Genomic DNA, 71,551 nt, shown 5'->3' with positions numbered 1-71,551 from the left:
TTGCTAAAAAGCACACATTGATCATTTTCTCAACGTAAAAACAAGATCTTTTGATTTTTGAAAATTTTGCACATTGTAAGCTGTTGATTTTTGAAACCCCTAAAAAGGACTTGCTTGAGTGTTGCAAATATCCATTATCTAAAAACTATTTTCTACTAAACAAACTATATAGATCACATTTATAAGAATAAATTCACAAAAACAAATGCAAAAAAGTTAAAAAAATGGTGCTTTTTACTATATTGTATGTACAAATAACTGCAGCATATATATATATATATATATATATATATATATATATATATATATATATATATATATATATATATATATATATGAAAACCTGTATCATCGAACGGGTGAAGGGTGGAACAAGGTCAGATGTGTGGCTGAGTGCCGTCAAAAAAACATGATTTAGCGGTTCTTCACTGCCACTAAAAGCTGTAAACACTTATTTTTTTTTGCGCTGCTGATCGCGTGCGGATTAGCAGCAAAAAACGTCAGATTTAGCATCGGATTTTTTAAGTGTTTGATGATGCGGCATTCTATATATGTACATATATATATATATATATATATATATATATATATATAGAGAGAGAGAGAGAGAGAGAGAGAGAGAGAGAGACGAAAGAGGATCAACATTATCACACATGAAGATCAACAAAATGTTGAACCCAACAAAATAGAAAACAAAACTAAAATATAGAAAAACAAAAGCAAAAGGAAAAGAAACTACAGCCAGCTAGCAACAAACAACAAAGCCAAGCTCAACCAGGATCCTCTGGAAAAGAAGGAACCACCGATGAGTGAACGTTGTTCAGACGGAAGGAGAGGTCTCTAAGATGCATACGTAGAATCGCGTATACATCAACCAAGATTTTATGGAGAAGATTGTTAAGGATGACCGGAATTTGACGGAAAGTAGCATCATTGCGTGCCATCCAAACAAACCACCAAGTAGTAAGCAACCATGTCTTCCAGATCAGTCTCCACCGCTTGCAACGTCTAATTTCAATAGGGCCTAGGAGCAGATCAAGCGCAAAAGACTCCTCTTTAACAATTACGTTCGGAGATCTCCACGTGCTATTAAATAGGGCCACGAAGATTGGGCAGGACCAGAATAAATGAAAAGTAGTTTCTTCAGCAGCTTGACACATCACACACCAACTTGGGAACTGAAAGCCCAACTTCTTTAAATAACTGTGAGTCTGAACCCTATCATGCAAAATTAACCAAGCCAAGACCTGAGATCTTGGGGTAGGGCCCTTACCCCATAACGCACACTCAGGGAACCAATCTGCCCCTGGGGCGAGCAACGATCTATACACTTTATGGGTGTGGAACGCACCATTTGGTGCAATAGCCCAATGCAACCACTGATCATAATTACTTGTATCCCCAATTTGATCTCTGAAGGACGATAAGGCTCTCAGCCACATGCTTCGCAAGTGCGAGATCGCCAGCCCCCGGGTTCCATGACGAGAGTTAGATAAATCAGGAGCACCATATTTAGCATGAAGCAAACGAGCACAAGGAGAACCTGGTTGATGGGCCATCCAACATTGCTTGGCCACAAGAGCAATACTCCTCTGTCTTGGAGCAAAAACACCTAAGCCAGCCATACGCTTAGGTAACACCAACGTTCGCCAACCAACCAAATGGCGCTTACTCTTAAGCTGACACCCAGACCAAAGAAAATCCGTCATTAAACGACAAATCTGCTTCACCACGCCCACCGGCATCACGAACATTGACATGAAGAATTTAGGGATAGAAGAAAGAACATGTCTGATTAAAGTCAGACGGCCAGCAATGGAGAGATAAGACGCATGCCACGAAAAAAGCTTGTTTTTCACTTTTTGAATAGTTGGAGCCCAAGCAGCGGAAGATAGGCGCTTCACTTGTAACGGCAGGCCCAAATACGTCATCGGCAACTCAGAGATTGCACAATTGAAAATCCGTTGACCCGCTGCAAGCATAGTATACTGAACATTGAACATAGTAATAGAGCATTTGCTATCATTTAGGGAAAGCCCAGAAAGAGAAAGAAAAAACTGGAGAATAAGCTTGAATCTAAGCATTTGTTGCACGTTTGCTCGCCCAAAAATAATCATATCATCAACATAAATAAGAATATGGTCTGAAAAATCCGGAAGATCTAGAGGATCTATCAGGCGCTTCTCCGCAGCACGCTTGAGCAACACCACGAGACCCTCAGCAATGACATTGAACAACAAAGGCGATAGAGGGCAGCCTTGCCTTAGTCCACGCCCCAATTTGATCTGACCACCTCTAGTGCCGTTAATCTTAATCATGGCCTGAGCATTAGAGACCAATTCCCTCACCCACCCAGAAAAACGATGACCAATGCCAAAATTGGATAACATTTGAAATAAGAAGGGCCAATGCACAGAATCAAAGGCTTTATGAAAATCTAATTTAAGAGAAAAATAGGCCTGACCACTAAGATGTAAGGAGTGAATGACTTCAGAGGCCAAGATGAATGAATGTTGAATCCTCTTATTGTGGATAAAGGCAAACTGAGAGTTAGAAAAAATTTGGTGAGCCACGACCTTCAACCTATTAGCCAACACCTTGGCAATCATCCGATAAAGGGCACTCATAACAGAAATCGGACGAAACCTAGAGATATCAGTAGCAGCATCATCTTTCGGAATTAAAGAAATAATTGCCAAGTGGGTTTGAATAGGCAATCTGGAGTTGCGATAGAACTCATCAAACATGTTAATAACATCAGGCTTCACACAAGGCCAAAAAATTCTGAAGAAATCCACATGAAACCCATCATAACCTTGAGCTTTCCACCCTGACAAACCTTTGATTGCCCTAAAAATCTCATCTTCAGAGAACTTCATTTGCATAATTCTAGCTTGATCTTGCCGAATCGAACCAACAGAAACAGGACCAATGACACCATTCGCAGTAAGTGAAACAGAATATAAATCTTTGAAATACTGAGTGACAACTGAAATAACGTGTTGATTAAGGAACGAAACATTCCCAATAGTGATTGATGGGATGACATTCCTCCTATGACGATGAGAAGCATATGAGTGAAAAAATTTAGTATTACCGTCTCCGGCCGCAAGCCATTTCACCCTTGCCCGTTGCTTCCATCTAATTTCCTCTTTGACCCTCCAGTTCTTCAAAAGCGTTGATAACTCAATAGATCTGGCCTGCAAACTTTGCAAGTGTGAATCAGATAGAGACTCCGGGGAAGACATAGTTTGATACAATGCTGAAATCTCTTGCTCCCAAGCAGTCATTTGCTGAAATTTAACCACGTCTCGATTATGGAGCCAAGCTTTGATATCCTTAGCGAGACGAGACAACTTCTCATGACACCGAATAGCTGCCCACTGCTCATTAGAGGGCTTGTTCCAAGAGTCTGAAATAATAGTATGAAAATCTGGCTCCTGGAGCCACCATTGTTCAAACACAAAACTCCTGGCGGAATTAAAACCACCCCCCCAAGTAGTGATTAACTGACCATGGTCCGAGATAGAAGGAGCCAGCAAGACACATTTGACATCTGGAATGAGATCCAGCAAATTTGGAGTGACAAAAACCCTGTCAAGAACTCTGCAGCATGGGCGAATTCGCCTATTCGACCAAGAGTAACGCTCCCCACTAAAAGGGATTGGGTACAGGTGATGCCGATGAACAAAATCTTGAAAACCTCGCATAGATGGATTTGGAAGAACGGGGTTATTAGAATCCTGAATAGACAAAAGGCAAATAAAGTCTCTCATAAGAAAATGGTACTCCCCGTTTGAGACGACGATCCTATTTAAGTCATTCCAGAAAGCAGGCCTCATGACAGCGTGATTAGGGCCATATACAACAGTGACCACAACCCTCCTGCCACTGTCTTGCAAAGTGAAGGCAACAGACAAAGAAAACAGACCCATGTCCAGTTGAGAAATATTTAAAGATTGCTTCCCCAAAATAAGGATGCCACCGGCATGGTTGACCGCAGGCTTAAAAAAATAGTCAGCACCCCTCCATATACTAGAGGCAACAGAGCGAGAAACTTCATCCATCTTAGTTTCACAAATAGCAATCAGGTCAGGCTTCTCCTGACTAACCCAATTCGCCAGAAACCTACGCTTAGTGGGGCAATTCAAGCCCCTGATATTCCAGCAAAGAGACTTCATGACACACAATCTGGAAAAATCCGGGGGGTGTGTGACCTCGCTGAGAGAGAGAGGTGGGACTTAGGTGTCTAAATGTTAGCAAGAGTCAGCTTGTACTGAAGGAATAACCTTACCTACTTGAATGGCAACTTTTTTTGAAAGTTCTGCTACTAGCAAGCAATGCGTCACCATGTCCACCCAAATTGTTTTTACATTTAGCTACCACTTTCCATAGTCAACAAGGAAAAAAACCCCAAAACACTTTGAAACAAAATGGCAATCTCTTCCTAACTGTCCATGTTGCACACCTGGACTCGAACCCCTGTCATCTATCTACGACAAGCCCTTCGCCCTTCTGTTTCTAGAACCATCTAGTCCTTTTCATGTGCACCAAGTTGTTCGCTGTGATTTTCTGGTTTCCTGTGGATGACTGTTTGTCACTCTTGATTTTTTTTTTAATGATGTCTTTGCTGAGAACCGGGTCACTTAATGGGTATGTCGCTCCTTTTTGTATCATTTTTGTTTGGATAACCGAAAAGCCCACCTGGATTATTGGTGAAAACCCCCAAGTCTCCCTTGTTAAGAAGTAGGCCCAGCTTCAGCTTCGTGATGGAAACCCATGGGTTTGAAATTTTTAACGTCACATCAATTTGGTGCCATTATTCTCAAGGAAAGAAATGGGCGTTTGGTATGGCGGGTCTGGTTGCTATCAGCCTGGAGATCTATTCAGTACGTGAGAGATGGATGGCTAATAAAGTATAACGTGTTCATTTCTCTTGAGTTCTTCTCAAAACATCATGAGATTTACAATCCATGGGATACATCAATTTGCTTATTATTAAAACATATGCACACTATTCAATACAATTTTGTGGGCAACAAAACATGAACTATATCTCATCAATCATAAATCTTTCTCCATGTACAAAGGCGTCAATTGATCTCTAATGAGGGCTCCTCCATCTTGCACTAATTAAGTTGCTTCCATCCACGAAGAAGACGAAGCAGTTTGGCTGAACACAAGGAGAAAAAGAAAAAAAAAAGTTACTGAATGGGGAAATAGAATTCACAATGACATGTTTTGTTAAAAAACAAAAATTGTTCTCAATATGGTCTTATTGTTATGATGATAAACTATGCACGTCTATTAAATAGGTGAACTAGCAAATTTGTCTTTTTAATAGAAAACCAAGCTTGGCAGCTTATAAGGGCTTCATCTTCTTTTTTTGAAGGCAAGCTGGGGTAATTAGGCAGACCCCTACCAGTTATACAATGATACCATTGGGATTTGAACTTGCAACATCCCAACACAAGGTGACGTGCACTAGCTACTCCTACCAGACAAGCAGAGCCCCCCCCCCCCCCCCCCCCCCCGTTGGTAAAGGCTCCATCTTCTTGGTAAGGGGCAACCATGGTTTGTCACTTGACATGAGACGATCATGGTTCGAAACCCATGGGGGGCATCCCTTACCATGAAGTCTAAGCTGGGTGTACTCCCCAATAGGCAGGAGGGGACCTCCAGGGTTTTACCAACCCCAATGTGCAGTTTCTCTTGGCCCAGCTCAAACAAAAATAAAAATAAAAAGACAAAACCACATTTTCGGAATAACTGACAATTATACATACTTTAAGATATCTGCCCAGTAGTCATTGGTTTGATCATCAAAACTTAGCTCCCCCCAGGCTTCAAAATTAGTCATCGTCATCGTCGCTGTCGTGGTTGAAGAATTGGTAGAGATTTCAGATGGGTTCATCTGGTCCTGAATCTGGTTTGGTTTGGCACAAGTAGATGGGGATGAAACCGGTGTGTCTAGAGTTGGAAATAATGCACCTTCATTATCATCATAGACATGGCTCTGCTGGTAGCCAGTAGCAATCTCTGTATTTCTCATCAGGTCACACAAACTGGGGTTCATTTGAATTTGATCCAAGGGTAGATCAGGATAGGAGGGAAGATTCTCAAGTTGATAATTTGACATGATTGGTGGCTGTTCATTCATTCTATAGGGGAGGGCATAGGGCTTTGCATTGATCATGGCCTGAAGGAGGTTGTGCAGATAATTAATGCCGGCTAGTTGTGCAGCATCTGTTTGTAGGCTAAGAGTCTGATCAATTGAAGGGAAACCAGATAGCATGCTGAGGTCCAGTCTAGGCTTGTGGGTGACAGGATCAATCCCCAATTGGATCAGTTTCTTCTTCAGGTGAGTGTTCCAATGATTCTTGATCTCGTTGTCAGTGCGCCCGGGTAAGTGTGTCGCAATTGTAGACCACCTAGGTACAAAGAAAGGAAATGAGTTCCTCAGGTAACATAGTGCTAACTCATTTAGTCGTCTTGGCATATGTATATGACTCTCACCCAAGTATTATAAATGCATTGCTCATGCATGTGAAAAAAAAAACATGTAATTTAAGTGGTTGCCATAATATCATTCTTTCAAAAAATGATATTGAAGTGTCACTCATATAAGCACGTTTATCTTTGGAATCTTATCTCATTGATGATACCCTAATTGGAGTAGGGTTGGATCAGGAAGACAGAACTAATTACTTGTTCCCTAAGAGAGAATGAAGGTTCAATATGGTCTGCTCCTCATCAAATGAGAAATTGCCCCTCTTGATGTCTGGCCTAAGGTAGTTGGTCCATCTGAGCCTGCAACTCTTCCCGCACCGGTTGAGTCCGGTGAGCTTCGGCAGAGCTCTCCAGCTTCCGTGGCCATGCTTTTGGATATAGTCCATAAGCTTCTGGTCTTCCTCAGGCGTCCATGGTCCTTTCTTAAGGCCATTTTCATCACAGCTTGGAGATCTCCCCATTGTACCTACAAAGGAAGAGAAAAAGAAAACCTCAGTACCTTGAAATTAATCTTTCTTGGTTAGAGATAGGCGGTTCTCTCTCTTTGACATCAAAAAAAGAAGATGGTCTTGAAGAACACACCTTATAACCAGGGTATGTGTAAGGAAGATCTACCTCAGAGAACACAAAATGAGCTCTTATTTGGCATCAGATGGAGCGATATATAGAGGTTGTTGTACAACTGAAGGGGGTGGTGTGAGGGGTGATGTGTACTAAAAGGCTTTTATTTTATTATTTATTTAATCACTAGAAAGTTATTTACTGCCCCCCATATTTTAATGGAATACCAGAGCAATCCTAATCCCTTTTGCGATAGCAAGGTGGCTTCCGATATTGTAAAAGGATGTACCTACTCATCAAGATGAAATAAAAAAGAAGCAACACAATGATACATTTTTGAATTGGGACCTTTGGGGATACGTAGTTTGACTAATATTTTTTATTTTTTCTTGGTTATGACATCAATAATATTACGTGCTACACATGCATAATTAAGAAAGTTTGGTTTGAAAGGCTTCCCACCTCGTAGACTAGCGTGAAGGGTTCATTTTTAGATAAGAATAAAAAAATTAATGGTGTACTAAAAATCGAGATTAAAAAAATGATCTCTCTTTAGGATAGCTAGACCAGGTATAGACACATTATGTTAACCGAGCAATCTCAGCTCTGTCCCATCTAGGGCTACACTCAAGGTCTGAGTTTTGATCAGTATATAGTATGGAAGTGACAAGTTATATTGGTCATTAATAGGCCCTAATTACTTGGTAAATCAAGTGGTGGCTTGGTCAATTAGACTAAACCATGGCTGTCTCCTTTAGGTCTTTATCCTGATCCAATATGCCAGTATGCCACTAACAAAGTTAGACTCTTACCAAAGTCAGACATGGCTTACACTGGCAGTTTCTTGTTTACCTCCTTTAGTTGAGTCTCTTTTGAACTAATGAGAGAGAGAGAGAGAGAGAGAGAGAGAGAGAGAGAGAGAGATTATTTTTTCTATCTCCATTAATGTTAGTCAGTTCAAAGTGATTGACTTAGCAATGGAAACATCTCTCCATCAATGTCTACAAAAGTCCATAATGGGGTTGTTATTTTGCCCCTTAATTGTCAATGAGGCTGGTAGTACATGCCAGAACTTTTCACTAATGATAAGGTCTTACCAGCAACTTCATGACCCCCCAAGCCTGTGGACTCTGCTGGGAAGGACATCCTCTAAAGCATCCAAACACCCCCTTGCCTTGCACCCACTCCCTCCACATCATCTCCCTTCTGGCCAAAAAGGATCCTATCCTCTAACATATAATGTCAAAGTTGATCCTAACCGTTGAACTAATGCATTTGGATGGCTAAGATTAGTCCACATTCACTGAGAATGTGGACTAATCCAAGTCATTGGTTGGGCGGGTAGGATTGAATGTAGGATGATCCCGTTGAATTCCAGATGATGGGGTCCCTTTCCTCTTCTGCTTTTGCCATGCCAGGATGCGCGTCTCATCTCTCTCTCTCTCTCTCTCTCTCTCTCTCTCTCTCTCTCGCCAAGACACGCAAAATCTTGCCTTTCACCAACCCTAACTCCCTCTCCCTAAGAAAATTTCAAAACTCTCGTAACGGTCAAACTTAGCTCTCTTAACTGCATTTGCTCATATTTCTATTCAAATTTATTTTACATGTCTATTTTATTACTTGCATTTAGGAAAATAAAGAAGAAAAGTATGACTTGGTCTAGTTGGAGTCATTGAAGTTTCTGTGCAACTTTATCACAAAATCGATGGCTCGACTTATGGACTCATGCATAGAAATCCCAATTGATGATGGCTCATAACCTTGCTTGACTTAGCTTGGTAGGTTTTCTCACACTATATAAGCTCTCCCTTGACATGAGCGCACCTAGCCTCCATGGACGGTTCCTTGATACCTAGTGCTTGAAACATGTAAGCCAACTTAGGCCCATTCAGGTATTTTTTTTTTATAGGCAAGCTGGGGTTAGGCAGACCCCACCAGTTATCCAACCATACCATGGGGTTTGAACTTGCGATGTCCCAACACAAGATGACGTGCACTAACTGCTCCTACGAATTAATATGTGAAACTTGACTAAATTGGAATCGAGTCAAGTTGGTCGTCCGCTACAACTTGTTTTACGTAAACTCCGCAATAGCAAACTCACAGATTCAAACATGATCGATCTCATTTCATCGAAGTTTACACGAGAGCCAAGCCAATTGAACACCCAGCTACAAATGGCTTGAGTTGCTAGATATATCACAATCAACTATTGATCATAAGCAAGATAGTTTTTTGGGTTTTAATTAAGCATTTTGTAATCAATATTTTTGGCTATAAGAAGCATTACTTTTAACTAAGAAATGCTTTAGGGTTGAGTCATGTAAGATTGATATTTGAAAAAAAAAAAGAAGTCATGTATGATTGATATGCACTACATTACAAACAAAATGTCTCAATCCGTATGTTTGGATCGTGGTAACCAAACTAGGTGTTGAGAACCTGCTCGCTCTCAACGGTCCAACTATCTACCCCACGCTGGTACTGGCCTGAGCTAGGCAGCTTAGTTAGTTCTGACGTATACTATCCCCCACAATCATATATACCAAACACATACACCCTGTCCTATGTGGTAAATAACATAAATAAGAGTATAAAAAAAAAACTTGCAATTTGGCAAGATGTGAGCTTTGATATTTTGTAGATATGAATATCTTTGAAGAATCAATCTGTGGCTTATTTAACAAAGTTTTAATTAGGTGAGCACTAAAAGATTAGGACACCAATAAACATGTTTAATTTTTTTTAAATATGTCAATATCTCTTGCATGAATTTAGTTAAGGTATCAAATGAGAATGTAACATCAGCAGATAAAAACTAGCATGGTCCTAATCCTCACGAATTTCTCAACGTACTTTCAGATGGTTGGTTTAACAATACCTACAGATTAAGTGGTCCAATTTGCAATACTAATATATGATTAAGAGAATTTGGTTTATTTTTGTGAGAAAATAGTTGTTTGCGGGCTAGTGGCGGCAGTGCATTTGTAATTTTAGGGTGGGTTTGGATTTAGGAACACTATGGAGCATTTGAATGCAACCAGAGATCCACGAACACACTGCTCGATGTCAGATTTGACATGGAACCATGATAGATCCAACCTTCAATCAAACAGGAGATCTCAGATCCTTGGATTCAAGATCCCTAAAGCAACATAAATCCATAGAGGAGAAATACAGAGTGATCTCAGGCCAGAGATCCCCAGATCTGAGATTTGAGGATCTCTAGTCCAAGTCCCTCTCCAGACTAAAATGAGGATCTTGGATCCTTGGAATATCTGAGATCAAGATGTGAGTCCCACACCTTGATGGCTTGATCCTTGTGTCCATGATCTTTTCAGAGATCCACAACATTCAAACACCCCTTGTCTTTCTAGTCTGGTGGAGGGGGAGGGTCTGACCGGAAAAACCAAAGATCTAAGATCCTAGGATCTCAAATCCAAATCTGATGTAAATCGAATGCACCCTTAGATCATGTTTGTTGCGGAGCCCCCAGGGGTGTAGGGATGGCAGTGGACCGGGGGAAAGCGGGGCCCCACCCCGCCTCGCCCCGTTTGGACTGGGGATGAAGGGTATGAAATGGGGATGGAGGCGGGGATGAAGGGTATGAAATGGGGATGGAGGCGGGGACGAAGGTTAAAATCCATCCCCGTTTGGGGATGAAGGCGGCGATGGACTTACACTTTTCCCCGCCCCGCCCCGATCCCCGCCTAGCCCCGCCCGGCCCCATCCCCAGTCCTTCTAAAGGATGGCAATAGACTACGGGGAAACGGGCCCCGCCCCGCCTCATCCCCATTTGAACCGGGGATGGAGGACACATGAAACGGGGATGAAGGCGGGGGTGGAGGTTAAAATCCATCCCCGAGGATGGAGGTTCTAATCTTGAGATGGGGCGGGGGTGGAGACCCTGTCCCCCGCCCCCGCCCCAGTCCATTGTCATCCCTACAGGGGTGCGACCGGCACATCCCACATGCCATTCATGTTTTACAAAGGCCATGAAATATACTTGAAATATACCAAGATTTGAGGAGGTGCCGTCATTCCTTTCAAAGAGAGGAAATAATTGCTAATTCTTTCCCCAAGAAGGATTCCATTTCCTTTAGGAAATCTCTGGCCAGGTGCTGCTACCAAACAAGAGGATGCCTCCTAATTTCTTCCATGTCCATTTCCGTGTATTCTCTCACATTCGTTTTCATCCAATTCTTTCGAGCATTTTCTAGCAACAAAAAGTTTAGTGGAATTGAATTCCAGTTTCACTGAATTCCCTTAAATCTAGTCATGATTGTACTGATTCATTATTGGTTTTTTTGGTAATTCAGTCTCCTTGATTTTAAAGCCCTTATTTATTGTAACATTTGGATGGGTTATAATGGATGACTGAATTGAAGTCTTCAACAAGAATCTTCAACTTTTGAACAAAAGTTAGGCCCCCTGAACTATTCATATTCCAAACTGAAGACCTTCCCTTGCCTTGGAATTACAGCAGCGGCCTTCATTGCATACTGGCATCTTGTTTGGGGACAATTTTAAAGGTGACCAAGTTCATGAAGTCCAAAATTTATATGCGACTGACATGCTGCCCAAACGTGCATGCCTTGAGCGCAATTCATCAATATTTTTTTTTTTATAACCTGAAGAAACTGCACCCAGTACGAAGACCTGATCGTGGGGATTGGCGTAGTGGGTTGGGACCTTAGCAAGGTTCGTTTGGGCAGTCAAGGTTTGTTTCCCATGGGTGTCGCCAGGGGCGTAGCTAGGATTCATGTGAGGGGGGGGGGCAAACAGGGGTGTAGCAAAAAAAAAATTATTTGTGCAATAGTCGGGGGTTCGGGGGCAGCGCCCCCGATTTTTTTTTTTTTTTTGAGATAAAATAAAAAATGGCTACAATTATTAATAAAAATCTATTTCATATGGACAAATCAAACTATTTGCTGCAGTCAGGGCTGGGCTAGGACTGGACTGGGCTACAAAAATGGATAAAAATCTATTTCATATGGAATCAGGGCGGGGCTAGGACTGGGCTTTTAAAAAAAAAAATTAACTGTTTCGGGAGGCAGGACTGGGCTACAGCCCAGTCCTGCCCCCCCCTAGCTACGCCCTTGGGTGTCGCCCCTCTGGGCAAGCGTAGGCCCCGGGGGCAGGGGTCCTAGCATCAGAGTTTTACGCTGCAATTCATCAATAATTAAGTTGAACAAGTTCAAGAAGCCGACCACACGCTGACAAGGGATTTACACACCTGGCTAGTTGGGTCGACTTAAGGCTTTCAAGTTGAAGGAGGCCAAGAGTTCAATACCCAGGGTCTGCGTCCTTTGCTGCCAGGCATGAGCTAAATCAGAAACTATCTCCGGTCGATTGGCTGGGGGGAGTAATCTAGGAGTTTTACAGTACAGATACCGACTCTGGTCCACAGTCAGTCCAAATCATAATGGTGATTTCTCCATGTTACATCAAGGAAAAACTCAAACCATTCAGTCTCATTTGCTTCAAGTCCCTACAATTCACACATGAAGGATCAACCTGAGTCTCAAGCCACATGGGCTTGACAAATGATATTGCTCTTATTAATGGAGTTGGCTAGGGCTGATAAACGAATCAAATGAACCGAATAGAGCATGTTCAAGCTTGACTCGTTATTATGGAAAGTCAAGTTCGAATTGGCTTGTTTATATAAAAAAATGTTTTCAAAGCTGAAAATAAATAGGATTTGGACACTAAACCTACTGAGCCAAATTCAAATTGACTCATTTACAACATAAATATATTGTTTCAAGGCTTTTAAAAGTATTTGACCTCTGAATTATTGTTTATAAGCCAAACACTAATAAGTATATGTAAAATATATTTTATTATTGATTAATGAGCCTTTACAAGTCGAGCTGCGGTGGACATTAATTTGTTGTTCATGTTCAGCTTACCAAGTCTATTTCACGAGTTCGAACCTTCTCAGACCTACACGGCAATAAGGGCTCATTCCCACCAAGAGGTAATTAATTGTGTAATATCAAACATGACCACACAATGGTTTGTGTAAAATTTACATATGACAAGGAATTATTTATCCCAAGAATTTTATTTTGACACTTTTGCCACATTCACATCAGCATATTGAGCAGGTCAACTAAAAATTTACAGAGAGGATTTCAAATCCCTCTTGCCTTCTGTCGTCTAAGCTTACATCACTTGATATATTTACAAGTTTCCCTTTTAACTAACACCCCCCGAGTAAAAAGACCAACCCTTACGAAACCTAAAAAAGGTTGGCACAAATTTCTAAATTAGTTAGGGTTTGCTTCCTCAGTTAAGGTTCCTTGTTGTCATGGCCTTGACCAAAAGACCAAAGACGAGCATCTGCTGGCTAGTTTTTTATTCATTTCTTCTTTACCAAGTTCTTTAGTTTTCTATTTGCCAAGACTAAAATCTTACTAGTTTTTTAGTATTCCTCTTTCCCAAGGCTAAGTTTACCTTTTTTCAGTTTTTCTCTGAGAATACTGAAATGTAACAAATTATTTAGTTTTTCTCTGCCAGTCTGAAATATGCCTTAGTTTTCCATTTCCAAAGCAGAGGTTTAGCTAGGTTTTTATTTTTATTCTTTGACCAAAACTAAACTCTCTCTGCCAGTCTGAAATATGCCTTAGTTTCCCATTTCCAAGGCAGAGATTTAGCTAGGTTTTTATTTTTTCTCTTAATTTGACCAAAACCAAACTCTCTCTCTCTCTCTCTCTCTCTCTCTCTCTCTCTCTCTCTCTCTCTGCCAACACCAACTTCTAACTAGGTTTTTAGTTTTTCTTTCTGCTCCTACAGCAACAAAAATGTTCCAACTTGTATACAAAATCAAGTACTTTAATAAGGTGTGTGCGTGTGCTTGACATCCTGTAGCCTTGGCAAGATTTGCATGAAAAAAAAGGACTCTTGTTGGTAATCTTTCCTATACAAAAACTATTTCAACTTGTAGAATAAGAATCCCTTAATGGAGGGCATGACGTCCTATGGTTTTGGCAGGACTTTGCATTGAAGGCCCACTGCTAACGCTCCTTTCGTGCATGTCACTCGTGCTACAGCTACTTCACCTACTCACAGTTCCTTTCTTTTGTTTTTCAATTATCACCATGAATCCGTGGCCAAGAAAATTGAAAGACTACATTGGTCTTTCACTATATTTATCAACAAAAATGTTCCTCAGTTAGGTTTATATTCAGCCTTGATGGCCGTTGACATTAGTTTTCTGTGCTTACATGGATCACCTGGTTTCTGTTTCCACCAACCATCTCTCTCTCTCTCTCTCTCTCTCTCTATATATATATATATATATATATATATATATATATATATATGTGTGTGTGTGTGTGTGTGTGTGTGTGTGTGCGCGCACTCTGTTGCAGAGCCAGAAATCCACATTAGGGTGGGCACAGGTGTGTGATTTTGTGTGTGTGTGTGTGTGGCAATGGACTGGCTGGCACACACGCACACACACAGAGAGAGAGAGAGAGTTTAGGGGGGGACACAGCATTTGGGTTAGGGTGCAAATGGACCAGCCAGATCGATCTTGATCTGGATATTGAATAGAAACAGAAAATTTAAGCTGAATCTGGATCTGAATCATATCCCATGAGGTGGGGTTGAATTCGACGTTCTATAAAAGGGCAATTTACAAGAATCTTTTTACATGTAAAAAATGCAATGAAGTTGGATTTTGATCTGAACCCAGATTAGATCCGACTTTATAATGCTGATCTAATTCTGAAAATAATCTGAGTAAGTGAATCCATAATATTCCGCAAGCGCACATTTATATATTATGTTTTTAAAAAGGCAAACTTTGGATGATATTTTTTCATTCAAAGAAATAAAAAGGATCCAAATCTCCAAATAACATGTCAGATCCAAAATCTTTCTATGCATGCATGTCTGATCCGTTTGCACTCCTCCTGGTTATAAGTACACCTGTCAATGGGTCGGACAAAACTAAAGACCGGAATCATATTTTTCAGGTTGTAATGGAATCAACCCAAATATTATTCGAGACAGGTTTTTGTCGAGAAGAAAATAAATTACTGTGAGGTCATATGGCTTTCTTTGGTTTTCAAAGTGGTGAAGAAACCCTGAACTAGTGATTACTTTTTCCCTTGGACGCCCTCGTGGAGATCCGGATAGCCTACCATTTCAAGGAGTTCTAAGTGTGTTGATGTTTTATTACTTTGGGCCGGTAAAAACAAAGAACATGCCAAGTGAAACCCTGACCTGCAAGATAAGTACAACTTAAATGAAGTAAAAAGTACTGAAGCCTTCATCAAGAATTAATGCCAATATGTCTAACCCATGTTGACACCAACCCCTTTTTAACACATTTCAAAAGTTGAGTGCTTTTACAATGAACTCATGGCTATCATGTATGGAAATCTACTGCCTTTACGCACTCCTGCCTTATCATGCTGGGAAAGATACCAATGTCATTCTCTTATACGTTTTACGCAAGCCAAAGTAATGCATGCTGAGGTTTAGCCTTTGATATTAGACCTTAGGGATCTTTAGGGGTTAATTAGATTAAAGGTTGATACTCAAACACATGTAAGAGTAAGATTGTGAGTGGTATTTTTTTTTTCTTTGCTCATATTCTTTCCACTTTAGTCCTTATCTAACGTACCGTATCTAAACATCTTTCTCTTGTCCATATGGAAAGGATAAAGAGATTAGGACGGTGAAATTTTACCTGTAACAACTGTTACTAAAATGCATGTGAATTGGAAGATTCTCTTTTTTATGTTGAATTTCTTCTCAAAGTCGTGAGTTGTGGATCATGTGATGTGCAAGCGAACATTTTTCTTTAATGAAAGAAATTAATGAGTTTCTCACTCGACCCTATTAAGTTGGTGCATAGATCACCACACAGATCAGCTCCAAGAGGATGTTAAAACGTCAGCATACATGCTAAATAGAACTGAAAAACATGAGAAGCCGCTTGTGGTTCGGCTCATGCTCAACTCGCAAGGAGTTTGCTCGTGTAAAATATTATTATATATATGTGGGTAATACATCTGTGATAAATAAAACATGCTAAATGGGTTTTTCGGCTCTTTGGGTTTTTTTTTGTGTGTGGTTCCGACCCCATAAAAGTGTTGGGCATGGTCAATTTACTAGGAATCCACACCTCAATCAAGTGTTTTTGATGAAAAAAATGATAACTGAAGCTTCAAAATTTTATAAAGATTTTGGACCATTGATTTTTCGAACCTTATAAAAATACACCCATGTGTCGAAATCGAAAGTTTCAAGAGCTGATCCCTATAAAATCAAGTGCAGATCACATATGTATGGTCAGAATTTGAAAATAAAACGAAAAAACCCAAAGACCACTATTTACCATGTTTTATTTAGCACGGATGTAGTACCCTATATATTTATATATATATGTGTGTGTGTGTGTGTGTGTGTGTGTGTGTGTGAAATGTGAACATACTAAATATGAAATCTACTAAACATAGATTTATGATGATTTTTTCAAAGTTTTGACCTCATAGATGCGTGTTCAGCATGATTGGTTTACTAGAAATCAGCACTTGGATCATGCATTTTAGATGAAAAAAATTGTATTTGGAGCTTCAAAATTTATGAAAATTGTAGGTTGTTGATTTTTGAAACTATATAAAAACCTATCCATGCATCGGAATCGAATGCACCAAGAAGTGATTCCTATTAGTAGCATATATATATATATATATATATATATATATATATATATATATATATATATATATATATTACACTTAGGGCTGTTGGGGCTCAGCTTCAACTTGTTCGAGAAGATAAACGAGTTGAGCTTGAGCAAGGGTTCCGGCTCTCAAATCATAAATGAGCCGATCCTGAACATGCATTAGAGCTCGTATAAGCCCGATTAAGTTCAATTCACTGAGTTATATAAATATATAGTTTCATATAAGTATATAATCTGTTAACAAAATCAATAAAGAAAGTGTTCTACCCTGATGGGTAAGATGTTGGTCACTTGTAGCCGAGGTGATGAGTTTGAATCCGACCGCTCCTTTGTTCATTTCAGAAGTCATTTAAAATTAAAGATGTTCGGCTCGATCTTGGGCTGGCTCAGCTCATATGCAGACCTATTTACACTTAGATTTTTTGTATTTTATATATTACAAATATAATAGTTCATTTTTTATTTTTGATAGGGAAGCTGGGGCTACCATTTACATAGAATAAGCTGAATACAACATCAATTAACCAAAGGAAACCAGTCTGGAGGTTTGTAACCAAAGGAAACCAGTCGAACTCATATAGATAAAATATGTATATATTTTATATTTCATATATATATATATATGAAATTTAAAATATATACATATTTTATCTATATGAACTTGACTTGTTTAAGCTGAACAAGCCGCTCAGCTCACCAGTTATACTAACCGACCATGAATGAGTTCATGATGAGACGAACCGAACCCTGTCACGAGCTGCTCGATCAGTGTGTCTACCAGCCCTACCTAAAATAAATGTTACATTGGTGTGGGCTTCCAAAATAAATCCGAAGGAGCCTGAAGCATAGTGACAATTCAACTTTAAAAATGGCAAAATCTCGTTTTTTTAAAAAAACTTGTGAGAAAATTTGAAATATTTTCATAAATCTTGTGTTTTTCTTGGCAAAATCTCGGCAATAAAAAATAAATTAAAAAATATAAAAATTATTTTTTTATAAGAAAATATTAATAAAATTCATTTAAAAATAAAAATACACGTTTTTTTCATGATATATTTGTTTTTAAATCACAGTATTTATGTTTTTCCATAAATCTCATGATATTTTGAAAATCTCGCAAGAAATTGTCGTTTTAAAGTTAATTTCACGCAATTTCTCACGAGATTTTCATAAATCTCGTGACATTTGTCACTATGGTCTGAAGGTTAATTACTTAATCAGGAGGACTAGCAAGTCCAAATCACATGTAAATAACCGATCAGAAAACTTAGTATTTTTCTTAAAATAGTCAGCTTTATAGATAGGGACCGGCTCAGGTCCTCTAAAGGACCTAGTGAGTAGGGATGGCAGTGGACCGGGGGAAAGCGGGGCCCCGCCCCGCCTCGCCCCGTTTGGACCGGGTATGAAGGGTATGAAACGGGGATGGAGGCGGGGACGAAGGTTAAAATCCATCCCCGTCCGGGGGTGGAGGCGGGGATGGACGTGCACTTTTCCCCACCCCGCCTCATCCCCGCCCTGACCACTTTTCCTCGCAATATCCCCGCCCCGCCTCATCCCCGTTTGAACCGGGGATGGAGGACATGAAACGGGGAAGAAGGCGGGGGTGGAGGATAAAATCCATCCCCGCCAGGGAGGCGGGGCGGGGGTGTAGACCTTGTCCCCCGCCCCGCCACGCCCCGCCCCACTGCCATCCCTACTACTGAGGATTAATGAGTATATGTAATCCGATGATCAACCAGATGTCAGTCAATAAAATTTAAGTTACCAAAAGTGAACCAGACCCCCTCGGAGATCGTCCTCGAGTATGGCATCTTCCGGAGGTCATCATCTGAGATTTGAATAAAGAGCTCCATGCATGCATACTATAGGACGAGATCCTAAAGAAAATCCTTTTCTCATTACAAATTAATAAAGGGATATAAATTTACTTGTTGTTTGTACATGCAATTTAGTTGAAAACACTCTAACCTTAATTATAGATGTTAGTTTTTTTAGTAGAAAACAAGTTTTGGATTATGATTTTGAAACATGTAAGTTGGTTTTCCAGCGGTTTCAAAATCAACGGCCCACAATATACCAAAATTTCAAGACTCAAAAGTTACATTTTTTTTTTACATCAAAAAAGTTGATCCAAGTGTGTGATCCCGAGCAAAAAAACATGTTGAGCATATCAATGAGGTCATACCAAGTGGAAGTACACAACTTGCACTTATGAATTCTCATCTTCAAAAAAGAAAAGAAAAGAAAAAAACTTTAACCTATGATTTTCCAACTAGATTGTAGTAAAAAAAAAGAAAAGAAAAAAACTTTAACCTATGATTTTACAACTAGATTGTAGTAGACAATAGCAAATATGTATCCTTAACAAAGTTAACTTGCATTTAAGGGCTAAGGTTCAATCTCATTTTTAGATGATTTTTCACTTTACTAATCTCATGTAAAAGATTAGTAATAATAGGGTTCTCCCAAAGCACCAATTAACTCCCACCTAATAGAAGCTTCAATTTTTCAGAATTTGAGTATTTTTTTCGTTGATCAGACCCTATAGATATGATCTAGAATCACTATTTAGTGAAAAACAAGTGGCATACATGTAGGTTTTTTAAGATATTCAAAAATCAATGGCTCACAATGTACCAAAATTTCATGACTTAAAAAAAAACTATTTTGATGTCCAAAAAATATGATCCAAAAACTTGATTTCTATCAAATAAACTGTGTTAAGTACATCTATAAGGTCTGATTGAGAAAACGCAACCTACAACTATGATTTCTAGTAGGTGAGAATAGGTGCTCCCGGAGCACCATTGCATCTCATAAAATAAATTGATTTCTAGATGACAATGCAAATCATTCTGTCGAATGAGCCAGACAGTTTCAGTCACACTATCAAAACCGATTAGGGTCTCCGGTAATTCATATCCTAGGGGTTATTTCCCCAGCTTCACTATCAAGGAGAAAGAAAAGATTTACCCAATTCACTATCATCCTTTTGTACCCTTTTATAGTGCTGTCAACTGGTCCGGTATCCAACCCATCAGGGTGTAGGCAAATTAACACGCTCAAATAACTAGTGGGGAAAATGAAATCTCATAATTAGGGCTGGTAAAAGAGCCAAGCTAACCGAACAGAGCATGTTCGTTCTCGTTTACCAATGGATTGAGCTTGTTGCTCTGCTCGTGTTCATATTTAGCCGAGCCGAGCTTGAGCTCGGTTCATCGCTAAATGATACAAGCCAAACACGAGCTGGCTCGTGTAAAAACATTCCATGTTATTTATACATGAAATATATATATATATATATATATATATATATATATTATTCTAAAAATATTTTTTATAAATAGTTCATATTTTTCGTTCACCTTTGTGTTTTTGTATATATTTTATGTATTATTTTTATATATTACACTTAAAATATATATTATACATAAAAAATTGTCTATACTAGCTCTCTCGAGCAGAGCCAAGCCGAACACCCAGTGTTTTGGCTCTACTCGTTTAAGCTAAACGAGCTGCTTTGTGGCTCGGCTCGGCCGCTATACGAACGGATCACCAATGAGTTCGTGATGAGCTGAGAACCGAGTCACGAGTGGCTCAGTTAGTTTAATTACCAGCAGCCCTACTCATAATCGGATCCTTATAATTTTAAGATCTAGTTCATGTTCACTAATTCACATAAAATACTCAGGTGGAGCTGGGTCGGGCAGGATATTCAACAAAATTCATAACCCAAACCTCTGCTCGTGTAACTCAGGTCGGGTCGACTGATAGTATTTGGGTTTTATGCCCATAGTAAAGTATTAGCGTTCAGGTCGGGTCAGTTACCTGATATAAACCCGACCCATTGGCAGACCTACCTTTAATTGCTTCCTATCGAGTTATTCAGCATTTCTAACAAATAAACTTACAAGCTTTTTTATTCATCAAAAAACAAAAACTCACAAGCTTCTTATTAAGGAATTTCTATTTAGATCCTCACTTTTTGCCCAATACTCCAAAAGAAGGCTACATTATCTGGCATGATTCTCAGCTTGATATTCTTTCATAAGTCCTCCCCCTACCGTAGGATTGTTTAGTAGCTTTTATTTGTATTTTGTTTAGATAATCCAAGGGAGTCACGAGAGCAGATCAGGTGATCTGTCATCTTCACCGTCCATTGCTTCATTGTGAACGGTGAGGATGCCAACTCACTTTTCTAAAAGTGATTTTGCAAATCACTTGATCTGCTCTCCCCATTCACAAACTGAACATTGGCTAACCTCCGGTTGGTAAAGCCCTTGAGGTCCCCTTATCCACCGGTGAGTACACTCAGCTATGACTTTGCAGCGTTGGGTCGGGGGGTTTCGAACTTGTGATGTCACGTCAACTTGGTGACATTCACAAGCCTCCTACTACCAGATGAGTGCAGCCCTTATCACAGAAAACACTATAAGGAGTCCACCAGCTCTTGATTGGATCAAGCATATTTCTAGCTTCCGAATTCAACAAACCCACACCTATGTTTTGTCCAAGGCTCTTTGTTTTCAATCCCACACCCAAATGGCCTATTAGGTTATTATATGCACAAATTTTGCTCCTTTCTAAAAGAGAAGAGGAACCACCGTTGCTGATTGGTAGGATGCTTCACAAAGATTTTTCATGTTCTGATTCCAGTTCAAAAAGTAGAAATCTTGGGTTTTCGGGATTATCAAAATCCTTATTAATTTGATTATCTTATTATACCTTGTTATCTCATCACTCACATCAAAGTTACAGTTTAAACTTTCTTTATCTTTCTATAGTTTCCTAGTTTCCAATTAATTTAGTATAGGAATGATTTGTAGGGTGTTTCATATGTAGAAATCCATATTATGTCATTCAAAAAGTCCACACCACACTATATCTATAGATACTATGAATCAATCAGCAGATTCGATGTTTCACAAACATCATAAAAAATAAAAAAAATGTAGTAATTTGAAACATTGGGGCCAATCAAATGATCCATTTTTTCATTTAAAAAATATATATAATACTTATATTATGTATATGTATTATGATTGTGTTGAGTGGATGAATTTTCACCTCTCATGGAATGGGTCAAGAGTAAGAACTCAACAGGACCTGAGAGTCCACTTGATCTTCAAATCCTCAGTCCAACAGAACCTCCACGTTGCTGATTGGTCTCCTAGGAGTTGAAGCTGGATTGGTAGGATGCTAGAAGGCTAGGGATCAAGAGCTTCAGAGTCTTAGATTGCATATCAACAAGAGATGATCCAGAAGATGAGAAGATAGATCCCCAGACTGGGAATTCTGCAGGTATTTAGGAAGACCTCCCTAGAGGTTAGGAAACCTAGAGTTCTGTTAATTCTAAGGTTCATTATGATTAATTCTAGGTTGTTTAGGGGAGTAATTAAGATAGGATAGGGTTCCACACTGGCTTATTAGGATAGGCTTTTGTTTCCAATTTCTGTGACTTTGAGGAGCCATCATCTGAATTTGAATGCCGGATGAACGTGCAGTCTCAGATCTAGACACCAGTCAAACACGCAGTCCGGATCTGGAACTTCGAACTACACTTCCTAACAAAGTGCAATCTGAAACAAGAGGGCGGCCACATGCACAGTCCGAACTTGTGATTTCAGACTACACTTTCTGGTAAAGTGCAGTCTGAATCTGAACGCCGGCCAAATGCAAGGGATGACCAGATTTTGGGAGAACATTTGATAAGATTTGACCGGGTAAGACAAGTTTTTCAGGGTTTTAAGAGGATAAATTTGACTCGGGATCAGAATCATAATGGTCTTTTGGCATAGACTCTTATTGGGATGAGACCTCGAGGTGGCGATAGAGATTGGGTTTGTGGTAAATTGGGATTTCTAAACCTTTTGAGATAAGAATTATGTTAACTAGGGTTCCTACCTAAATGATTTGAGATAAGAGATCCTTGGGATGGAAGATTCTTGCATATGACTTTAACCTGATGAGATCGAGATAAGAATCTATTTTAAATTTTGGATAACGCCTATCTCAGCTCAAACTAGAGGCACAACACGTGAATCGAGGCCTGTGCCCTCCTGCGGATGTCACCCTCCAAGATGGATTTATTCAGTTTTTGAAGTGGACCGGGTCTAACAGGATTTGTCTAATGCTATGTTTAGGATGAGGAGGCATTTGGAAGGTAGAAATGACTTTGAAAGACAATAAAGAAAAATGATTAAGAGAAAACTGGGGACTTTTAGTCCTTGTTTGGGAGAGCCCAATGATTGGACTTGGGTTGCCAGTTTTTCGCATTAGCCAACTTGTCTAGGAAAGAATGAGAAAACTCAAGAATAAATTTGAAAAGATTAAATCCTAAAAAAGAACTTGCTGAAAGCTTACACAAGAATCCCTTTTTTTTTCTTCCTAGAGGAATCCAAAACAAAGAAAACTAACGAACTGGTGGGAGTAGATTCCATGCCTATTTTCTCATATTCTACAATTACCTCATGCCAAACAAAAAAGACTTTCATAAAAAACCCACTCTAATTTACCCTGATTCTGCATGTCCACGACGACTTACATAAACAGTTACTCATCTCAGGTAAAATTGTACAATTCCTGAGGATAATAAATAACTCTTTTAGTCAAAAGTTGATCCTGATATTTCTTCTCGTGATGAACATTGTCCCACGTTCCATCTCAATCCTGCTAGTGCTTTACAGCCTTTTTCCCCGAGAAACCTTTCCGGGAATTCGCTTTCCTAGCTGCAACCGTGGGCCTCTTGTTCTTCCGAACCTTCGGTTCCCCTCCAACTGCAACATTCAACAATGTTTGATCATGCCGGCCTGCTTTGGACCATGAAGAGCCACTTTTACGCCCGGAATGATCAGCTTTTGTTGCACGCAAGCCCTGATAAGAAAGAGCAGCAGCCTTTGCCTTGGGCTTTTGTGTTTCAACGAGTGTCTTCTCACCGGTGGTTTTACTTTTCTTGTATGATGAATCGGATACGGGTGGTGTTGGATCTTCTCGCTTCTTTGTTGGCAAATCAGGACGAGCATAACAAAGCCTCAGCTCCCGGTCCCTCAGCTTGCACTCATTCTTCTTCTTTATAACCATATTTGCAGCATCCTGCAAGAATGAACAAAATCGGATTAGACAAATTGCAATACATTATATCCCTTAAATACTACCAGCCTCTTCAGTTACTAGGCATGAAAGGTTCGTGATCAGAGAGATATCACAATTTATTAGAAGAATATTGGATTCATGTAAAAAACAGTTGTTAGGCCAAGCAGTTACCTATTATTAGTTTAAATCATCTCAGTATTGACAGAAATTAAAATGTCTTTCGGATACAACCAATCTGATCTATCATGAAAAGCAAAGCACTTGCACAGAGACTCACGCATTTCTCGAAGATACATTAATGAAGGACTTTTTGTGAGAAACACTAGGGTAGCATTCATGTTTCTGACAACTTCACCAAGGTATTGTTTTGCAAGGCAAGTTATCCTTGATTCAAAGTCCAAATCAGGGCACAGATTGAGGATGATTCAACATGTCAAGACATAGATTTAAGTGAAACATCATTTATCCTGTTACACAAATCATGCAAATATAGGCATGCCATTTCAGGTTAAAGGACGTATAAGACTGTCGAAGAAAATGAATACACATACCACCAATTTTTAAAGGACGTATAAGACTGAAAGCACCAACAGTAAAGAATGTAAAAGTTTGGTCCTAACTTCAAGTTACTACGACTTACATTTAGCTTTTGCAGAATACAGTGACGCATAACAAGTACCAAAGTGTAAAACACCCAGTGTATTTTCAAAACATGGGGTTACTTAGAAAACCAATATCAACTCTCATGAAGTCCCAATGTATTAAATTTATCATATAATTGAAATAACACCAAAACATAGTTCTCCATGATAAGGGAAAAAAACTAGGCTGAGCAGAAAAATAACCTTAGAAAAACAAGAAATGAAAGGCCACCTGAAATTGCATTTTTTTCTTTTTTTGGCTAGGCCAAGAGAAAAATACCCCCATCACCAACTGCACATTGGCAGGCCTCCAGTTGGCAAAACCCTTGAGGACCCCCTGCCTACCAAAGAGAACACCCAGCTTCAACCTTGCCGCAAGGGACGCCCCCTGTGGCTTTCAAACTTGTGAGTCCCTTCAGCTTGGTGACATTCACAAGTCACCCTTAAAAGATGAGCGAAGCCCTTGCAGGCAAATTGTTACATAATATTAAAACCAAGGATCACACAAGTTGCTTACCGATAATGACATGTCAGGACAAGCTTAACTAATCAATAATGTATACTCAAATAAACAATGTCATGCCAAAGATTGTCAAGGATGATGAAGTATTACCCTTGACATAAACAAGACATAAGCAATACCCTTCCCTAAACTTGTATGGGGATCTCTAATAACCCGTATAGCTTCAACACTAGACTCCGTTTGGCTCAGATGACAAAATAATTGATACAGCTCTTCATCCTGCAGTCAACAGTGAAATTTCAATAAGGCTAGGTGATAAGAGGGTTAAGACCGCTTTTAAAGGATAAGAAGTGAGATCAACAACAATTCAAAAACAATCTGACTTGATCAAACAATACAAAGAAAAAACAATCACCTTCACATCAAAAGGAAGATTACCAACAAAAATGGTTCTTTTATAGTCATAGAGAGAAGGATTTTCGCCTTTCACTTTCTTGCGAGGAGGACAAGCTCTGTCTACACGGATGTGATTCTCTCTGATCTACACGCATGAGGATTATCCATGTAAACAACAGTGTTTTATATCTTACCAAAAACTGAATTGACAAAAGATGTAATGGACGCCATGTATGATGTAACTTATGCAGAGTAAAATGATTAAGATTAGAGAGAATGCCTTTGCCATATTATGTGATAGAGCAGAAGTAGCTGACTGATCATCTTTGAAAACAATGTAAGCATGGACGCTGCAAAAAAGAGAGGAGAAACAAGCTGTCATATTAAGCATGTTATATGATAAAGAAGCCAAAACTAAAAGACCAAAAGGAGAGTTTTTGATCAAATTTCAAGTATAAATGTGTGATTATGCTGGAATAGATTTGTATTTCCAGCGGGACAGATCAGATGCTAAATAACCACATTGCAAAAAGGCATTTTATATTTAATCAACTTCTTCCAACGCCCTAAGCATGCATCTTCCAAGTGCAATATCCTCCATGTTAGAAAGAAAATGATAGTGTATCGCCATGTAATCAGCACAATATTTTGTGGTTTTCAACGTTGTTACAACCATGGCCTGTTGGTTGTGGGCTTCAAGCATTTCAATAAACATTATAGATTTTATATCGCACATCATGTTCTGTCACTTTCAGTCAGTAGGTCATATTATCCACTTGGTCCAAACTACAAACTATCCTTCCTCTCATGTAGCTTACATACCCTACTTAAAATTCGCCATAGACGCTTGAACACAGCTTCCGCCTTCACCCCTGGCTACTAATGTACCACCACTCTTTACTTATCATCCTATATTTTCTTTTGTTTCACTTGTTTAAAGTTAAAACAAATCTTCCCATGGTATAATTGGTAAATGTTAACTTTAAAAGTCTTGTGACTTTACCAGTTACTTGTTAGTAGTAGAAAATTTATCTCAATGACCCAATAGTTATGTGACATGACGGCATGGATACACAGCAAAAAGTGAAGGATTCTATGTATAGAAGAGTAACACATTTAGCGCACATCAGTGAGGAGCGTTGTGAGGCTGGTAATAGGCACCTGATTCTCACGGAGGGAATTTTATGTATCTCTAATTTCTCTGTAATTCCACATATATATAAAGTGTCTCTGTGTCAGTCCCAGTACAAACAGCTTTTCGAAAGGTCTGACCCGTGGGGAAACAGTCTGTTGTTGTTTATAAGGTCAAATGATGCATCTTAATGGAGAAATCATGGACCCAATTCCGTGCTCAACTTCATCGTACTAGACAAAAGATTCATGAATCAAAGTACCAGAGTATCTATACATATAGAATATCCACTTCCACTTAGATGAATCCCATGATTCATAATTGCATTGTCTCACAGGCATTACCGCTATAAATTCACACTATTTAAGATGCAAATTTCACTAGAATCTAAATTGACGAACTAAATAACAACGAAAGAATATAGAGAATTAGCAGGGAATACCTCGCGATGGCATCATTGATCTTACCCTTAAAAATCGCACTTTTTCTTGGCAACTTACTCTGCTCCATAAAATAAAAGTAACAAAAATACATTAACATCCACTCGTCAAAAATTTTCGATAATTTCCAACTTTTTATGAAAAGCAATCAACTTCACAAACTTCAAAACAAACGGAAAAATCGATCCCAGAATGAGCAACAACTCACGTCCATAATCGGCACCGAGCGGATTCTAACAGATTCCACCTCCCCGAACCTAGAAAACTCCTTCATGAGAGCCTTCTTCTTCACCTTCAACGGCAAATTCCCGACAAACACCGTCCGCAGCAACTTATTCTCGTCGTCGAAATCGTCCCTCTTGGCAATCGTTTCCCTCAACCTCTCCTTTAATTTCCTCTTCCGCCCCACCCTAACAGTCTCCTCCTCGCTTCCACTCTCCCCGACCACCTCCGGTCCGTACTTCAACGCCTCGTACTCCTCCTCGACGTCCCTCCGCTTCCGCTTCTTCCCCTTCGCGGCCTCCAACTCCTTCCTCCGTCTCTTCCTCAATTTCTCGCCTTCACCGATCGCCAGCTCCTCCATTCCCACCTCGACGACCGCGGAGTCCTTGTTCGCGACCGAATCGGGTTTTCCTTCATCCTCAGCCCTCTTCCTCTTCTTCTTCTTCGTCTTCTCGGCACTGCCTCCAACTCGGAGGACGTCCGCGGCCTCGTCGACGAGCTTCGCCCTTTTGGGTATCCTATCTTCCCGGGATGACGTAAGCCCTAGGGCTAAGGTTTCTGCAGGAATGGGTTTCTGGTCCTCTGGTTTGCGTTTGTAGGGGTTGTTGGTGAAGAGGGAGGAAGCGCCATCGCCAGAGAGGTTGCCGAAGAGAGCCCGAAAGACCTCCGACGAACCCTTCCCGTCGCTCGATTGCTTACTCATTCGTGGATTTCGGAACCAGAGAGAGAGAGAGAGAGAGAGAGAGAGAGAGAGATGTTAAGGTTCACAACGTCTTTGCTAGGGCTTCGGCTTCTGTAAGATCGTCGCCAACGGGTCGAATCTGGACTGGATCGTGGAAGATCCGGATATGAGGTAACAGATCTGAAACCGGATGCGCTTCCAGATTAAATCCACTTCCATGCAGCAGGTTTGAACCCGGATCCAAATTATTATTTTTATTGAAAAAATCTAGAAAAAGGGTATTTTAATGTAAAAGAAACAAAATGAGTTGGACTTGATCCAAACGGAAATGCAGATTCAATAAAAGGTAAGGATCCGAATCCAAAAAAGTGGACTCACCCAAAATTGAATACAATTTACAAGATACATTTGAATCTTACTCTAAGACCCCAACCTCGAGTAATGTGTCGAATTGGAACCAGAGGTCTTACCCAATTCGATCCATTTGCAACCAATAGGGATGCACACGAGCCGAGCTCGAGTCAAGCTTGGCATATTCAAGCTCTGCTCGCTCAAGTAAAATAGTGATCCGGCTTGACCCGAGCTTGAACCACTGGTGTTCGAGTTTAGCCCAAACCTGAACCACGGGCTCAACTTGGATTGTTAAGTTCAGTCTGGGCATCAAAACTTTTGATGTCGAGATTGAGCTTAATGAATCGCCCAGACTCATCTGGCACACACACGAAGAGTCTTTCTCTCTCTCCCCTCAATAAAAAATGATGAAAAGAAAGAAAAAGAGAAAGAGAAAGAGAAAGAGAGTCTTCCCCTCAAGGCCTCAATTGGAGAGAGAGAGAGAACCTTCTCCGCCACGCTCCTCTTTCTTCGAGCCCTCAACCACGAAGAACAAGAAAGAGGACCTCATATGTCGTGCGAGAAAGGGGAAGAGAGAGAGCAAGAAAAGGAGGAGAGAGAGGGGGGGCTCCTGAAAGGGCGAGTTGGGTCTGAAATACTCATTTACCAAGCCTTATTGAGCTCGATAGGTCGATCATACTCAGCTTGTTTGCTTGATTTGAGCCTAAGACCTTGTACAACCTTGGCTCATTTACGGCATGAGCCTAGCCCGAGTTGACTTGGCTCGTTGTGCATCCTTAGTCACCAGAATAATTCTCTCGTGCAAATGAAGAATGATTCTCACTCAGCGGGATCCTGTGTCAAGCTGAAGGCTCAAGATCAAATCTAGTTGGCGCATGAGAGCTGTTGTTTGCTTTATTAGGGTTGAGGCACCTAAGGCTGGGTGGTTGTCTCTTTAACCCAGAGTTTTATCTTTGCAGGGAGGTGAGCCCATTAAGTGACCCAGTTCTTAGTGAGGGTTTTGCTTCGTCATCGAAAAAATAATTCTTGCTCAGCTAGATCAATTTTCTCACGTAGGAGTAAACATGAGAAAATGACCTTTTTTCGTAAAATGAGAGTCAATTTCTCATTTGCTGCCAAAATCAGAATTAGATCTGCCCCCAATGTGATTCCCAATTATATGATTCCATCAAATATGGTGGGTTGAAGGAGTACGGTTTGACTCATCCCCCATCTTCATATCCCTCTTAAATCTTATGATGCACGTTGTTTTGTTCAAATACAATCCTATAAATGGATTTAGCCTGATAGATTTAATAAGAATAGATTCTTGGATCTTTTTTCTTTTTTTTGACAAAAAATGATTGTTTTAATCACAAAATTGTGTTCTGTGGACGATTGATTTTTGAATCACCAAAAAAACCTTGCACAAAGGTGGGATTTCGGCCATTAAATGTCAATCTTCATTAAATGATATAGATCACATCTATATAATCAGATTTAATAAAAAACAAATTAAGTCAATGAAATCCCAAGGAGGGTTATGAAGATGGGGATGAGTGGAATCCATTTGGGGGCAAAGCAAACGTGCCCAAGATCGCCTGTTATTGGATTTAAGCGAAACTGTCACCTAAGGATGTGGATTTGAGTGTCATAGTTTTTACATGGCAGCTGGTCCTTGTCTAACCTAGTAAGATTCATCGTGCATTAAGATGGAGACCTTGTCTGCCCTTTCTCACCCCGTTTGGACTGGGGATGGAGGACATGAAACAGGGATGGAGGTTAAAATCAAAACCCGTGCGAAGATGGAGACGGGGATGGACTTACGCTGAAAAACGGAGCCCTGCCCTTGCTCCGTTTGAACCGAGAATGGAGGTTAAAATCAAAACTAGTGTGCGGATGAAGGCAGGGTTGGAGGGCAGAATTTTGAGACGGGGCGAGAGTGGTGACTTTGTCCCTTGCCTCGGCCCCGGTCCACTTCCATCTCTAGTCCTTGGTGCAAAAAGCTTCAATATGCAATCCGCTCGAGTTCAGAGATAAGCGGCTAGGATTTGCTTCAAATGTACAAATTACTGAATTATACAAGACTTGAACTTAAGAATTCCACTCACAAATACACATGGGACATGCTTTTTCTAAGATGAAGATTGTGTCACTTAGGAATGTGTCTATTGGCACAATGGACTTCAAGCCCAACTCTCCTCCCACCAACGGGACCCCGGCGGTTTGGTAGGAGCAGTTGTGCAAGTCACCTTGTGATGCTACTACAAAGGACAAGGGCCTTAATACACACACACACTCTTGATCCGCAACTCTCATAGAGGTTACATCAGTTCAATGTAGATATATATAAATGGCATAATCATGCCTAAAGTCAGGTTTGTTCATAGTGACAAAAGTTAAAAAACGGCAAAATCTCGGGAGTCAAAAACTCAAGAGATTTTGAAAATTTTCATGAATCTCACATTTTTTTTGGCAAAATCTTTGTAATAAAAAATAAATTAAAAAATATAAAAAATAATTTTTTATAAGAAAATATAAATAAAATACATTTAAAAATAAAAATCACGCGATAAATATCTGCTAAAATGGTAAATATCGGGATATTTGTCATGGTTTGAAAATTTTGCAAGAAATTGCCGTTTTAAACTTTCAGCCAATTTCTCGCGATATTATCATGAGATTTTTATAAATCTTGCGATAATTGTTTTCGGGTTTGTTTCACATAGAAAATGTTGTCACAAGTACCAGTCCAATTAGCTTAAATAGCTAATTGTATACACTTTTTACAAGTAGTTGGATTCAGATATTAGTCAAATCCAACTAGTCGAATTTAAGTTTGGATGTAAAACTCTATAGTCTATACTACGGAAACCAAATCCGGGACTTTACCGATGATTTACCTCAATTGCCCATTGGTCCAACAGGCCATTTGGGTGGGGCTGGTTGATCCTAAAACCTAGCTTTAAAATCAAGAACTAATTGTCTTAACTCTCGATCTCTGTCATTCTCTTACATATATCGTGCAAGTTGTACTCACTCAATCAAACAGTGTGTTCAACATGTCGTTTGTTTAGAATCGCACTTTGGATTATCTTTTTTTTTTTGCAAGGTTATGAACTTTTGAGTCATGAAATTTTGGTTTGGTACATGTTGCAAAAACATAATCCAAAACTCATTTTCTATTAAAGAAACTATTTAGATTACAAGGTTATATCTACAAAAAAAAAGTGGAAAAAAATAAAAAAAAGTGTTTTCTATTACATTGCATGTACAAAAGAATATCTATATATAGAGGGTAATACATGTGTGCTAAATGAAACATGCTAAATGGGTTTTTTTTAGCCTTTTTCGTTTTATTTTTAAATTTTGACCGTATAATCTATATACTTGATTTTATAGGGATCATCTCTTGAAGTGTTCGATTCCGACAAATGGGTGGGTTTTGTTTATGTTGGAAAAATCAATGATCCGAAATCTTTGTAAAAATTGCTGGTCTCTTTGGACCTAGGTTGCTTAGATTCGCCACTTGTCGTAGCATCTCGGAAATCATGATCACATTGGTGGTATATAGTAAGGATGAATTCTTATGGCCTTTCCTCTTGAGCAGATTCTTTTCTGATTCCACCTTGTTCCCTTGTGCATGTGGGCAAAAGCGTGATAGCAACTTCTGCCAAACTGGGGTAAAACAAATGAATAGCCCCATAAAAATAAGTTGTCTTTTTGAACAAAGAATTTGATGCCTTGAACTTGATCCAATTCACAACCGCGGTATGGTACAGATACAGAGCTCCATGGTATATATATATATATATATATATATATATGTGTGTGTGTGTTTGTGTGTGTGTGTGTGTTTTGGGGAAGAGAGACCGTGTAACCAAAGGTGCAACCAATGATGATCGTATTAAGTTTTTTTTATCGATTGGGCTCTACATATAATTTTTATCATTTATTTAGTACCATATTTTAGATTATGATTTTTTTATATTTAAATGTATTTTCTAAAGTGCTAAAAATCAATGCTAACAATACTTTGTATTGTAAATTTGTGAGCCGTCCATTTTTCATGTTTCAAACATGTCTAGATGTTGTAAAATCTTCATGTGAAGCACAATTCTTATTAAATATATTCTAAAAAATAAATATATATATGGTCAGATCGATTAAACACTCAACATCCAAGAAAGCTAATTGTTTGATCATCAGTGAACTTTAGTTGCAAGGTCCCTCATATATATATGTATATACACACGAGGGGTAATACACCCATGATAAATGAATGTTTCAGCTTTTCTGATTTTTTTTTTTTCACGGTCCGACCCCATAAATGCGTTGGGCATGGTCGATTTACTAGGCACTCACACTTTTGTGTTTTTGATGATAAAAATGATATTTGAAGCTTCAAAAATTTACAAAAAGATTTTGGAGCATTGATTTTTACCCTATAAAATCAAGTACATACATTACAGTCAGAATTTAAAAATAAAACAAAAAAACCCAAAAAACCCATTTAGGATCCCTGAAATATGTAAACCTGGAAAAGCTGTAAACCCATTGGACTGCTGACGGCCATCCGATCAACTCAGATCAGACAGCCTTCAGTATTTTTAGGTATCCGACGTTAGAGGTCCTTTCTTTCACTCGAGACTCTATCTCTCTCTCTCTCAACCCTCCCAAACCCTCAGCCGGTCCTCTCTCCGTCCACCACCGTCGCTGGTGCCGGCCCTCTCTCTCTCTCTGGCCACCACCGTCATCGACCCTCTCTCTCTCCGACCACCTCTGTCGCCGGCATCCTCTCTCTCTCAGTCGAGCCCTCGCCATTTTATTCACAAACTAACTTGTGTCTCTCCATATAATTAATGTGCTTATGAACTCCTGGCAGAGAAGCTCAACCTTCTTGCCATCTAAAATTGTTATCCCGTGAAGTGTACACTTGCACACCAGAGTAACTAAAGAAAAGAAACCCAAAAGAAAGCCTTGGACGACACAACAATGCTCGTATCTTGAAGATAATTTGATGAAACCTTATATATCAATATTCAGTCACGTAAAATCCCCAGGATATCATCATCTCTGAACCTAGAAAAAGCAAAAAATATTTAATTATCGATTCAAATAATTCACATTACAGATCGTATTTTTAACAAGACAAGATGATAAGGAATTAAAGTTCGTCTGCAACAAAGAAACAATTTCATATTTGACGCAGCTGAAACGAAGACCAGACTCCTCCCAAAAAAACAAAGATTTAGGATCTAGAACAAAAACTCATGCTCGAAGATCGCCAGATCTAACAAGTAGAGAGACAGGAGCAAATGGAGAAAGGCCCATCCTGATGGATCCCATCTATTAAATTTACCAACATTGACTTCTATATTCAGTGAATGATCCAAAGACCCAGGAATCCCACAAATACATCATCAATCTTGTGGAAAGAGTGAAAACAATGACCACACGAACCAAACAAGTAAACAGTGTCTAAATATTTCTTTGAATATCTATGTATGATGTTTGTGCAGAAAAAATAATTATTTCTGAGTTTGTCCTGAGGATGGCCACTTCTTGCAGAGTGAGAGAAGATTGAGACCAATCATAGTACGCCCCTTCCTATCACCATGGAGTATGGGACTGCAATGGGTATAGCCCTTTTTTTCTTTTGTTAAGGACATGCACTTCAATAGCTAGAATCTCATTTCAACACCAGCAGGCAAATTATAATAATTGTTTTTGTAATCATGATGGTGCTAAGTATAAGATCAAGAATAATGAATCAAGCTTGTTCTAATTCCTATTTAAAATGGATTAACAAAATAAACTGTATAAATTAGTTGAACTTTAAAGAAAATTCATACATTCACGGACATCATTTCTTGTAGGCACAGCTATTTGCAGCAAAATAACTTTATCATGCCATTTGGGATTTTCATTTCTTTTTGTTAGAGGGAAGCTCATGTGGCTTTGTTTACCATATAAAATGATGAAAAAGGCAGCTCCATAGATTTTGCCATGAATTGTGACATTAGTTTGTTTAACGTTGCATCATTGGGAATCCTCACAATTTTTTAGAGAGAGAAAGGGTGTTTGAAGGCATCCAAAAGACTGTCCTGATTAACCTTTGGGCAAAAAAACAACCATTATGATTCCACTAAATTTTCGAAGCAATGAACATTATACAAAGCGACCAACAACTAAAAAACCGATCACTTGTCTGTATATATCAAAATTTATGGGAAATAGTTTCAACAAATTCACACTAAACATCAAATTTAATGTTTTAAAAAAAACAGAGGCTATTCACCGTTTCCACTTCAAGGCATTGTCAGCAGATACGTGTAAATCCCACACCTTCTCTTCCCACCCAATCTTTGCATTCTCCTGGAAAGGTTTTTCAAAATATGAGAGAGAGAGAGAAGACGGTATGGAATCAAATACTCATGGCCCAATCGCCCATTTGCTCCTTTGCCCAAGTGGGGAGGGTTGGGGTTTCCCATAGAGAGAGAACCTGAAGCCGTGCTGCTGCCGCCGCACTCCGCCGTGGTGCTCCGATGAGAGAGGTCCGGCGACGGTGGTGGCCGAAGAGAGAGGGCCAACGATGGGGGCAAGGGCTCAGTTGAGAGAGAGAGAGAGAGGAGGCTGACGATGGAGGTGGCCTGAAAGAGATAAAGTCGACGACGGTGATGGTCGTGGCCGAAGAGGACCGGCATCGACGACAGTGGTGGACGGAGAGAGCGGACCGACTGAGCGTTTGGGAGTGCTGCGAGGGAGAGAGGAGAGAGAGATTGAAAGAAAGGACCCCTAACTTCTGGTACCCTGAAAATATTGATCCGACTGTCGGCCGTCAGCAGTCCAATGGGTTTACAGATTTTCCCGGTTTACATACATAGCCGTGTCTATATATATAGAGCAACATTACTGTAGTTGAAACCCCCAAAACAAAAAAACAACATACTCAAAACAAATAGCCTAAAGCACGAAAGCAAAACATAAAAATAAAAAAACATAGATTAGCCAGGGTCTTGAAGAAGAGAAGGCCGCTGAAGGAGGTGGATAACATTAAAATAGAGGGGCAGAATTGCATAAACATAAGCCAAGATGCAATGAACAAGTTTATTGAAAGTAACCAAAATTTGATGAAAGATTGCATTGTTACTAGTTATCCACACAGCCCACCAGAAAATAAGAAGTCAAGTTCTCCAGATCATTGCAACTACGAACCCGCGATGGACCCCACAGAAGGTCTAACATGAAAGATTCATGTCTCACGATTACTTTAAGCTGATTCTACATACTTTTAAACAGATCCACAAAGATTGGGCAGGCCCAAAACAGATGGTAGGTGAATTCTTCTGCCGCTTGGCAAAGGATGCATCTACTCGGATACTGAAAACCCACATTCTTAAGAAAGCTATTTGTTTAAACCCTATCGTGTAAAATTAACCAGGTTAAGAATCAAGAGCGGATAGTTGGCCCATTCACCGATAAAAGATGCTCAAGAAGCCAATTAGCCTCAGGAGGAAGAAGAGACCGATACAGAGTTTTGGTGCACAAAACGCTGCTAGGCGCAATTGCCCAGTGCAAAAATTGTGTGTCAGGACCAAGATCACCATCTTGCATGAGGACGAAAGACATGACCTTAGACCACATGCGACGCAGGTGTGAGATATGAAGCCTGCAGAGACGACGAATATAATGGATCGACTCAAGAGAACTGTACTTAGCATGAAGCAGAGGAGCACACAGATTGCCTAGACGCCATCCAACATTGCTTCACGACGAGATCAATACTCCTTAGTCTGGGAGCGAAGATCCTTAGACCAACCATACGCCTTGGTAACACCAACGAGTTTCATTCAACCAGGTGGCACATAGTCCGAAGGTGACAACCAGACCAAAGAAAATCTGCCATCAAATTGAAGAACTTCTTCTCCACACCCTTGGGCATTAGAAACATGGACATAAAAAAATTTGAGATAGAGGACAAGACGTGCCTAATAAGGGTAAGTCGACCGGCGATGGAAAGGTAAGAAGCCTACCAAGAAAAAATTTTGGTCTGGACTTTTTGGATAGTGGCAGTCCAAGCAGCTGAGGGAATGCGCTTTATTTATAAAGGGAGACCCAGATAGAAAATAGGTAAATCCGAAGTTGCACAGCTAAAAATCTGTTATCTGACAGGCAACAAGGAAGATGGAGCGTTGAACATGGACAGGCAACATTTATTGTCATTTATGGATAAAGCCGAAAGAGAGAAAAAAAACTGAAGGATGAGCTTGAATATCAGGATCAGTTGCACGAAAGTACAGCAAAAAATGATCATGTCGTCATCATAGATGAGAATATGATGAAGGAATTCTTGGATGCTGATGTGATCGATTATGTCTTTATCCGCTGCCCTCTTGAACAACACCACGAGACCCTCGGCGATGGTGTTAAATAACAAAGGGGAGAGAAGGCAGCCTTGCCGAATACCGTGCCCAAGATTGAATTGCCTACCTCTTGCTCAATTAAGCTTAATCAAAGATTGAGCATTTGATACCAGCTCGTGCACACATCGAGAGAAACGGTGATCGATACCGAAGTTGGTAAGCATGTGAAATAAGAAAGGCCAATGGATCGAGTCGAAGACTTTATGGAAGTTGAGCTTGAGAGAGAAGAAATGTTGGCCGCTGATATGCAAAGAGTGAAGAACTTCCGATGCCAAGATGAATGAGTGTTGAATCTGCTTGTATGAGATAAAAGTGAACTGGGAGTCCGAGAAGATTTGAGTAGCGATGGCTCTGAGCCTATTGGCCAAAACCTTAGCAATAATGCAGTAGAGCGCACTCATAACCGAAATCAGTCAAAACCTTGAGATATCAGAGGCTGCTACGTCTTTCGAGAAGAGAGAGACAATCGCTAAGTGTGTGTGAACCGACAACCGACAGTTGCGATGAAACTCAACGAATATATTGATAACGTCATGCTGAATGCAAGGCCAAAAGATATGGAAGAAATCCACGGAAAAGCCGTCGTAGCCAGGAGCTTTCCATCTTGAAAGACCGTTGATAGCCGAAATGATTTCAGCTTCAGCGAACTTAGATTGCACAGCTCTGGCTTGAGATTGATTAATAGCTCGTACGAGAAGAGGGTCAATAGTATCGTCGTCGGAGGTCTGGGCAGCATAAAGGGTCTTGAAATAGTGATAAACCGCTGGAAGGACATTGTCGACAGAGTAGCTCACTCCCCCAATGAAGATAGAAGGAATAATGTTCCTCTTGTGGCGGTGTGAAGCATAAGAGTGGAAGAAGCTAGTGTTGCCATCACCAGCCGCAAGCTAATACACCCTCACCCGTTGTTTCCATCAAATTTCATCCTTAATCTGTCATGTTTGCAAAAGCAAAGAAAGCTCAGTAGATTTGACCTTTAAGCTTTAAATAGTCGAATCTGAAAGAGAGTTCGGGAAAGACATAAAATGATGAATGGTCAACAACTCTTGCTCCCAGGCTTTCATTTGCTGGAATTTACTGATATTATGATTCTGCGACCAAGTTTTGATGTTGCGGTTGAGGCAAAAAAGCTTCTCATGGCACCGGACGGCAGCCCCGACTGCAGTAGAAGGCTTGCTCCATGAACGGTAGACCACAGATTCGAAGTTCAGCTCCTTCAGCCACCACTTTTCAAAGACGAAAGTCCTTGCAGAGGTAAAACCTTCCCCCCAACGAGTGACAACCTAGGTATGGTTCGAGACAGAAAAAGGAAGCAGGAAGCAGGTGATGTCGGGGAGGATCTTCAGCAGATCGACGGATACGAGCACTCGATTGAGTTGCTTGTAGCATGGGCGAAACCTTCTATTCGACCACGAGAAAGGCTCGCCTGTAGGAGAAACAAGGTAAAGTTGTTGTTGTTGGACAAAATCCTGAAAACCCTGCATACAGGCAGTCAGAGAAACAAGAGGATTTGAGTCATGAATATACAACAAGTAGTTAAAGTCCCCTATAAGAAGGTGCAACTCTCCAAAAGAACCGTTAATCCTACTCAAATCGGACCATAACACTGGTCGAAGGGAAGAACGGTTGGGGCCATAGACAATAGTGACCACCGTTGTATGGGTTCCCACTTTTAAGAAAAATGCAATCGAAAGAGAGAACAGGTTATCGTCGACTTGGGAGATACCCAGAGAAAGCTTTTCGAGAATAAGAATACTACCAGCGTAGTGGACCGCGGGCTTAAAGAAGAAGTTCCCCCTCTCCAAATTTCAGAAACGACAAAGCGAGAGACGTCTTTAATTTTTGTTTCGCATAGGGCAATGAGATATGGCTTTTTCTGACGAATCCAGTTTGCCAAGAATAAACACTTGTCGGTAGAATTCAGCCCTCTGATATTCCAGTATAGAGCCTTCATAGCTGGAAAGTCAGCAAAACTCTGAGGGGTGTGAGCTATGGCTGAATGTCGAGGAGAACCACCAACATGGGAGGCTGAGGGTTGCGGGTTGCAACGACGCCCCCGGTGGGCATAACATGCCCCACCACCTGATTGAGGGAACGAGCTGAGAGTCGGCATATGAAGAACGACCCCATATTGGGTTGCCGCAGATGAAGGGAGAATGTCGGAGACCACAACAACAGATGCGAGCATGACGCCTGAGATATGAAGCAGCTATTGCGAAGAAAGAGAAACATCAAGAAGCCAGGTAGCTTCCTCAACTTCAATACTCAGCGTAGAAAGGAGATGACTTTGCCCTACTGTAGGATCAGCGCCCGTAGGAGATGAGTCTCCAGAGGTAAAGGTAACCGGCACCCTAGATGAACCTTAGTCGACTGCCAGATGCAAAGGGTGATAAAACACAAAGTCTGCGAGAGGTAGGAGGAAAAGAGCCTACAAGCGGATCACCATGCAGTTGATAGCTCGATAGGATAGGGCATTGAAACCCATAATGTGAACCATCAGGCCATCGAAATGCCTGCATGAGAAAAGGATGAAGTGTGAGTTCCCAAAAAAATAATGTTTATGAGAGCCACACATGTCTCCAGAAGCCGCCGCAAAATCATGCAAAACGGGAGCACGGGTGGAGGCACCGACTGATAATGGCACAACAACCTTGACAATAGAGATATTAGAAATGTGAGCATATGGAAACGGAAGGGTGGCAGACTGCTGGGCATGAGTGTCATCATCATAGGTCGGATTCCCAAAAGCCTCGATAGCGCCCAACAAAGAGGCTCTTGATGGCTGAAATGATCGAGAAACTACCTACGCGAGAACAGGAAGGAGGGCAGATTCCAAAATAACGGGTTCTCGAGAGGAGCACCAACATCACCATCTGTCGTCAAAGCCCCTCTGGAAGGAGCGCCTGGAGATAAAGGCTCAACGAACCCTTGCAAACCAAGAGTATGGGGAAACGAAAGGATGAAGGACAACTTGCCAGAAGAGCAATCATCAGAGGTAGAATTTCCACTGTCTTCGAGAGCACCTACCAAAGACGATGATTACGACAGAGAGGAGCGAGAAACGATTGGAGCACCAGGCAAGCATGAGTGGCCACCAAAAATAGATGACGAAGATGGTGCCACCGAAGATGGTGCCACCGAAGACTCCACGAAGGCTTTTCCGGTGAACAACATGGGCAATGTAGGTGACTGGCAGATTGGAAGCCAGATAGATCCAATTTTGAAAGCTTGAAAAGATGATTTGGGGTCATGCAGTTTGTCAACATGTACCCAAAGAGAGAATGAGGTGTGGCATCGGAGTATCTGTGATCTCCTATTATCCTGACAAAAAATTGACTTTTGTCGCAAATAGCGATTCGGGAGGGGGGGGGGGGGTTGTGGCACGCTTACTCTTCCAAATTGGATACCGTCGAGAGAGAAAAGAGGTGGCACAACGATGACATGCAACGCGCTTCCGAAAGTTAAGGGAGAAGCAATCTGCGCACCACTAGTCCCCAGGCTTCGCGCAGTGCAGCTGAGTGCGAGAACGAAATTCGGAGAAAGAAAGTTGCCAAGAGGGCTTAACATCCTGCCAATCTCGGTCCTTGCCCCAACTAGGAGAAACCCAAAAGAAAAATGGTGCGCGAAGTAACGCCCCCATCGAGCAACACTGAAGAGGCTCCCTCCTAACAGCGCAGATGAAATGCCAGATATCCTGAGGAAGTAGCAAACCTGAAGCCACATAGGAAGAAAAAATGACTGAAAGCTTGAACAATAGCCGGAACGGAAGGGCAACATGAAAACCCCATCGTCGGAGGGCAAAAACAACGCCCTAGTCATTTAAAGCATCCAGAATGGAGAGAAGGGCTCGCTAGTTGACATACAAAGGCTAGTTGGAACCGATACCTCAAAAGAAACATGGCGAGGAAGACATGTAGATAAGTTGACTGATGTTGCGACTCCTCTCAGCAACAACAACGAAGCCGAAAGCAAAGATGAAGACTGAGAGATACTGGACTGGACTCCAAGAGAGAACCTCAATAGGCATCTCCTGCGAGAATGGAGACAGAAAGAAACCCCACAAGGCGATTATAGGAGCAACGATGGTCGACGATTCCACGCGGTAGCCCTTTTTCTACAACAATCTCCCCCAAAATCATTGCCACAGGTGCTGCAATCCACGACCACACACCAGAGATAAAGAGAAAGAGAAAGAGAGAGAGAGGTACCTTAGCACCGTCGGCCTTTGCTGTCGCCCGAACATCGTCGGTCAAATGCCGAAGGTCTGTCACCGGCTCGCTCAATCTATTCCTTTTATACACACAGATGCAGCTGGTGCTACTGCCTGAGTGATTTCGTCGGTTGGAGAGGTGAAGCAAAGGTACCACTATCGCGCAAGGGATATCACTTGTTGAAGAGGTGGAGCAGAGGTGCTGGACCTTATATTTGCTGTCGAGGAGAGAGAGAGAGGAAGAGGGGAAGATGAGAAGACCAGGAAAGGGGCTGCTGCCTGGCCCTTTTCCGGCCAGCAATACAGAGGGAGACGAAAAGGTCTAGCCAGAAATAGAGAGATAATGAGAAAAGGGTAGACGGCAAATGGTGTGTCACTGCCTAATGTTCGGCCAGATAGGGAGAGAGGAGGAGGTGGGTGCCCCTATTCCGGTCATAATGAGAGAGATTGAGAGGTAGAAATAGAGAGTGGTTGTCGGCTGGCCCCTTTTCGACCGGACGGAAAGAGAGGGCCGGGCAGTAAATGGGGCTGTTGTGGGGGCCTTTTTCGGGAAGCAAAATGGGGAAAGGAAGTGTACCTGTGCCGGAGGTGATGAGACGCCGATCACTGGTAGGAGGAGAAATTAGGGCACGCAGGGGAGAGGGTATCAGGAGAGGAGGCAGAGGAGGGAAAGGGAGAGAGAGGCAAAAAGAAAAGGGGTGTAGGCTGGAGCAAAAGGGGGTTTTCGGCTATGGGGAGTGAGAAAAGAAAGAGAAGAGAGGGTCGGCTGGGTATCGGCAATGGTCGTCCGACCACTGCCGAAGGGTGGCACCGTGGGTCATCACCAGTGGCCTCGGGCGGTGGTGGGAAAAGGAGTTGCAAGAGAGAGAGAGAGAGAGAGAGAGAGAGCGGACGAACGTAGGACCTACCAGGGGAGTCACCGGAGATGAACCCACGGCAGAACCCTAACCCGCTGTAGGAGGAGCGAGCGAGAAGAATGACCTTTAAGAGAGAGAGAGAGAGAGAGAGAGAGAGAGAGAGAGAGATTTAACATTGCCCAGAGCTCGAGCAGATATCATTGGTTTTATGATCGACAAAAACTGCAATTTACAAGGGTCTGTGAGTTCTGGTACAAGAAGCGAAGCGGCAACAGCAGTAGATACTGTACAACTATACAACAGAACGAGACCGCACATTCGATCTCCTCTATAACCAAAATCCGCAACAAAAGTATATACAGTTGCTCCCCTTATTCTCATCAGATTATCAACTACTCTCCTCTTATGATACAAAAAAGAGCCTAGTTATCAGCACTACTAGTGAAGTGGAGACTGCCAATAACGATTGGTGGCGTGGTAGTAGTACTAATGGTAGTACTTGAAGTAGCAGCAGCAGCTCATCGTCTTCGTTAATGGGCCGGAATCAACGGAGATGCCTCCATCGCATTCTCCTCTAGCTTTTCCTCTTCCCCTTCTTCAGCATCCCACAGGAAGTGAGCGTATGAACCAAGTACATAGCTGCATTATCGTTGCAAAAAAGAATTAGACCATGCAACATCTCTCTCTCTCCGTGTGTTGTGGAGAAAAATAAAGGATTGAAAATAAATTAGCATTACCAGCCATCTGGGGCCGCTTTGATAGCTTGGTCAAAGTAGCTCTCAGCTCTTTTCTCGTCTCTGTGGATGTCCCAAATCAATTTAGCGTATAGAAACAGCACCTCTCCATTACCCGGACTCTCTAAGATGGCTCTTCCATAGTATTCCTCTGCCTTAGCTGCGTCCTTTTCTACCTGTAGACACATACCAAGAAGCAAATAGAAGAAAGCCTTACAAAGGCAAGGGGGAAACCAATAAAAATCAAGCTTTCCTATTTCACTCCGCCTCCACAAATTCGCAACAATCCACACTCAAATTACTTGTTCAATTGATCTCATTATTTCAGACAACTTGTTGCAGTGGGGATTTTCAAATACAGGAACCAAAATATACAGCAATTAATAACCAAATAGCAATTTTCATTTTTCATAATACATGGGGCCATGTAGACCAAATAGCACCTCGCATGCGTGTGAATGTGCATGATATTTCGCCCCACTTAAGAAACAAAAGGAGAAACGCACAAGAGTCCAAGAACAGAAGAATGAAGAAGAGAACGAAAAATTAAAGCTTGAGAACAAGCACAAAGGCACGTCAAGGTCACCATAGAAAGAGAAACGAGAGATCTTAAAAATATTAAAAATAATATTCAAGCTATACAACAGAGACCAAAAAACAGAGCACGTCGCGTTTTCAAAGGGCCGTGAGAGGAAGATCGCAAGCAATCATCATCAATAATCGTAAACAAAAAGAGCGCTGGACAGAAAACCCCCAATTGAATACAAAAAAGATAGAATTTTACATACCTCATACAAATATTTCCCATAATTCATCAGCAAAAGAGGATTGTCAGGGTTCGCCTTCAACATCTCCTCATAGTACACTCCGATCCTACTCTGATCGGCTCCGCCGCCACTGGACGACCCGCTCCATTCGTCTCTTCCACTACCCCCACCGCCGGTCTTCCTTCCCTTCCCACCACCGCCACCGCCAAAACCTAATTCTTCCGTCGACAACTCCTTGTCCGTCACCACCCCGTAGAGGCTCCAGATCTTCTTCTCGATCATCAGAGTTTCCTCATCTTCTACCTCCTCTTCCAAAATCATCACACTCTTCTCACGAACCTCCCGCCCGGACCTCTTCGACTCCGCAACCGCTGGAAAACCAGAAGAAGTTAACCTTTTGAGGTAGGATCCGGCACCGGAATCCCTCCTCTCCAGCCGGACGAGGTCAGTTTCCGATCCCGCCCGCCGGAATACGGGAGAGTGCCCGGAGTCCCTCACCTCGAAATGCAGGGTAGTCCTGGGCGAAGAAACGGCGCTGATGATCGCCCGAAAAGAGACTCCGTTGCCGGAACACTGATCAGAAAAGTTTCTCGGAGATCCGGATCCGATCGTTGGGATCACGATGTGTCCGGAACTTGTCCTCCACAGGATTGCTTCCATGGTGGCCACTCTGTTCTCTGTTTCCCCTTCTCTTTTCCGGAAGAAATTGGGAACGAAATTTTGCAGAAGAAGGAAAACTGGAAAAGAGCGCGTAAAAGGTCGGTCTCCCTCTCCAGCTATTTATACTCCTCCTTCGACGGGAGCTCTTAACGCCGTTAGTGACGCTGACCGTCGCGTTTAGACGGAACCTGTTAGAAGAAAGGCACGTGTCCGAACGTACGTGGTTCGAAGTGGCACACCGTCCACGTGGCAAATAAGAACGTGACTCTGATGACATGGCCCCGTCTCGCCTCGGTTGCGGGCCCCGCGGTGGCTCCCAGGAGTACGGACGACGTCTCCCCCGTTGGCGAGGTTCATCGTATGTCTGAGCTTCCCGAGAATGCCCTCGGTTGTCTTCTGAGTTTTAACAATATGCCACTCATGTAAGCGGGTCCGGCTCGGGTCGGATCCTGTCACATCTAAGATAATCAGTTTTGGACTCGAATGCGTAGAGTCTATACCGAACTGCAAATCCGGTTTGAGTGGATTCAGATTTTGACTTGGAAGTGAAAATCTTTTGGCAGAATCTGAGTTGCATTCGGTTAATCAAACTCGATGTCGAATCTTCAGACAAAAAAGATGGGGGCCTAAATGGGTTGGATTCTATACGGATCTAGGTACTTTAAAATCTGATTATAATAAAATCAAATTATGGACATAAAATCCCCTGAAATAGTAGAGGTGCTCATCATATTCGTATAGTTTTTAGCAAAAAGAAAAAACAATATCCACGTAATTAGATGCTACGCCCGGGATACCTAAGAAAGCAAAGGATTTGGTTCAATGGGATATAAGATCTAGACCCGTAGCATGAGGCGCAAAGTGGCAGAAAATGTAATAAAAAAGGGATCTGAGGGTGGTTTTGGTGCAACGTGTGAGCGTCGCTTGAGGGCGAAACTGCCAGCCTTTTTTAACAAAATCCTCCGCGGTTTGATAAAACTAGGGGTGTCAACGGGTAGGGTTTACCCGGACTCGACCCTAACCAAACCCTATAAGGTGTGATAAATAAGACCTAATTAAGACCCGGGTCCGGACTCGAAGGTCCGATTAATACATGGACCCGGGTATAGTTTGTAAAATTTTATACCAGACTCGGGCTTGATCCAAGTTTCGATTAAGACCCATAATTTTTCATTGTAAAAATAATAAAAAATATTATTGTACCAAGTATGATTTGGGTCTGGTTCATGTAGTTCTTATTGGATCCCGGTATGATTTCTCTTATGATGGGTCTGATTAGACTTGAATTCGGACCTGATATCGTACCTGAAAATCAGAGTTAGGTCTAGTTCAACCTGGATCTGAACCAAACCCGATCCGTTGACACCCTTAGATAAAACAACGTGTACTTACGCCCATTAACTAATTTCCTTCGGTCAGCACTTCACGTGAATTCGCAACCAATAGCCTGCCCATTGACCCTGAAAGTTACTTGTTCAGACCCGGACTTGGACCCAAACCCAGGACAGACAACCAGGGTCTTTGACGCCAAAAGAACATCAATCAATATCTTACGGGCTACACGGCTAAAAAGGACATGAGACACGTTATTTTTGTGCAATTTTTTTTTTATTAAAAATAGTATACAAGGGACACGACCTTGGGACATGTGGAAGTGTCCACATGTCACATAGCTTATGAGAAGTTGAAAAATTGTATATTTTTCACAAATTTATTGGTAAGATATTTGTTCCAAATATATAACAAATATAAAAAACCTATTTCTCCAAATGTAAAAACAGATAAATTGTTAAAAAAAATAAAAGCATCAACACATTTTCAAAGTAACAGGATACTTTTGCAAAAACCATTCGATATTTGTCACACTTGCAGCCTATGGGTAACAGTAGTCCTAAGCTGAATGTAGTATGACTGAGCCCGGATTTAGCTTTGAGATGCTAGGACTAGGGATGGCAGTGAACCGGGGCGGGGGACAAGGTCTCCACCCCTGCCCCATTTCAAAATCTGAACCTTCATCCCCGCCTCCATCCCCACAGGGGGATGGATTTTAACCTCCACCCCCACCTACATCCGTGTTTCATGTCCTCCATCCCCAGTCCAAACGGAGGTGAGGCGGGGCAGGACCCCGTTTTCCCTCGGTCTATAGTCATTCCTTAAAGGATTGGGGATGGGGCTGGACGGAGAAAGGCGGGGATTGAGACAGGGCAGGGCGGGGGAAAGTGTAAGTCCATCCCTATCTCCATCCGTGCACGGGGATAGATTTTAACCTTCATCCCCACCTTCATTCCCGCTTCATGCCCTTCATCCCCGGTCCAAATGGGGCGAGGCGGGGCAGGGCCCCGGTATCCCCCGGTCCACCGCCATCCCTAGCTAGGACAGGTCCTAGTTTTGGGTATGGAAAATTCATATCATCAATTTGTTGGAATTAAATCGGATCAGATCTGAGTTGAATGTAACCTATATTGATATGGCCACGTCAAGAGACATATATTGAATGGATCAAATCTTGTGGCATGATCTAAACAAACACAGTCATTTCAGACAACCATTCAGCTGTGAACAACCATAGTCATTTCAGCCAGCCATTCAGCTACCTAACATCGACAGCGAATGACTGATGTTGACAGCTACTGACTGCCTGAGGCCAGCTGTCATTAACGACTGTTGAGGCGGCCGCCAACGGTTGGCGTCGATGGTCGGCCATCACCGGTGACAATTGGGTGGGGGTGGGGGAGAATGTTTTTCAGAATGAGAATGGTCAGGTTCCACTGTAGCAAGCTACACTAGATACCATCTCTAGGGCAGACCCAATGCATACTCGAACCTGTTATGGGGTTCCAGGTGGATCAGGTCTAATCCTGCCCCAGAGGAACCTGATCTGAACCTGAACCTAGGTTCTGGGTGGATCAAAACTGAAACCCAACCCAGGAGACTCCATCTGGACTCAGACCCATTACGAGATTTCAGGTGGATTAGGTCTGTATATGATTTGAACCCGGACCCATTACCATCTTCCAAATGAATCGGGTATGTACCTGTCCTATTGAACCCGATCGACCTTTCAGGTGGATCGGGTCTATACCCAACCCGGGAGACCCTATCAAGGACCCGGAATAGTTGCGAGTGGACTGGGTCTGGCCCTGACCCTGTAAACCTGGATGGTTTTCGGATGGACCTGGTTTAAGTCTGACCTGAAGAATACCTGATATCTAGTTCAACCAGGTCTTGGTCTGATATTGGGTCAAATTAGGTCCAAAACTGGACCTGATTGACCCATAATGGAACAAAACTGATTTAGAAACCGATTTGGTCCTTTAAGGACCGGTTTTGGGGTTTCTAAGACCGATTCTAGGTTTTTAGAACGGGTCCATGCATCTTGAGACCGATTATGAGATTTTCAGAACTTGTTGAGGGCATTTTATGATCAGTTTAATGACTTTTTAGTCTGATTCATGCTTTTGAGATTGGTTCATGCATTAAGGGACCAAATCTGGCTTTTCTGTGACCGGTTCAGGTATTTTTTGGACTTATTCTAGGCTTTTATTGACTGATTCAAGGTCTTTATGACTGATTGAGGCCATTTTAAGGCCTCAATCCCGAATATAACTGGTAAAAGCTTGTCTTTATCATTAATCTCATATTTTTTGGTGACTTTAGCATGATATAAAGTGTGCTTTATGTTGTTTTTGAGTTATCCATGATTGTTTAAGCATGAGATTATGAATGTATACATTATTTTGTGTTGTGTCATGCTTTACATATACTTACAGTAATATATCTCGATCAACTTACTCTTAGAATCACCAAAGTGATATGAGTGGTGTTGATTGAGGGTTCTTTTGATTGTGTTAAGAGTGATATTTGATATTATGATTGTGTCTGATTTTATGAAATAATAATTCTACCAAAGGTGGGTCATTGTATTTCAAATTCACACAGAGTATAATAGTAGGTGTGTACACTAGCCCATAAAGCATGATTATACCCAAAAGTACAATGTCGAATTACCTCTGGTTACATGATTTTCTAGTTTTACCAATTGAAGTCAGTTTCTTAATAATTGAGGAGGCGAAGCAATTCTGAGTAGTATTATTTTCACCAAAATCGAATAATAATGACTCCATTATGCTTGCCTTAGAAAAAGTGAATCATAAAAGGTCTCATGTTTATCTTTTCAATATGAATCTCGTAAAGAGAGATTAACCCAGTCTTACAGAAAATAGCATAGCCGATCAGAAGGTTGTCTATGAAAAGTGAAAGTGCTTAAATAGTCTTAGCATGTTGTTTTTGCAATCACGAGTGATTAAGAATATTCGAGACATATCTCATTGCAGGACAGTAAAAGAATTTCTAAAAGCCATTAAGGCAGAAGTTATTGATTTAAACGAGACTTCATCTCAGGCCATATGGATTAGAAACTTTATATTAGGTCTTGGTATAGTGGACTCTATTGAGAGGCCACTGAAAATCTTTTGTGATAATGAAGTTGTGTTTTTCTCGAATAACAACAAGTGCACTACCTCATATCGACATATGGAGTTAAAGTATTTTGTTATTAAAGAAATGACATTTAGTGTGTATTGATAACATCGAAAAAAAAAATGTGGATCCTCTTACTAAAGGACTAGCACTGAGATTATATTCTCAACATATAATGAGGATGTGTCTATTTGATTCATTCTGATGTATGACAATATATTATAGTTATATGTGATATTTAAAAAACTAAATTGATTCTTTATGATTTTTTTGCATTGTTGATTTTGTGTAAGGTATCTCTCATTTTGATAAAAGAATAACAGAATAACAATATTAAAAAAGATCAATAGAATGATTTAGAGACCAACCTGTTCATAAAAGTATTTTTAATATGCTAGAAACTTAAAATAAATAATATTATAGTACATAAAAATATGATATCTCATATAAAGGTGTTCTCCTCCATGACTCGTATGATTCATTCTTGTGATATATGATAGCATGTATGCCCGCATAAAAATTGAATCGGGATAACAATAATGAACCTCGATGAAGTGCTTTTTCATATCAATGGGTCGTGGGAGAATGTTAGATTTTGGATCAGATCGAATCCAACCTGGATGTGACCCATATTGACATGGGCACATCAAGGGACATACATGGGAGATGTCCATGGGTTTTGGGAGTTATTGAACAATTATGAGGCCTCATAAATGTTTATGTATGCCCATTAGAGACCTTCCTCCAGGTCTGCTTATAAATAAAAAACTGTAATAGTGTGATGTGTACTATCTATGTGTTATCGATCTCTCACCATTTCTAGGGTTCAACAATCATGCTCACCTCTCAACATTCTGGCTTGGGCTCATTGAGGGCGTCGATTGGATGAGGAGAACGCCGACCACTCACCTCCACCAAAGTGTCGTTCGGATCGTCCATGGCCGCATTTGGTAAGTGATTTTTTTTATCCATAATAAGTCAATACAATTTGCTTGAGAGGCCATAATTATCATGAACAAGCATATTACTGTTAATATAATGATGAAGAATGTGTTGTTGTGCTCCTAAAACTTGCACTATTCTGCCTAAACCTAGTTGAAGAATAATGGCATTGGTATTCGTCAGCTAGAAGCAAATAGAGCCTATCTTGCATACCTTGCAACTATTGTCCTCTACCATCGTTCTTTAGGCTTTGTTTGGGAACTTGTGTTGAAGGGAGTTACAAAGAGTCGATGGAAGTAAAACTACTGGATTTCAAGAAAAATAGATTTGGGAGGAGTTGTGGACTCTCTTTTGTTTGGAAGCATAAACAACTCTTTCAAGGATTCAGGTTTGCAACTACTCTTGATTCCTCGTTATGTATGAAAACTCCTAGCATGGTATTTGAGTAGCAAAGAATTTAGAGAAAAGTTATATCATATTTAATTGTATCATTGACATTTTATTTTTTTGATAAACAAATAATACTTAAATTAAACAGAAATATTAATTAAACTCACTACAACCTCAAGTATTCTAAAATAAGTCAAAAAGTACAAAGGTAAAAATAAAGGTCCATTACAATAAAATATAATCAAATTAGATATATGATTTCAATAAGAGCGCAAGAAATACAGAACAAAATTTATGGCACGTAAAGATATATTTAAAGATAATCAAACTGGAGCAATAATTTCAATCTGAGAACAGGAAAAGAATCAAACTATGATCTATAAATATTCTCAGAATTTCACCCCACACCCAATGTTTTTACAGCAAGTCTCGGCTCTGCACTGCTAAACTTAGCTAATTGGATCAGACATGATCTTTAAGCATTAATCTTGGTAGGCTTTGACAAATTTGTGGCAAAACCTAAGTTACATGGCATGTCATTTTTACCACGTGTCTCGGATGATGTGACTCAACCTACATTATTGTATCTTATTTAGATCCATACTCATTAACCCAATAATGATGATAGTAACATAACAGCCATTTTGACTTGACATGTGTTAGTTGTGATAACTGACTAATTTGACGAGAGAATGATGGGTCCTTCCCTCCCCTCTTTCTCACTTTTTCTTCTTTCTCCATTGCATCTCCCTCTCCCTCTTTCTTTATTGCATGAATGGAGGTGATGCAGCACTTCTGACTGCTCTCTCTCTCTCTCTCTTCTTTTTGTGGAGCCAATATCAGTTTTTGAAGGGACTCACTGGAATCCTAGTGAATCCAATAATCGCAAATACCTCCTCTTTTATGTGTATTTGGAGGAGTTGGAGTCTCATGATTCTTAGCCGAATCTAAACTTCTTCTCTCAAACGGCAGGCAAATCCTTATTGTGAGTGCCACATTATATAACCGTCTCTGATTACATTCCAAATCCTTTGATGTCGTGCTCCCAAACTTCGGTTCATGGATAGTAAGTATTTAGTGGCCAAGAGTACATGGCCGTTTGGACAGGTGCATAGGGGGCTGTTGGGCCTAGCACGGTATGATTTGGGGGTGCTAGGTCACGTTGGATCGAATCTCTTGGAAAGTAAGTGATGGCAACCTCGTTAAGTCTTGGTCAGACCAATGGCTAGTTCAGCCACTAGTGCACTCCTTGGCGATTGATCAATAAACTGTGGTGGCTCCATTTCTTCATCACTCAGTGAAAACAATTTCTCAACTCCTTCCTTCCCAGCCATCATTCTTACACATGTTACCTCTACCACTCCTTACTGTTGTTCACTCTGTCTATCAGTTGTAACTTCTCATTTGGAAGGATTCCCCCTCTTAAGACTATTTCATGAAACTTGATTTGGCAAGCCATTCGTAGTCGCACTCTTGCTGCCCCTTGGTACAAACAGGTTTGGCGGCCTTCAGTTCATCACAATTTACCTTTCGCTATTGAACCGACTCCCTACTCTTGATCATTGACAGCGTATGTCAGACCCTTATGCAGACAAGCTAAAGAGTCGAGTCAACATTTGTTTATTCCGTGCTCTTTCACTGCCAATCTATGGCAAAAAATCACTTCTTTTTTCGGGGTTCACCGACTGGCACCTTAATCTCTGAATTTCAGTGGTGGCAGGGAAGGAAGGCAGTTCTTCTCCTTACCTTTGTTGGCTTTCTACGTTTCATATTGTGATTTGGCGCATATGGGCAGTTCAAAACGGCCACAGAGATATTGTGAATATTCTAAAGCATAAAGGTTATCATTTTAATCTGCATAGGAAACAATTACACGTTATAAAGAGAACCAACTTTGTCTTTCATTCTCTTCACTTGAATATATTTTCACCTCCACATGAACTTAGTCACTGCTAGTTTGTTGCCATTGTACAAGTGACTTTCGCTATGATTTGCAACATTAAAAGGTGTATTCCAGATTAACTAGACAGCATAACATAGTGAGGAAGATTTTAGCTTTACACATGGATGAACTGAAAATTAGGATGCAATGCTGACCATAAAGATGGGATAGGGCCTGATGATGATAATGCTATTACAGATTTTTCTTCAACATCGAAGTAGAAGAGGAAGATACATTAGCCTGACCAGATGTTCTAATGATAAAGAGAACTGTTTCGAGAAGCATGGCAGAGACCAACCCAAAGATTCCCCCTACAGCACTCTGCAACAAAGTCATGAACTCTTAGCTGCAAGACCATGCAAACTGCTTGACATAAAGGATGATAGAGAGCAAGACCCACAGAGGCAGCATGAAATTAAAATTTAAGTATAGATGTTACCAAGAACTGATCGTGACCAAAAAGAGCTCTAAATGCAGCATAACCAACCAAATAGCCAGTAAACATTGTCACCACAACATGAAGACCTATAAAGAGAGAAGCAACCTTTAAAACTTCAGCTATATATACTACTAAATCAAGAATATAAAGAGAGTGTTATGAACAAGCCAGTAACAAAATGCAATAAGAGAACCATAAGGATACCAATGATTGAAAAGTGTGCTTGATGAGTAAGTCTTAGAAGCTTCACACTTGAATGCAAATCCAAAATATCCTTAAATCTCCTAACTATGAAAATTCAAAAATCACAACTAGTTGAACTGCAACTACATGTTTGGCATTTATGCAATGCTCACACTCCCTCTTCCTACTCATTTCATAATGGTCAACCCTCAAAATCCAGAGCCTTGCTTCTTTCTAAATCTGCATAATGGTCTTGAATTTTATGTTTTTTATTGTTTGAGGGATTTCTTCTACCTACTCATTGCAATAGGATTATTAGTAAATGGGCCCATGTTCCTTCATGAAGCCCATGGTCACAGAGGCCCACCTGTGGACCATCGTTTCACACTTGAGCACAAAGTTGAATGATTTTGCAAAAGCTTGTGTTATTTCGATGGTTTTATAATGAACACCTTTTTTCTGCTTTTTGTTCATTAGTTTTCATGCATGAAGTGATTTCTAATTTCTACCATAACCTATCTCATTTTATCCATAAAAGGCTTCTATGATTGAGGCTTTCTTGTTACAGCATCTTAGTCATCAATTTAACACGCATGTGGCAACCTCCTCATCACAATCCCTCAAAAAAAAAGTACATCTAAGGAATTATATAATAAACATGTTAATCTTAACGCATCAGATATATTTCCACTTGAAATGAGTATCAAGATGAGGAAGTCGTTACATGTGTGAAAGCCACATTACAGTTGATGATAAAGATGCAATGAAGAAGAAATCACTTCAAGCATGAAAACCTGATAGTGTTCATCAGATGAGAAAAGTCATAATAGAAACCACTTTATGCATAAAAACCATATGAAAAGAAAATCATGAAAATGTCAAAACCACTAAAGCAGAACAAGTCATACCCACAGGCCCTCAGTGATTGTGTGCCCCAACCTATAATGCGCTATTTACAAATGATCCTCCTTTATCAATAACCAGGTAAGAAAAATTGTCCTAGTAACATGAGCATTAAAAAAAAGAATAAATAAATTCTCAAAGGGACACAAAGGACAAGATTCTGATCTTTTAAAATGGCTAAGAGATGAAGTAACCAAAGAGGTAAAAAAAGGATTTCCTCCAAGTACTTTAAATAGTTTGTAGCTACTACAACATTTCAGTCCCCGCCTTTTTTATTTTCCATAGGGCCCTCTTGCAAAAGAAATTCAATGACACCACAAGCTCCCACATGATAGTGTGTGAAGTTAATCATGCAGGGTCCCATCTATCCTCTTTTAAGCTGATGAATCCCACAAAAAAATGATGGTAAATCAATGTAAATAACTTACCTGAAACAGCCAAGAAAGCTCTGACTACAAAGGACTGTCAATAGAGGGTAAGAATGCCATGAAAGAATGTACATAAAAAGGGCCCCAGAGGATAATTCATCGATCTACATTTTACTTTTCTCTTAACAAGGTCCCATTATTCAAGAAATACATTTAGACTCTGCTTGGGAGCCAGTGTTGGATAGGGATGAGAGGGGTGATAGGAGTGGAGAAGAGCAAGGTTTTAAAACCCGTGACTAGGGACTCGACTCGTTCTTTATTGACTCGTGACTCGGCGAGTCAACTCGGTGACTCGGACCGGGTTTTGTTAACTTTTGATTTTAAAAGAAAAACAATTTATAATTTGTCTCAAACCATGTTTTTCAGTAAACAAGAGATCCTTGGGTTGTGTAAAGGCATGTAATCACTGAAACTGGGAGAGAGATGTGACTCTTTCTTAGATTGCTTTTGAACTTATAACAATTGGCATCAACTAAATTAGCTTGGTTTTTGCTTGTATTACTTCCTGGGTTTGTCATTTTCTAGTTAAACCATTCATAGAGAGCAGTAGCATTGAAAAATGCATAGGCTGATCTCTCCCAGATTATCTCACAGGAATATTCCCAACTTACCAGTTACCCTTGTGTCATGTCCCCTTATACAGTATTCTTAATGAAAAATTGAACAACAATTGCATGCCATGTGTCCTTTTTGTTGTCCATGTGACCATATATAAATGTACATCCTTGACAAATGAACAAAGGTCATTAAAAGCAACTAATGTTGTAGCAAAAAACTCTAGGATATCCTGCTAAATAGCCTTCAAATTTCTTTTTTAGACAAAGGACTACTGAGTAAGTTGAAGAATAACTATGGTGTCAGTTGAAAAATATGAAATTAAGTGGCATGACAAAAATTCTCGAAAGAGATGCAGCATATAAAATCCTGGTTGTTCACTCCCAAACAGAGCTAAAACTCTTTTCCCTATGAACACTGGCTCCTAATGTTGTTTCTTATGAATTAGCGGGATTTTTGTATTTTGATGGTTCTGTGCATTGTCAAGCAATCAAGAACTTATGTGAAGCTCTGTTGACATTTGTCTTATTGGTAGAAATTTATGAAAACGTTACGAATCCTCTCTTGAGTGACTTCTAGCTGCTGGCTACCACAAGGCCAATTACCAGTTTCCAACATATACTTAGTTCCTTAATTTTATGCTTCAGATAATACATGATGAATATTATAGTTGATTATGCTATGATAGTGATACTTAGTACCTGTTACGAAGTTAACACACACACATAGGGAAGATCCAAGAGCACACATACCACAAATCCAATGAGCACATCAGTCCACCAAATCAGCCAACACAAGGACCACTAAGGACACACTCACAAAAGACCCTAAGGGTCTGTCTGATTGCTAGTCCAAGATTGGACAGACCCTTAGAACATAACAGACAAAACATATATTTTGTCTGTAACAACCGTACTTCGCCCCATGTTTGTTTAACTCAAATAAAAAATCAAATTTCAAACATCCCAGAACTCGCCCGAGTCAGGCCGAGTCAGGCCCGAGTCAAGGCCGAGTCTTGTCAGGCCGAGTTTGCCTTGCCGGGTTGACTCGTTGGAGGGCCGAGCCGAGCCGAGTCAACGAGTTGACTCAGCGAGTTTTAAAACCATGGAGAAGAGAATGAGTGATGAGACTGAAATTTTCAACTACAGGCTTGTGAGGATGTGGTTGAAATGGGGAGATGGGATTATAGAGCCATCAGCTAACTGTTTCCATTGGTAGGACACCACACCTCTTATCTATTTCAAAATGGTCAGAACTCAGAACCAAAAATCAGGTCCTTTATATCTTTCTAAAATCTACATAATGATTTTAGCCCAAGGCTTAACGCTTTTACTTTTTGAAGTGTTTCCTTTACCCACTTGATTACGAAATAGGGCCTACACATTTGTGAAGCCCCTGGCCACAGAGCACCCACCTATAGACAAATGATCCGTGCACATATTTTTAGCCTGGCATTGATGCAATTAACATACAGTGTTCGAATATGACGGAACCCACGAGCTGGAAGACAAAGATCCAATCGTTTAAGCAATTGCCTACCAAAATGTCAGCTTTTCAGTGAACAATTGACGGTATAAAATCATAACAAGATAACAAATTTCAAGCACCGGTACAATATCTTCATTGATTAAAAATCTTAACATTACAGAAGCCACAAGCAAGGTAATAAATTAGAAACTCCCTCTTACTAAGTCGATGTTTCATTAAGGAACAAATGCACAAGAATGCTACACATTTATTATTTCATGTTTAACCTTTTGATGATCAAATTTGTCCATTCCATTTAGCCCAGGATTACAAATACCAAAAACCAAAATCACTTACAGCGACTAGAAGATAACTCTTAAAATTTGCCCACATAAAAACATTTGATCTTTGTTGAAAGTTGATCCATCAATATCTCTAATCAGACACTACACTAAAAAAACTTGTTTCAGTCCCCAGGTAAATTGCTGAAACTCAGCCTGAGAAAGAGATTATGGTATGCCTGCTTGCAACTCCTCAGCCTCAACTGTGCCATGCATGATTACACAGTGGAAGGTAGGGTAACTTTTGATATTTAGGTTTGAAAAGGCCCACCTCTGTGAAGGGGTAAAGTTGCACCCAGTAAAAAGGGTATCCGATTTCTCATTACACATATTTCATTGCATAGTTGGCCCATGCTCTGCCATAACCAGAATAGTAGAACATAAAACTAAAAATCTTGGGACATTGACACCTTGAAGATACACCAAAATTAAGGAGAGAAGTTCCACAACTTTGATGCACGTGAAATAAATCATCCAATGTTCAACAAAATAGAATCACTTAACATAGCTTGGTACATCCATTTGAGGCATTAGAATTGCTGATCATTAAGTCAGTAAGTTCCTCAGTAATGCATAGTGCAGGAGCATGATTTATCACAGGTGCATAATCCCAATACAGATGAACTTCCAAGCTTACCCACGAGAAAGGCACATAAACGAAGACCTTTATCTACACTTAACTAGTAACCAGAGAACCGTTAAAGGGTGAATACTTACCAAACCCTAGCTGATCTTTGTATGAAGAAAACGGTTCCCCAGTCTCCTTCTTTGGTGCAATGTCCTGAATAAGTGCATCATATGCTTTCCTTTCCTCCAATTCGGCTAGCTTCTTTAGTCTCTCTTTCAGTTCTTCACACTGGTCGCAAGCAATGGAGAACAAGATAAGTATGTGAAACCTCTATATTGAAGGCATGCAGTTGTAGTCTTTTCTTGAAAAGATGGATACACAATCAATGATACATATAAATTCTACGGAGAAAATTGTGTTGCAATACATAATTATCTTGGATTCATGAAACGACAGAACATATAGAAGTTGATGATCATTATATATTAGAATTTGAAGCAACACTAGTGTACAAGAGATAGTTGGCTAACAATTGTACTATGCTCTAGAGGAAGGTTATTAGTGCTGGATAATGATAAAAGCAAAAGGATTAAACTAGAGACTACATATGTATAAGGTGAGGGAGAGAAGATTAGGTATCTCTTATTTGGTTCAAGTACTGATTATATAAACCAAGAGTACGAGTTGTGAGGCCATATTTTCTCACTAATTGAAAGCAGTTCCTTCTTCATTGTGAACAACGGCCTGCTCAAGGTTTATCAGAACATTTTACTAAATTAGATAATCTAAATTCATTCTTTTGGCTCGAATTATAAAATAGTAAAATATGGTTACATTTGACAAGTGAGGAGTCACGAGATGCAGGCGGGCTTCTTATGTCCCGAAGGCTATAGCTTTGTAGCTTTCTTGTTGATGCATCATATCGTATTATGGGGGTTTACATGCTTTGGTGGATTTTCCATCAAGCCATCAGCCAGAGTCTTGCACCATATAGATTTTGCTTTCACGATCATATGATCATTAAAGTAAACCGCTTTCTCAGAAAACTAACAAAATTCCTTGGGAATGCCCTTTATCAAAGGTTTAGGCTGTTAGAGATCATTAGTCAAGGGAATGTAACCAATTGTAATTTATACTCTGTAAACTCCAATATCTAATGATCATTCTCTTCCTCTAGTGCATTCATCTAGATCAGCTTTCACACAATGGCCAACAATTTGACAAACTAGGACTGTCGGGCATTCTCTCCCAGCTTGAAGGGAACTGTTGGAAATGAAGGATATTTCGGTATTTATCTACCCACTTGATATTTTATGCTCATTGTCTTTGATGCAGATCGTTTCTTGTGTTTGTTTTCTTCACAAGGGCATTTTCATCAAATCCAAACTATGTATTAGTGCATAAAGACTCAGCATGACTCAATATAAGGCTAGTGGAATAAACTAATGTCTTAAACAAGAATTCTTTCTTCTCCTCTTCTCCTCTTCACCTCTTCTCTCTTTCCTATGTCTTCCTCATCTGGTTTTAGAGTATGAAACGCTGTTTTGGACAAGTATGAAATGATGAAATTGGGCACGAGAGGCGGGCGAATAGGATACCTTCTCCCTGGGCTTAGGGCTCGCGAAGAGGAGGTCGGAGCCGGCGAGGAGGCGGAGGAGCGGCGGCCTGGAGACCTCGGGGAGGCCGAGATAGACGTCCCTGAGGGACCTGTAGGGGACGGAGTCCCGCGTGGAGAGGGCCCTCGCGACCCCGCGCACGCCCTCGTCGGGGATCGACTCTCCGTCCTCCGACACCGACCGCAGGAAGGCGCGAAGGGTCTCGTTGGTTTCGACGATGAGGCCGTCTGGGTGCAGCCGCGCCTCCATCCCTCTCTCTCCCTTCTTGGTCCGTGGGCTCGGGCCCGAACACGACGCCCCGGCGAGATCTTACCGGAGAAGACGCCGGTGCGCTAGGCCTTCTACGCTGGAGCTCGACTTCTGGTTCTCGGGGAGCGGCATCGGTCTCACGACGACGGTGTCATCGGAGGAGGAGTCGAAGATCGCTCTTGCGGTGTGGTTGCAGGGATGGTGCTCGCGTTTTGGCGATGGTGTCCGGTTTTGTGGGGGCAATGCGACGGTGGTGGGGTTGCGAACGGGTCGGATTTTAAATCAGATATCCGATTGAGAACCGACATGTTATTTTCTAGGGAATTTTTCAAATACCCCCAAACGTTTCTGCCTAATTAACGTACATACCAAACTTTTCGGAGTTTGCAAATGTCCACCAAAGTTTTTAACCTTGGTTAATCAAATGACCTCAATTTAATTACCTCTAATTAATTCGGTTATAATTTTTTAAAATAACCATTCTACCCATATGTCTTGCCACGTGAGAAAACCTAGTTATTAGAAGAAGAAAATTAAGAAACTTTTTTTTCACTTATCACAAGTTGTGAATAGAGATGGCAGAGGATCGGGGCAGGGAGGGCAGGGGGACAAGGTCTCTACCCCCTCCCCGTCTCAAAATCCTACCCTCTATCCCCACCTTCATTCCTGCATGGGTTTTGATTTTAACCTCCATCCTCGTTTCATGGCCTTCATTCCTGATCCAAATGGGCGAGGCGGGGCGGAGCCCCGTTTCCCTTCGATCCACTGTCATCTCTAAAGAAGGATAAGGGACGGGGTGGGGCAAGGCAGGGGCAACAACCTATTTTTGAGGGGTATATTGAGGTTTAAGCTTCAATAACTGTGTTTGTGTAGTTTGCTGCCATAGTTGGTCACTTTTGCTTAAATATGGATGAAAGCAATCCCATCCAACTGATTCCCATCAAGATCGATAAGACCAACAATAGGTTTTGGCCTAGTTGATGAAGATTATGATTGAAAGAGGACCTGGAAGGATACCTGGTGGAACAAGCTGACAACCGGTGAGGTCAATTGTTAAGAGCAAATCAAAGTCTGAAAAATAAATAATGCTAGGTCAAATCATGGCTATTGGGTCTCGAGAATAAAGCATAGCCATCAATATGGCTAAATTTGTGATCACCGGGAATGTATGATGTGGTTTTGCCCAATTGTATCAACAAGCCAATTGGGTATGTGTAGGAGCTAAGAGGAGTTTAGCAAGAGAGCGAAATTGCTCAGGCCTTTCTACATAGAGTTCTGACAGTTTAGGAAGTCGTTGCTTATATGGATTCTGTGCCCAAAAGTGCTGACTGTATAATGGATGCAAGACATGCCAAGCAAGAAGCAGCAAAAGTCGGATGAGTATTAGGTCATTGAATTCTTCATTGCCTTTAAGAGTTAAATTTGACAGTATTAGGAAGTTTGATGTTTATAGAGCTCAAAAATTCACTTCGACTAAAGTTTTCATTGAGTTGATTACTGAATAGTCTAAAATAAAGTGTCCTGGTGTTTAGGCGCACAAAATATATGGTGCTTATAGCGGGTGGGCATCCTCTTGGATGAGGTGGATTGTGACAGTGGTAGGTAGAATCCTCATGAGCTGAGATGAGTGAAATAAGATGAAATTATTGCAACAGGATGGAGCATATGAAGTTTATTTGAAGGAGGGAGAAGTTTGGATCCTTAATGACTGACTACATCTATTGACAACAGTATGGCCAGTGAAGGAGTATCTCCTTTAGATTAAGAGCATCACATTTTGTGTAGCTATAGGCTACTCATCTCCTTTCTACTAGTGATTTTGGCAAGGTAGAAGATCGATATAAATGATGTATGATGACTTCATATACTTAACATGCTCGTAAAACTCGTAAAAGATGTAGAAAAACTTAAGCAGCTGGACAAATTTGGACTCCTCTTGTATGTAAAGGTGCTCATGCCTCGATAAAGTCCTGCGAAGATAGACATCACCAAGGAAAAACAATGATTTTAAAAAAAGCAGTTTTTGATCAAATGAGTATGTTATGTCAAGAGTCATGATTTTCGTCAAATAGGAGAATGACAAGAATATAGTCGAAGTTCATATAGATTCATTTTTATATGAGAAAAGATCGCGAGTTGTTGGAGCATGAAAGCGAACACACAGGGAATTTAGAATCAAATAAGTGAGTTTCTTTTATTCATCCAAAGTACTGTGAAATAACTTGTTATTGAGAATACTTTTGAAGAGCAAGCTTTGACTTATAGGACAAGCTATTCCGTTGCACTGATAATTATGAATCTTGCATTGCAATTATAAGAGATATGCATCAAGTAAATGTTTTGAGAGTTTTTACTATCCACCTATTCATTACAAAACAAGCAGTTAGAGCTTGTCATGTGTAGGTAATGCAGCTAGATCTATGGAGTCAAACTAATTTACTTCATGAAGTATATAAAACGTGCAAGGCTCTCACACCATCTAATCTATGTTAGAAGAAACTCTACACGTTGAAAAATATCTTTCCCTTTGTGATGGGAGGGAAAAATTCAAAGAATTCTCATATTTCAACAAAAGTTCAATAAATATGCTATCAGTATCGGTTCACATGCAGAGAGAGAGGAGTCGGGGTTAAGGGGGGGGGGGGAGCAATAAAATAATTGTGTCTGGGACTACATGACCTGCACCTATTATTTCTAGCTCATTTGAATGGTCAGATCAACATAATCACATATTACCACATCCACACACACACACACATATTTGTATGTGTTGTGAAAAGTAGCTCCCTCCTTATTTTTGTTTGGATGCCAATATATTTTTGTAAAATTCTCATACCTAGAAGGTTTTGCATAAGAGTAATTATTTTTTTGAGCTTTTTGCTAATATGGTTGTTTATTTGATGAGAAAACAAAAAAAAGATAACGTCGTGCATGCACTGAGGAAAGAAAAATGGAGAGGGTGTTGTGTGTGCACCTCCGGAACACGCACTGTAGCTACTGTGCGTGTTTCGAGGTCTCCACTGAGTGCCGCATAGCGCTCAGTGGGGTGTACGGCTCCCCCTACACCCCACTTTGCATCACGCGACGCTCAGTGGGCACCCAGGAACACACACTGTAGGGGGAACATATAACCTACCCGCAGAAAAATAGTAAGCACTTTAAACTGTGAACGAAGGGGGAAGAAACAAAAAAATTAAGCTATCTAGTAGAAGAGGGAAGATAGAAAAGAATTAAGCTATCCTGTACGACATCAAAACTCAGACGGGTAGGTAACCCATTTACTGCAGGTGGATTACCAAATTCAGGAAACTTGATGCTTATGAGACTGAATAGGCAAGAAAGGTTCACAACACTGTATTCTTTTTGGCTATATATGCGGGTTGTTTTTCAAGTTGCCAAAATTATTTTAATGACTCTGCTGACATTATTGGTGATGCTAATTTATACCGAAGCAATTGTAATGAAATGGTGGTCTTCAACGAACGCCCTTGGAACACTCAAAAGAAGTGTCTAAAAGACACTTTAAGCAAAGCCCTTAAAAAAGGTTAAAATAGAAACAACACACACATAAATAAATAATTTTATTTATATAAAAAGATGCTTGAAAAGCATTACAAAAAGTATCTAAACAAGAGGGGCAGCACCCCTATTTATACAAGAGCAAGAGGGAGAGCTCATAAGGAGCTCTCCCTTTTTAGTCATTGGACTAGTCCAATAGCTAGACTATTTGGTCAAGTTTCAATCGGAGCTTGACCAAATTACATTATCTAGTTCTATGTGAACTTGATAATGTTTATTACATAAAAATAAAAAGAAAATAAAATATATATATATAATAATATATTATATTATTATTATATTATATATTATGTTACATATTTTAACACTCCCTCTCAAACTTATGGTACAATGAGCGAAAGTTTGTCTAAGAGAAAGTGAAATCTGGGAGCTTGCAAGTGGTTTGGTGAAGAAATTTGTTAATTGGTATTCTGATGTAACATATGATAGATCAACGGTGTCGTGCAAGAACTCCTCTCCGACATAGTGACAATCAATCTCTATGTGTTTGGTGGATTCATGAAAAGTCTGATTGCTTGCAATATAGATTGCACTCTTATTGTCACAGCACATGCGCGAGGCCTGTGTTGCTTCAGCTCCCATGTCAGCTAACAGTCTTTGGAGTCAAACAACCACCATTGTGGTAGTTGTCATGGCTCTATATTCAGCTTTAATGGAGGAAAGAGAAACCTTCTGCTGCTTCTTGCACCTCCACGATAGGAGAGATTCACCTAAAAATACACAAAAACCAGTGGTTGAGTGTCTATTATTAGGATGATCTCCCCAATCAGCATCAGTATAAACAATTAAATCTAAAGATGATAATGCAGATAAAAAGAGTCCTCATGAAAGAGAACTCTTTAAATATCTAATAATATAAGATTGCTCCCATGTGAACAGAGGTGGGAGCATATTGAAATTGACTAGTTGTGTGGACGGCATGTGCAATGTCTGGTCGAGTGATAGAAAGATAGGAAAGAGCTCCAACAAGTTGTCTAAATGGAGTAGGATCTTCAAGTCGTTCTGTATCATCAATTTTCATCTTAATATTAACTACTTCTGGAGTATCTACTTTCTTTTCATCTGAGATGTCAAACCTACAAACAATGTCAGAAGCAAATTTAGATTGAGATATCAAATACCCTCTAGGAGAATAAGCAACTTCTATTCTTAGAAAATATCATAATAGTCCTAGGTCAGACATCTCAAAATGAGTTTTAAGAAGAGTTTTGATATTAGCAACTCCCTATTTGTCACCTCTAGTGATGATCATATCATTCACATAAAGAAGAAGAATGATGATACCGGCATCAAATTGCTTAATAAATAAGGCAGTGTCAGTCAAACAAGAACGAAAACCAATATCAGTCATAACATGACTAAACCTGTTATACCAGACTTTTGGTGCCTATTTAAGACCATAAAACACTTTCTCAAGACGAAGAATTTTACCTTTAGGAAGACTAATACCAGGAGGAGCTTCCATGTATACTTCTTCAACAAGATTCCTATTTAAGAAGGCATTTTTAACGTCCATTTGAAATATATGTCATTTCTTAATAGAGGCTAAGGCAATTAAATTTCAAACTGTGGTCATTCGAGCTACAGGGGCAAAGGTTTCTTCGTAATCAATGTCATACTCTTGAGCATAGCCTTTGGCTACAAGTCATGCCTTATATCTTTTTAGGATCCCATCACTTTTGGTTTTAACTTTATAGACTCATTGACAACCTATAGGTTTCTTTCCAAGAGGTAGGTCTTGGATGGACCAAGTATTGGCATTTTCTAAAGCATCTAGCTCTAATTTCATAGCTTCAATCCATTCTGCATAATTTTTTGCTTCAAAATATAAGGAAGGTTCAACATAGGATTGAATTAAAGCAAGAGCTTCCTTATATGAGGGTGAAAAAGATTCATAGGACACAAACTTCCCGGGGGTCTAGAGATTCTAGAAGTTTTACGAGGAGGAGCTTAAGAAAAACTTTCTAACGCACATGGGGGGCGTTGCTCTCTAATTCTTTGTCTTGAATACTGAAGACTAACATCCCTACTAGTTTGATCTTCAATATCATGTTCATAGCTAGTAGGGTTTTGATCATTGTCAAAATTACATTCAAAATCCTCTTCATCGGATTTAGAAGTTAAGTCAATTAAAAAAGAATATTCAGTAATATCCTTGGGTTTTTCACTTAAAAAAAGTCTTTTTTAAGGAAGGTCACATTCCTTGACACATATAACTTATTATTTTGAACATCATAATATTTGTACCCTTTTTGGTTTTCGACATATCCTAAAAAGGCACATGGGATTGCACGAGGAGAGAATTTATCATTTTTGTTTGTAAATACAAAACATTTGCAACCAAATACTTTTAGTCTCGAGCTAAGGTATAAAGTTTTTCAATTGAAGATATGTTTTCTAAAGAAGAAGATGGCATTTGATTTATGAGATAAGTAGCAGTTAAAGCTGCTCCAGCCCAAAACCCTTTTGGCACTTGACTTGCTATTAACAATGTCTGAGTGGTCGCCATAATGTGACGATGTTTGTGTTCTGCAAGACCATTCTGTTGTGGGGTATTTGGGCAAGATCATTGATGAATAATGTCATTTTTTAAACTCTCCAGACATAAATTCTCCCCCTGAATCAGTGAGAAAAATGAATACATTACTTTGAAATTTGTTTGTGACCATTTTATGAAATGTTTGAAAGTGAGTGAAAACTTTGGATTTATGTTTAAGAAAATAAATCCAAGTATGTCTAGTTAAATCATCTATAAAAATGACATAATATGCAAAACCACCTTTAGAAATCACTAGTGTGGGTTCCCAAACATCTGAATGTATTAACTCAAGTGGGTTTGAGGAGACAAAAGTTCTACTAGAGAAAGGTAATCTTTTCATTTTTCCAAGAATGCAGTCTTTACAAGCAAAATTTTTAGATTTACAAAACTTTCTCAAACTTGGAAAATATTGGATTTTAGACATATGAGGATAGCCAAGTCTTTTGTGCCATAAGTTTGTTTCCAATTTCTGAACATTTAAGCAAAAAACAATCTTGGGTAGTTCCAAAAAGTCCATGTAATATAGTCCTCCTTCTCTGTGGCCTTCCCCAATCAGCTTCTCTGACTGGCGATCATGTATCCAACAACCATCAAAAGAGAATGATATATTACATCCATAATCAGAAATTTGAGAAATAGATAGAAGATTCAAATTAAGTTTTGGGATATATCTAACTTTTGGAATACAAAAAGTTTTGGTTTTTTTAAAACACTCAATTTTCTTTATTTCAAGAGATGTTCCATCTGCTGTAAAGACTTTTGAAATACTTGAGTTATTTTTAAGACATTCGGATAAGCATTTATAATGTAGAGTCATATGAAATGAGACACCAGAATCTAAAAACCAAGGAAAGTTACCTACACCGAAAACAGATGCAACTGCCGCTCCAATTGAGGCTTCAGAGGAAGAAGAGGCTGAAGAATTTCCATAAGTTGAGCCATAGAAACAGGTGTATCTTGATCTTTTGATTCTTCAACTGATGCAACCTTCTTTTCATCTCTTTTCTTTAATTTTGGATATTGAGGCCTATAGTGCCCCGGTTCATGATAGTGATGGCAAATCACTTTTCTTTTATCAAACTCGCCATTTTTCCTCTCAAAATGAGGTGGTTTGTAGGTGCGAGTATGATTCTCAAGCCTAGATACAACTAGGACGGAATCATCAGCTTTAGAGGAACCTTTTCGGAGATGATTTTCCTCCATTGTTAATTCTTCAATAGTTTCAACAATGGAGGAAATTTTTCCTCGGTGAAGGAGTGCTGATTTGGTGGTTTCAAATTTCAGCCTTAATCCAGTTATAAACTGGTAAAAGTGTTCAGCATCGAGTTGCTTTTGGCGAAGCTCGATGTCTTCGGCACAATGCCACCTTGGTTCTAAGAGAGAAAGTCCCTCCCAAAGTTTCGGCAATCCATTGTAGTATTCATGAATCGTTTTATCTTCTTGGGTCATTATTCAAACTCTTTCTTGAAGGTTGCACACATGTGCAATATCTTTAAGAAAATACATATTTTAAAGGTATTCTCATGCCTTATCGGCATGATCAAACTTGGCAAGGGTTTAGCACTTCTTAATGTCAACGCTATTGATAAGCCATGACATTATTTTTGCACGAGTCATTCTCCACTCTTTCCATTTTTTCTCATAAGAGGCTAGAGCCTTGATTTTCTCCTTTTTCAATAGAGAAACTTCTTTATCTCTCTCTTTTTTGGTAAGAGATAATTTAGGTTTCGAATCAGAACCATCCACAATCTCCCATAGACCTTTTCCCCATATATGGTGCTTCATGACTGAAGCCCATGTTACATAGTTCGTATCACTTAATTTCATGGGAATGATGGTAACTTTATCATTGTCATTCATTCATTACAAGGGGAGAGAAAGAATAAGGGTAGAAGAGAAGAACAATAAAAGAATGAAAAAAAGAGATACAAGATGTAGGAGCTCTTCCAATGAAGTGATAAAGCACTTCTCTTTAAGTGATGAAACACTTTTGCAAAGGACATGGAAACCGAGGCAACTTTTCTCTAAGATCTAATATTTTCGTAGCTCTGATACCATGTAATGAAATGGTAGTCTTCAAGGAACACCCTTGGAACACTCAAAAGAAGTGTCTAAAAGACACTTTAAGCAAAGCCCTTAAAAAAAGGTAAAATAGGAACAACACACACATAAATAAATAATTTTATTTATGTAAAAAGATGCTTGAAAAGCATTACAAGAAGTATCTATACAAGAGGGGCTGCACCCCTATTTATACAAGAGCAAGAAGGAGAGCTCATAAGGAGTTCTCCCTTTCTAGTCGTTGGACTAGTTCAACGGCTAAAAATCTAGCCATTGGACTAGTTCTAACGGCTAGACTATTTGGTTACTAAATTACATTATCTAGTTCTATGTGTACTAGATAATGTTTATTACATAAAAATAAAAAGAAAATAAAAAATATATAATATAATAATAATATATTATATTATATATTATGTTACATATTTTAACAGCAATTGCATGTCAAACCTGACTTTTAAATGGTAATTTAGATGTGAAATGTTAGCCACCTATTAGTTTTTGGTTTATTATGCCAATTAGCATTAAGCCTCTGTTTGGGAGTCTGAAATAGGAGGTCAGATGGGGAGTCAGTGAATCCCACCTATCCCGACTGTTGTTCAGAAGCTTGGATTTGAGTTGATAACTCCAATTATCTTCTCATCTCCTTTCAAATGAAGGCTCATAAACCCAGACTGGGTGAATAATATGAGTAATGAAAGAAGTGGAGCATTGGATTTTTCTCTAAATTAATTAACAATGAGTTGTCCAGCTAGATTCTCTTTTCGATTCTAAAAATAAAGTGGTCTTCTTACTCTGCCTTCTCCCATCTGCAATCCAGTATTTGTGAGAATCAAGCGAGAGCAGATCAGGTGATATGCCAAATCACTTTAATGAAACTTATTTGCCATCCTCACCGTCCATAAATTGCATAAAGACTGTGGGGGTCCTCGTGGAATGACACAATGGGCGGTGAAGATGTCAAATCACTTTCACCTGATCAACTCTCGAATCAAGCCTACGATACTTGTTTCTCTTCTCTTCCACTCATTTCCAGAAAAAATGGAAAAATAAAGAGAAAATGACTTATTTTGTGCAATCCCTATTGAACCACGTCCAGGATTCTTGGTACGACCAACTCTGATATAATGGGTTAAAGTATAGGATTATGGGGTTAATTGATCAAAATCTATATTGGATTTGGGCATCTTTCAGGTTTGAGTCTTGAGTTCTTATCTAAATGGAACTTGTTGGTGCTTTGAAAATCCAACTACGTGGACTTGCACCTGCTAGATATGCAAGCCAAACTCGAACCAGTTACACGACCATTGTCTAGAGACTTGTAGGTGTTAGGGCCCACGCGCCATGTTCATGTAAGTGCCACTCTTATGTTCTAAGATAGTAACTACATGAGGAGTAGGGGTGTCAATGGGTCGGGTTTGACTCAGACCCAATCCGTATTTTGCCTTGTAGGGTCAGGGAAAAAGAAGGAAATTCGATTATAAACCAGGTCGGATCCAGTGGGTCTTATTGATATTTGGAGCCAGGTATGGTTTAATATAAACAAGATAAAAAATATTATTTTACCAGGTATAAACTGAGTCTGGTTCATATAATCTTTATAGGACCTAGGTATGTTTTTTTAGTGGATCTAATCAAATCCAGATTCGTAACTAGTACCAACACCTCAAATTGATCATATCCAACTTTGAACTCACATGAGTCAGAAACAGATCCTACCCATTGACACCCTCAACAACGCAAATGATGGAAGAGAATCAAGGGTGAAAGGCTGGCCTCATAAATGCATGAATTTGTGAGGTCAACTCCCTAGACATATGGCAGTGCTCTCTCTCTCTCTCTCTCTCTCTCTCTCTAGGAGCCTTCTTCTGTAAGCCCCCTTCTTCTGGAGCCTTCTTTGGGAGCAGAGCGACGCCCTCCATCTCCCTCTTTTCTCCCGCGGCAGAGCACATCACATCGGTGCCCTCCTTGCTGACGGTCGCCCTCCATCTCCCTCTCTTCCGCCAGGTAGCATCACCTAACTTGCCATAGTCGGAGTTTCGCACCGGTCGGTCTGAACCTACCAACGGCCCATTCCCCCGCTTCCAAACCCTAATGTGGCACCCTTTGCTTGGAGTTGGAGCTTCCGGTTGACACCCCTTTGGCTATCGTTCTTGCCATAGTTGTTGATTCGCACCGGTCGGCCTGAATCTACCAGCGGCCCATTCCCCCTCTTCCAAACCCTAATGTGGCACCCTTTGCTTGGAGTTGGAGCTTCCGGTTGACACCCCTTTGGCTATCGAACTTGCCATAGTCGGAGATTCGCACCGGTCGGCCTGAACCTACCAGCGGAGGCCGAGCACGGTAGGGGAGCAAGGTCGGATCAACACCCGGACATCACGAGCACTCTTTGCTTGGAGTTGGAGCTTCCGGTTGACACCCCTTTGGCTATCGAACTTGCCATAGTCGGAGATTCGCACCGGTCGGCCTGTTCCTACCAGCGGAGGCCGTGCACAGTAGGAGAGTAGGGTCGGATCAACAACCGAACATCACGAGCTTCAGGTTGGACCCCCCTCTGCTTCCCCTTGCAAGCAAACCCACCTTCTCCACTTGCTGTTCGCTCTGTCAAACCCTCCGTAGTAGCCGAAACTTTCTGCTGGCTGTGTACATGCGGGTCTCTGCATCAGGTGCGTTTTTCTCCTTTCTCTGCAACCCTATCCCCCCTTTCCTCTATCGAGCATCGTCGATGCCAGCCTTGCCCGTTTTCTGCCCTTAGTCGCTCGTAGTCGCATGACTCCACCTGCCTCCGCTCTGTCCCAACCCACCTCGCTCCTCTACCCTTGAGGCCCCACCACTCACCCCTCCAACCAAAGTCGGGCACTCCTTTTTCGCTCTCTGTGTTGATCTGCCATTGATGGCCGGACCCCACTTTGGTTTTGCCTCCTCTCCTGACCCCACCCACCCTGTTCCTTAATCTGTGAAGCCCCACTCGTGACCCCCACCCAACCTGTTCCACCTCCATCTTGCCCCTGCAGGCTTCAAGCGTCATCTCCACCCGCATCTTTTTTGTCGTTTGGCTGTGACTCATGCCTAACCCATCCCTCTTCTTCTGGGGCTTAGGCGCCTCCAACCCCCTACGGGTCAACCAACTTGCTCTTTCTTCTATCCTAGAGGCTTTGAACGACTGGGGGCTTGCCTTCGCCCTTCGCCGTCAGGGTGCTTCTGTTGCCCTTCCTTTTCGTCTATCTTTTCGGGTATTTTTCTCCCTATTGAAGGCCTTAGCGTCCTGTCTCGCCGCCGGATCGCTGCTTGCTCGTGATGTTGGTCGATTCCTTCGAGCCGTCAGGGTGGAATCCCTTCAGGCTTGCTCTGTTGGCGCATCTCTTCGGGCTCCGTTTTTCTTTCGTAGGCCTCCCAGTTCAAGCGTCGGTCGGGGCTGGCAGGAGGTGAAAGCAACCTGGCAACAATCTTTCTCTAAAAAGTTGTCTCGTTCTCGTCTTTGCCGGGCTCAACCGGGTGACTGGTGCTACGCGGGTTGCCTTTCGCTCAACTTTCGCAGGCGTCGTGCATGCCCCCCGGTTCTCAGGCGCTCGTGGGCGGTAGCTTCTCCTTCCTCCCCAGGTCGAGCCTCTTCGCCAGGGAGGCACTCCATCGCAAAACTTCTTTCGCGCCTTGGGTTCAGATCGGCATATTGAAAGATCCTCCAACGTCGTTTTTGGGTATCAAGATTGGCTCTGTTTGGGTGTCGATGTCGTCATCGTCGCCGACCGCGCCGATGTTGTTCTCAGGGAAGTGTTTCAGTCTCAACCATCTCTGTCGTGACCGCCCAGTGGATCGCTAGCTCTCATGGGTCGGGTCGATTCCTGCTCTGCTTTGTCGGGCCCGCCTATCCACAGTGATGCCGTCGTCTATGAGGGCCCCTCGTCTGGTGATTCTTGCAGCTCGGGGGTGCAGGCGCCAGTCTCGGGGGTGCAGGCGGCTTGCTCTAGGGTGCCTGCGATTTATCAGTCTGTATCTCTTCGTTGAAGCTTGGGGGTGCAGATTGTGGGTTGTGGGGTGCCAACGATTTATTCATGTTCTTCTTTTCGACAAAGGTACTATTTCTTTTCTTTCACCTTTTTTGATTTTCGAGGAGATGGTAAGGCCAGAGGGCGGGCAAGCAAGCTCTCCTCGATCCATAGAACGAGATCTCGCCTCTCTTTGTTTTGGTGGTCGTGCTGGCCACTCGGTTATCCCGTCGTTCGACGTTCGGTGGCTGGTGTGGGCCCCTTTACAGACATCGCGAGGTCCTCTTGGGCGAGCGGGGACTCTCTTCGTCCGTTGTCATCATCTTGCTCTCCCTCGGGAGCGTTGGGGTACAAGCTACCTCGGCTCCTTGGCAGTGTATGTGCCCCTGTGTTGGCTGGGGGATTTTTGCATCCTCGGGGTGTGAGACTGCTGTCATCATCATTATTTGTAGTATCATCTTTTCTGGGCTCGTTGCTCGAAGGCGGGCAGGCTATCAGGTGGATTGGCGGGTATGACGAGGCATCTGTGCCTCGGTCAGGTAGATGCTTGTGGTCATGGGAATCCGGTCGGTTTGAGTCTCAGGTTATGTTGCTGCGGACCTTTTTGGTGGATCCATTCTTCGAGGTTGATGAGGATCGGAGAATGTCAGGGGTCGCCTAGGCGACTAAGGGTTCTCTCATCCCCTATGCAGTTGCAATATCTTCAGATTTGTTTGATATGTCCTATGGGGAGGCTGGTATTGGGCCTTTCTTTCGTCAGAGGTCTCACTTTTCGGAGGACTTAGTTATTGCTCGGGCCCACGGGTCGCCTAGTATCAGAGTCTCGATTCGACAATGTTTTTTCTGCAGGCTAGTTGATGGCCTTTCAACCTTGGTTTTGTCTATCTCAAACAATTGCACCGTCTGTCCGCTTCGCCTGATCTTCATCAGTTGGGTAAGTGCCCTTCTGTTAGTCGTGTTTTGCAGGGCTCCGCCTGCATTGAACAACACCTCTTTTATCTGGGAGGGTGACTTCGAAGGCATGGGGGGCTCCCCAAACTCGGTCTACCCGT

General features: G+C 40.9%; 4 protein-coding genes across 6 annotated transcripts; all 4 read right to left on the bottom strand.

Annotated features, from left to right (window-relative positions):
* Window positions 1-5,133: 5,133 nt before the first annotated feature.
* LOC149813581 (transcription factor MYB41-like) lies at window positions 5,134-6,971 on the bottom strand. The gene is made up of 3 exons (XM_089991980.1): window positions 6,709-6,971; window positions 5,787-6,431; window positions 5,134-5,173 (listed from the first exon to the last, which is right to left on the bottom strand). The coding sequence occupies exons 1-3, from the start codon at window positions 6,969-6,971 to the stop codon at window positions 5,134-5,136; spliced, it is 948 nt and encodes a 315-aa protein (XP_089848106.1).
* Window positions 6,972-23,268: 16,297 nt separating this feature from the next.
* LOC149813580 (uncharacterized) lies at window positions 23,269-27,913 on the bottom strand. Its single transcript, XM_089990873.1, has 6 exons — window positions 27,153-27,913; window positions 26,947-27,005; window positions 25,653-25,722; window positions 25,392-25,517; window positions 25,127-25,255; window positions 23,269-23,872 (listed from the first exon to the last, which is right to left on the bottom strand). The coding sequence occupies exons 1-6, from the start codon at window positions 27,867-27,869 to the stop codon at window positions 23,453-23,455; spliced, it is 1,521 nt and encodes a 506-aa protein (XP_089846999.1). The 5' UTR covers window positions 27,870-27,913; the 3' UTR covers window positions 23,269-23,452.
* A 14,004-nt stretch (window positions 27,914-41,917) lies between these two features.
* LOC149813579 (uncharacterized) lies at window positions 41,918-43,935 on the bottom strand. The gene is made up of 3 exons (XM_089991355.1): window positions 43,194-43,935; window positions 42,409-42,581; window positions 41,918-42,310 (listed from the first exon to the last, which is right to left on the bottom strand). Exons 1-3 carry the CDS (start codon window positions 43,830-43,832, stop codon window positions 42,202-42,204), a joined length of 921 nt encoding a protein of 306 aa, XP_089847481.1. The 5' UTR covers window positions 43,833-43,935; the 3' UTR covers window positions 41,918-42,201.
* Window positions 43,936-51,358: 7,423 nt separating this feature from the next.
* On the bottom strand, window positions 51,359-58,580 carry LOC149813578 (uncharacterized). 3 transcript variants are annotated; one of them, XM_089992072.1, is made up of 5 exons: window positions 58,068-58,580; window positions 56,619-56,757; window positions 52,025-52,110; window positions 51,741-51,906; window positions 51,359-51,497 (listed from the first exon to the last, which is right to left on the bottom strand). In XM_089992072.1, exons 1-4 carry the CDS (start codon window positions 58,332-58,334, stop codon window positions 51,778-51,780), a joined length of 621 nt encoding a protein of 206 aa, XP_089848198.1. In that variant the 5' UTR covers window positions 58,335-58,580; the 3' UTR covers window positions 51,359-51,497; window positions 51,741-51,777. The 3 variants fall into 3 exon arrangements, with proteins under 3 accessions (XP_089848198.1, XP_089848197.1, XP_089848196.1); XM_089992071.1 differs by lacking the exon at window positions 51,359-51,497 and adding an exon at window positions 51,503-51,627; XM_089992070.1 differs by lacking the exon at window positions 51,359-51,497 and having other exon boundaries at window positions 51,503-51,906.
* Window positions 58,581-71,551: the final 12,971 nt, after the last annotated feature.

The sequence above is a fragment of the Nuphar pumila genome, chromosome 16, assembly GCF_984573655.1.
Source record: "Nuphar pumila chromosome 16, dmNupPumi1.hap1.1, whole genome shotgun sequence".
Lineage (NCBI taxonomy): Eukaryota > Viridiplantae > Streptophyta > Magnoliopsida > Nymphaeales > Nymphaeaceae > Nuphar > Nuphar pumila.
Note: the sequence above shows the minus strand (reverse complement) of the source record. Positions and strands in the feature narration are given on the sequence as shown.

What these genes read in the sequence shown, in the direction of transcription:
- LOC149813581 (XM_089991980.1), bottom strand. Translation starts at nt 6,971, where the DNA reads ATGGGGAGATCTCCAAGCTGTGATGAAAATGGCCTTAAGAAAGGACCA. An exon ending in CATTCTCTCTTAGGGAACAA is followed by an intron (nt 6,432 to 6,708) that starts GTAATTAGTTCT and finishes CTTTGTACCTAG; the next exon opens with GTGGTCTACAATTGCGACAC. An exon ending in TACTGGGCAGATATCTTAAA is followed by an intron (nt 5,174 to 5,786) that starts GTATGTATAATT and finishes CCTTGTGTTCAG; the next exon opens with CCAAACTGCTTCGTCTTCTT.
- LOC149813580 (XM_089990873.1), bottom strand. Translation starts at nt 27,869, where the DNA reads ATGAGTAAGCAATCGAGCGACGGGAAGGGTTCGTCGGAGGTCTTTCGG. An exon ending in ATCTTCCTTTTGATGTGAAG is followed by an intron (nt 25,256 to 25,391) that starts GTGATTGTTTTT and finishes TGTTGACTGCAG; the next exon opens with GATGAAGAGCTGTATCAATT. An exon ending in ATGTCTTGTTTATGTCAAGG is followed by an intron (nt 23,873 to 25,126) that starts GTAATACTTCAT and finishes TCATTCTTGCAG; the next exon opens with GATGCTGCAAATATGGTTAT.
- LOC149813579 (XM_089991355.1), bottom strand. Translation starts at nt 43,832, where the DNA reads ATGGAAGCAATCCTGTGGAGGACAAGTTCCGGACACATCGTGATCCCA. An exon ending in ATGGGAAATATTTGTATGAG is followed by an intron (nt 42,582 to 43,193) that starts GTATGTAAAATT and finishes ATGTGTCTACAG; the next exon opens with GTAGAAAAGGACGCAGCTAA. An exon ending in AAAGCGGCCCCAGATGGCTG is followed by an intron (nt 42,311 to 42,408) that starts GTAATGCTAATT and finishes ACGATAATGCAG; the next exon opens with CTATGTACTTGGTTCATACG.
- LOC149813578 (XM_089992072.1), bottom strand. Translation starts at nt 58,334, where the DNA reads ATGGAGGCGCGGCTGCACCCAGACGGCCTCATCGTCGAAACCAACGAG. An exon ending in GCCCTAAGCCCAGGGAGAAG is followed by an intron (nt 56,758 to 58,067) that starts GTATCCTATTCG and finishes GCTTGCGACCAG; the next exon opens with TGTGAAGAACTGAAAGAGAG. An exon ending in TTGGTCACGATCAGTTCTTG is followed by an intron (nt 51,907 to 52,024) that starts GTAACATCTATA and finishes ACTTTGTTGCAG; the next exon opens with AGTGCTGTAGGGGGAATCTT.